At 39.4% G+C, this 60,948-nt stretch overlaps 2 protein-coding genes and 2 pseudogenes across 7 annotated transcripts; all 4 read right to left on the minus strand.

The window, feature by feature from the left end:
* Positions 1-5,099: 5,099 nt before the first annotated feature.
* Positions 5,100-6,285, minus strand: TAAR1 (trace amine associated receptor 1). Its single transcript, XM_043457220.1, has one exon. It carries the CDS (start codon positions 6,283-6,285, stop codon positions 5,275-5,277), a length of 1,011 nt encoding a protein of 336 aa, XP_043313155.1. The 3' UTR covers positions 5,100-5,274.
* Positions 6,272-51,426, minus strand: VNN1 (vanin 1). 6 transcript variants are annotated; one of them, XM_043457216.1, is made up of 10 exons: positions 51,116-51,426; positions 46,556-46,735; positions 43,789-44,019; positions 42,368-42,498; positions 37,518-37,710; positions 36,269-36,560; positions 35,472-35,833; positions 30,373-30,543; positions 29,067-29,201; positions 27,195-27,366 (listed from the first exon to the last, which is right to left on the minus strand). In XM_043457216.1, exons 3-10 carry the CDS (start codon positions 43,999-44,001, stop codon positions 27,331-27,333), a joined length of 1,533 nt encoding a protein of 510 aa, XP_043313151.1. In that variant the 5' UTR covers positions 44,002-44,019; positions 46,556-46,735; positions 51,116-51,426; the 3' UTR covers positions 27,195-27,330. The 6 variants fall into 6 exon arrangements, with proteins under 6 accessions (XP_043313153.1, XP_043313151.1, XP_043313150.1 ...); XM_043457215.1 differs by lacking the exon at positions 51,116-51,426 and adding an exon at positions 47,173-47,274; XM_043457218.1 differs by lacking the exons at positions 27,195-27,366; positions 51,116-51,426 and adding an exon at positions 6,272-6,402 and having other exon boundaries at positions 46,556-46,932.
* On the minus strand, positions 38,490-38,587 carry LOC122434248 (annotated as a pseudogene).
* A 2,706-nt stretch (positions 51,427-54,132) lies between the features above and the next one.
* Positions 54,133-60,562, minus strand: LOC122434056 (annotated as a pseudogene).
* Positions 60,563-60,948: the final 386 nt, after the last annotated feature.

Consider the following 60,948-nt stretch of genomic DNA (forward strand, 5'->3'; position numbering starts at 1 on the left):
GGTCTTCCCAGTGTACCAGGCCCGAGCACTTGTCTCATGCATCCCACCTGGGCTGGTGATCTGTTTCACCATAGATAGTATACATGCTGTTCTTTTGAAACATCCCACCCTCCCCTTCTCCCACAGAGTTCAAAAGTCTGTTCTGTATTTCTGTGTCTCTTTTTCTGTTTTGCATATAGGGTTATCGTTACCATCTTTCTAAATTCCATATATATGTGTTAGTATGCTGTAATGTTCTTTATCTTTCTGGCTTACTTCACTCTGTATAAGGGGCTCCAGTTTCATCCATCTCATTAGGACTGGTTCAAATGAATTCTTTTTGACGGCTGAGTAAAATTCCATGGTGTATATGTACCACAGCTTCCTTATCCATTCATCTGCTGATGGGCATCTAGGTTGCTTCCATGTCCTGGCTATTATAAACAGTGCTGCGATGAACATTGGGGTGCACGTGTCTCTTTCAGATCTGGTTTCCTCAGTGTGTATGCCCAGAAGTGGTATTGCTGGCTCATATGGCAGTTCTATTTCCAGTTTTTTAAGGAATCTCCACACTGTTTTCCATAGTGGCTGTACTAGTTTGCATTCCCACCAACAGTGTAGGAGGGTTCCCTTTTCTCCACACCCTCTCCAGCATTTATTGCTTGTAGACTTTTGGATAGCAGCCATCCTGACTGGTGTGTAATGGTACCTCATTGTGGTTTTGATTTGCATTTCTCTAATAATGAGTGATGTTGAGCACCTTTTCATGTGTTTGTTAGCCATCTGTATGTCTTCTTTGGAGAAATGTCTGTTTAGTTCTCTGGCCCATTTTTTGATTGGGTCATTTATTTTTCTGGAATTGAGCTGCAGGAGTTGCTTGTATATTTTTGAGATTAATCCTTTGTCTGTTTCTTCATTTGCTATTATTTTCTCCCAATCTGACGGCTGTCTTTTCACCTTACTTATAGTTTCTTTTGTAGTGCAAAAGCTTTTAAGTTTCATTAGGTCCCATTTGTTTAGTTTTGCTTTTATTTCCAATATTCTGGGAGGTGGGTCATAGAGGATCTTGCTGTGATTTATGTCGGAGAGTGTTTTGCCTATGTTCTCCTCTAGGAGTTTTATAGTTTCTGGTCTGACATTTAGATCTTTAATCCATTTTGAGTTTATTTCTTTTCCATAATTTTAATTGTGGAATTTATTGGGAAACAGGATGATGTAACGCTGCTCTAGTCTTTAAAAAAAAAAAAGATATGTAATATCTGCCAGGTCAATGCTCCATGTGTACTAAGCATATTCTGAATGAACACCAGCATAGCACATACCAATAAAATGACAGAGAATAATGCTAATAAAATGTATTTGCTGAGTATTTTTATGTGCAAGGCCCCATGCTAGGCAGTATCTCTCATGTAATGATTAATGGTCTAGTGAGACAATATTATTGTCCTTATTTTGCAGGTGAGTAATTCACTGGGAGCTTACAGACTTCATAAAGGGATATTAGGAGGAGGAGGAATATGGAACAGAAGGTCAGGACCTGTCAAAGACAAATTTACCTTCTCTAAATGCTTGTTTACAGTTGGCCATATACTCAATGACCTGTTTGGAACACTTTGGGAAATGCATATATACTTTATCTTAAAAAAAAAAAATCTTCAATTTGATTCTTACATTACTTAGATTATTTGAGTGCAACACTCAAAATATCTCTCAATACTTTTTTTGTATACTTTATAGCTTGCTAAATTTAAAAACATAAATCACTGTTCATGAATCTTTAAACATTTAAGTTAATATTCACACTCTGGTTGACAGTATACGACAAACTGATTCACCAAAATCCACAATTTATGGGAGTTTATATGGTTTGCTTTACTTTTTTGGCAAAAATTATAACTCTCCAAAAATTGGATTATTGACTTCAAGAACCAAGTTGAAAATCAGGCTGGAACTTCCATTGCACTGATCTCTTAAGATGGCAATATTATTATTACAAAAAAAATCAGTTCCAAAAAGTTCCTTGCTAGTACATTTTTATTTTTATCTCTTCTTGAGTGGAAACTTATTTGAATACTTCTTTTTGAGAAGGGAGTGGAATATGACACTTTTTTGAATGGACATTTTCTGGACTAGGAAAGGAGTGTTATATTGTGTTGTTACAACTGCTTTCTTTATGTTTACCATAATATTGTATGTCAAGTTCAAGTTCTTCTCTTGCATGCAACCAAAAGTTATGCCTACTGTGAATTGATTAGAAGACTATCTGGGAGTCATGAAATTCATGAGAGAATGGAGAACTCAGTTTGGAAATGAATACTTGGGTATCTCTGGAATCTAGGAGGCATGAACTCCAACAACACCAAGCGCAGTCAGGTCACAGTCTTACCACATGAACAGAATGGAAATCCACATTTTTTTGTTTTCTGCTAATGATTCTGGTAAAAATAATTGTCTTTTTCCCTTCTTTTAAGGTTCAGTTTCTAAAGAAAGACCTTCTGAAATTTTTAGTGTAGGTTTTCCACCCATCTGTTTAGTTAAGGGAAAAGGCAGAAGACCACTCTCTTCATTACAGTTCCAATAAATTATATCTAGTTGGGATGAGAAATTTCCCAAAGCTAATTGAATTCCAGTTGAGACGCAGATTCTGGACAACCAAAAGACTAAAATACCTCTGCATAGAGGAATGGAAACTAGAATAAAGCTGCCAATAGGGAAAGACGAGGTGAGCCTTTCTTCTTGTTTGCTGAAAGGATGGGTTACTGGTTGTTTTTTTTCATTAAGAGTTTTAAAAACAGAGGATACAAAGAGAAATAGGCTATAGGGGATTTAGTACTAAGTCTAAAAGGTAGAATTATCTGAGTCATAAACTTGTCCCAAGAAAAACGTGATCTCAATAGCCATTTAAAATAGATGTAAGACAAAGATGACTTATATCAACATTATCAATGCGTAGTTGCTTAGTTGTGTCCGACTCTTCGTGACCCACTGGACTATAGCATATTACTCTAGAAATTCTGACTAATGAAGTACAGCAAAGACTGTAGATAAGAATAACTATTAAAAAAGAGATAAAGTTTAGGATTTTTTGAGGATAATATGACTGCATAATGAAAATCCAAGCAAGTCAACTGAAAAGCTGGAATAAGTTTTACTATACACAAGCAATAATAATTATATAGAAAATATAATGACTTTAAAAAAGATATATTCATAACCATCAAGACACACAAACACAAAAGTATAAAACATCTGAGAATGTGTGGGAGCAAATGAAGAAAACCACAGAAACTCTATAAGGTACAGAAAACTATCTAAATTATTTTGTTCCCTTTTTAAAATTTAACAAAAATAGTTTCACAAGTAGAAAAGTTAAGATAGTTTATGAAGCCAGGAGTGATTAGGGGCAACTTTCTTACCATATACTAAATGAAAAAGGTTTTAAAACTGCTTTTAAAATCTACGAGAGCAAAATCTAGTCGGAGCAAGGAAACTAAATATACAGTCCTGAAAGAGACTGCAATAGATAGAAGGGTGTGAACAGAAATGTATATACAGGAACATGCATTTAAAAATTTTATTTAAAATTAACTACTGCCTCACCCTAACTTACCCATGAGAGTAAATCACAATTATGAAACAAATAAATTTAAATCCGTGGTGCTGCTTAACATGATACAAACTACATGAAGTCTAGATTAGAAACAGTTCAAATGCAAATTGATATTTATGATTAAGAATGCTTTCCCACTTCTACTAGGGGATCTTACTTGAAACCACTATTTCTCCTTATTTTTCTTTTGTAAATGCCATCGTAATAGACATGGGATATACTGTATCCGATTATATATCTTCTTTAACTCATGTTTAGCTGCTCTGATGAATACCTGCTTCTCTTTCAGTGTAGCCTGGCACCCAACAAGTGAATTTGCTTTACTTCCTACAGCTTGCATTTTGAGTCCTATCACACCAGGCATGACCTTGAAATAGGATGAAATCCTCCCAGACATCTTTGTGAGCTTCAGTAACAGGTGCTGTGTGCTTAGTTATGTGTCTGACTCTTTGCCACCCCATGGTCTTTAGCCCGCCAGGCTCCTCTGTCCATGGACAAGAATACTGGAGTGGGTTGCCATGCCCTCCTTCAGGGGATCTTCCTAACCTGGGGGTCGAACCAAGGTCTCCTGCATTGCAGGCAGAATCTTTACTGTCTGAGCCACTAGGGAAGCCCCGGTAACAGGCATTTAATTTAGGCTGCTCAAAAAAAAAAAAAAAGAAAAGAAAGAAAGAAACAAAATGAACTAAGTGGTCAACAATGGGAAAATGGTTAGAAAAATATTTGTGCATCCATACAATTTAACATTTTGCAGTCATTACAAAATGATGTTTTTAAGAACTTTGAGTGATATGGTTCTTAAGTGAGCTATGAATGAGATTTTAATTTTTATTTTGTTTCTATACATTATTTTTATTTTCCTTTTCCAAATTTCCTACAAGTATGAAAATAAAAAAATTTTTTTAATGTAAACATTAATAGATTTAAAAATCAGAATATGTATTAATAATTAGTAACAAATAGCAAATTATGTGTAAACAATAGTAATATTTAATGCACACTTTTAATTGACTTTTTAAAAAGGCATATATATTCTAGCAAATGAATGACAAAGTCCTTCTAATTTCCATCTCCAAATGTAGCCTGTTAGTTTCCACCACTGAACAACTGACTAAGGTACCACTGTCAATTTCATGGCAGTTCATGTAAGGGTAGGAAGTGTTCTTTAAAATTTTAAGTTCTTAATTTCTGGACTTGTAAAACTTCAACATACATAATACAAATGGCAAATAAGAAGCAAGATGTAAGCATCATCTCTCACTATACAATCTTTGACCCAAATATTTGATAAAAGTCCCTGCAATTGGTGCATGTGGTTGATATTATGCATGTTCATAAACATGATCACCAACTGTTTTCTAAAACACTAGAAATCAGTCCTGAATATTCATTGGAATGACTGATGCTAAAGCTGAAACGCCGATATTTTGGCTACCTGATACGAAGAACTGACTCACTAGAAAAGACCCTGATGCTGGGAAAGATTGAAGGCAGGGGGAGAAGGGGACAACAGAGGATGAGATAGTTGGATGGAATCACTGACTCGATGGACATGAGTTTGAGTAAGCTCCAGGAGTTGGTGATGGACAGGGAAGCCTGGCGTGCTGCAGTCCATGGGGTCGCAGAGAGTTGAACATAAGTAAGCAACTGAACTGACTGATTGAAAGCATAATATTTCTATGGATTTATTCTGAAAATAATTTACTCCTAGATGAATCTTTTTGGAAAATTTTACCAACTAAAATCATCTTTAGTGCTCTTCTGAACCAGGGATAGAAAAATGCGTAAACCATTGGATTAAAAGTAGAATTCAAATAGCCAAACCAAATCAATGCATCGTTCAAAGCGGGTGGGATAGCATAGTCCAGGAAAGGGTCCATGACCATGCAGACAAAGAAAGGACACCAGCATGTTAGGAAAACTCCCATCACAATCCCTAAAGTCTTTGCAGCTTTCCTTTCTCTGCTTCGTGGAATTCCATTTCTCTCTTTCAGCCCTATTTGAACCTTCTGCTTTGCATCGTGAATTGATCTTGCCTGGCCTTTTGCTATGAAATATATTCTACAATAGATGCACAACATAATAGAGCCAGGTATATAGAAAGAAGTCATAAAGGCCAGAACCCCAGATGTTTTGCTGAAGAAGACAGAGCAACTCGCTAGGCAGTGACTGTGTTTGTAATACATCTCTTCAGCTCCTTTGAAGTTTAGCTCCAGAAAGATCATCCCAAATGCAAAAAGAGCAGGAATACTCCAACTAATGAAGATCATCAGAGAAATAACCAAGATGTTGATCTTGGTTTTGTATCTCAGTGGGTCACACACAGCATAGTAGCGATCAACAGAAATGAAGGACAAGTGAAAAATGGATGCTGAACTCAGCATAATGTCAGTGCTGGTGTGAATTTTACAGAAGACTTCTCCAAAAGACCAGCGGTGCTCAACGGATCTCACCATGCTATAAGGCATGACCAGGCACCCCAGAAGAAAGTCCACAGTAGCCATGGACTGGATGAGCCAATTATTTAGGGTATGCAGTTGCTTGAAGTGTGATATGGAAATAATAACTAGCAGATTGCCAACCACGGTGGTCAGAATTATGAGCACCATTAAACTATACAGGGAAGCCCGGATGTCGTTGGACCAGCTGCTTTTCACACAGGAAATATTAATTTTATTGTGGCAAAAGGACATCATTTCTAAGGACTATGCCCTGGTTGTTATCTTCTCCTTAGTGTGTTGAAGAGTCTCTCTTCGAAATCCATGATCAGGTTAGAGTTCCTTCTCTTACTTCCATATATATATTCAAGAAACCTGTGGGGTGGGGGGGGAAAGGAAATTATTAACAATTTGATTCTTCTCACTTTTAATGCATTTACCTATTACTTCTTGCTGAAAAATGATTATTATGGAAAGAGATTTTATTTCCAAGTTCAGTTCAGTAAATTCAGTTCCTATAAGTTTTTTTAACATCTACTTCATGTTAGTCATTGTGTTGGAGATGTAAAGCTGAATTATTAGTTTGAAATATATGATTCCATAATTCTGTAATACTCAGCTAAATTGTGGGGAACTTGCAAAACATTTTGCAATATATGTTTAACGTATATTATGTGTAATATTTAACATTATGTTATATAGTTATATATTATAAAGATAAAAAGATGAGGGGAGAGAGTTCAGAGGAACAAAGTAAATTCTGGTGAATAAGCTGTCATTATATTGGGAAAATGCTAGAAAATAGCAACAAGTCTTAGAATTCTAGGAAACTACCCTCCTTTTGAAGAAAGTAGGGAAAACCACTAGACCATTCAGGTATGACCTAAATGAAATCCCTTATGACTATATAGTGGAAGTGAGAAATAGATTTAAGGGACTAGATCTTATAGACAGAGTGCCTGATGAACTATGGATGGAGGTTCGTGACATTGTACAGGAGACAGGGATCAAGACCATCCCCATGGAAAAGAAATGCAAAAAGGCAAAATGGATGCCTGAGGAGGCCTTACAAATAGCTGTGAAAAGAAGAGAAGCGAAAAGCAAAGGAGAAAAGGAAAGATATTCCCATTTGAATGCAGAGTTCCAAAGAATAGCAAGGAGACATAAGAAAGCCTTCCTCAGTGATCAATGCAAAGAAATAGAGGAAAACAATAGAATGAGAAAGACTAGAGATCTCTTCAGGAAAATTAGAGATACCAAGGGAACATTTCATGCAAAGATGGGTTCGATAAAGGACAGAAATGGTATGGACCTAACAGAAGCAGAAGATATTAAGAAGAGGTGGCAAGAATATATAGAAGAACTATACAAAAAAGATCTTCATGATCCAGATAATCACGATGGTGTGATCACTCACCTAGAGCCAGACATCCTGGAATGTGAAGTCAAGTGGGCCTTAGGAAGCATCACTACGAACAAAGCTAGTGGATGTGATGAATTCCATTTGAGCTATTTCAAATCCTAAAAGATGATGCTGTGAAAGTGCTGCACGCAATATGCCAGCAAATTTGGAGAACTCAGCAGTGGCCACAGGACTGGAAAAGGTCAGTTTTCATTCCTATCCTTACTAAAGGCAATCCCAAAGAATGCTCAGACTACCGCACAACTGCACTCATCTCACAGGCTAGTAAAGTAATGCTCAAAATTCTCCAAGCCAGGCTTCAGAAATATGTGAACCGTGAACTTCCAGATGTTCAAGCTGGTTTTAGAAAAGGCAGAGGAACCAGAGATCAAATTGCCAACATCCATTGGATCATCGAAAAAGCAAAAGAGTTCTAGAAAAACATCTATTTCTGCTTTATTGAGTATGCCAAAGCCTTTGACTGTGTGGATCACAATAAACTGTGGAAAATTCTGAAAGAGATGGACATACCAGACAACCTGACCTGCCTCTAGAGAAATCTGTATGCAGGTCAGGAAGTAACAGTTAGAACTGGACATGGAACAACAGACTGGTTCCAAATAGGAAAAGGAGTACGTCAAGGCTGTATATTGTCACCCTGCTTATTTAACTTATATGCAGAGTACATCATGAGAAACGCTGGGCTGGATGAAGCACAAGCTGGAATCAAGATTGCTGGGAGAAATATCAATAACCTCAGATATGCAGATGACACCACCCTTATGGCAGAGAGTGAAGAAGAACTAAAAAGCCTCTTGAAGAAAGTGAAAGAAGAGAGTGAAAAAGTTGGCTTAAAGCTCAACATTCAGAAAACTAAGATCATGGCATGAAGTCCCATCACTTCATGGGAAATAGATGGGGAAACAGTGGAAACAGTGGCTGACTTTACTTTTTTGGGCTCTAAAATCACTGCAGATGGTGATTGCAGCCATTAAATTAAAAGATGCTTACTGCTTGGAAGGAAAGTTATGATCAACCTAGAGAGCATATTAAAAAGCAGAGACATTACTTTGCCAACAAAGGTCCATCTAGTCAAGGCTATAATTTTTCCAGTAATCACGTATGGATGTGAGAGTTGGATGGTGAAGAAAGCTGAGCACCAAAGAATTGATGCTTTTGAACTATGGTATTGGAGAAGACTCTTGAGAGTCCCTTGGACCTCAAGGAGATCCAACCAGTCCATCCTAAAGGAGATCAGTCCTGGGTGTTCATTGGAAGGACAGATGTTGAAGCTGAAACTCCAATACTTTGGCCACCTGATGCGAAGAGCTGAATCATTGGAAAAGACCCTGATGCTGGGAGGGATTGGGGGCAGGAGGAGAAGGGGACGACAGAGGGTGAGATGGCTGGATGGCATCACCGACTCGATGGACATGGGTTTGGATAAACTCCAGGAGTTTGTGATGGACAGGGAGGCCTGGCGTGCTGAGATTCATGAGGTCGCAAAGAGTCAGACACGACTGAGTGACCGAACTGAACTGACTGACCCTCCTTTTTATCTCTTCTCATTCCCTCTGGGCTGACAGTTTAGATCAAGACCACATAGGAATCAAAATTTATCCAATTTCTCGAATTGGAGGAACAAAATATTTAGCAATTAAAATGCATATTTTAATAAACTTGAAACATCTCTGCCCCTAGTCCCTTTCAGCCTTCTATTCCCAGGAGGAAACATATCAAATGCATCTGTAAGATTTATTTTAGTAGACACCCTGTCCCACTTTATGACAGAACAAACAGCAGACTAAATATATTTATATTACTTGAATTGTGTAATGTTTGAATTATAATTGAAACTTCACTAAACAAATGATGGATTTTTTTTACTACAAAACTTATGTGCTCTCAACTAAACTAAAATTTAAAGTTTTTTTTCTCACCATTGCCCCCTTTTCCTTCTTTCTTTTACTTTTGTTGTTGATATATTAAAGGAATCAAACAGTGTTTAGAAGTGTTTGCTAATAATTTCTTCCGATCAAGAAAATATCCCTGGCTGGTATCACATTGAGCAGCTTCACTCAGCAGGAACTAGGGTCCAAATATAAGTAAGTGAAGGTTGGGGGAAAAAACTGATTGCTCAGTTTCAGAAGACTATATTAATAGATGATGAAAACGTTATCTGACAATTCTGTATGCCTTGTGCTTGGTTACCAGATAAAAACCCAATGGCTTCCTCCTCATAATGATACATCTTGTTATCAGAGAAATAAAGCCTGAAGCATTGTATCCGAGAAATTATTGATAATATCAATGACACTTCAGACGAATAATCTGTCTGGTCAACTTTAGAACTTTACACATAATTTTTGTGCAAGCATTTTTAAATGTTATAATTTATTTTTTAAATAGATTTACTTAAATAAATGTTCTATGATGATATTATGAGTTGAACACTTATCTAAGAACATGACATAATAGTGGTTTCTTTCCTTCCAGCTTTAAGAATTTTGCTAACTAGTAATGATTACTCTGAGTTTACAAATTACCAAGTTGAACATACTATAGCAATACAGAGGGTTAATAAATATCTATGATATCTAGCTAGGCTTCCCAGGTGGCGCTAATGGTAAAGAATGTGCCTGCCAGTTGAGGAAACATAAGAGACTCTGGCTGGATCACTGGGTCAGGAAGATCTCCTGGAGGAGGGCATGGCCACCCACTCCAATATTCTTGCCTGGAGAATCCCAGGGACAGAGGAGCCTGGTGGGCTCTTTACAACCATGGGGTTGTAAAGAGTCAGACACTACTGAAGTGACTTAGCATGAATGCTCTGATACCTAGTTAAGTCAACAGTTCTGTGTAAATGATCTAATTACCTAATGTCTGAAAATGACACTTGATTTAAAAATATATTGTTAGGCATTATAGTTTGAAGTAGATCTGTCTAGCAGGACAAGACTTCCCTGGTAGAGTGTCCCCAACTTCCCAGTAAAAGGCCATCAGTGCTCATTTCACCATGCCATTTGTCCCTGGTTCCTTCAGCTACCCAAGTCTAATGGCTCTGACTTTCAATCCCATACTAGTCCGTACAGTTACTAACGTGAACCTATCTCCTAATCGACTCACCCACTACCCACCCACAAACCTTTCCATGTGTTCCCTCTGGAGCTCAGGGTCATCACCCTACTTCCTCAGGCTCTTTTTAAAACTTCCCTCTCTTTGTTCCAAATGCAACTTTCTTTCCCCTGAGGTTATCTCTTTCCCTACAGCCTTATCAAAGGTAATTGTTTCCTCTCCTGCATTCTTGGCTATCCTTTCTATTGCAGGACTTGGAGGAAGAACACGTCCTTTTGTGCTCATTGACAGTGCAAATCATTGTCCCTTCTTCCTTCCTAACTTCCATCCTTTGCAAACTTTGAAGTTCTGTGTTCAGACTATACCTCCTCTTGCTGCAGACCTCAGACTTCAAGTCATTTTTCTGTATCTTAAAGATGTTAGCTCCTGGCCTACTCTCACTTTCTCCAAAGCTACTTCTGCCAAAATTCTTCATAATTTTCTTGTCCACATAAATGATTCAGTAATGGACTTTCAGCTCCTTACTCCTCTGTCCTCCAACAAGCATGTCCTCCACATGTTTGCTCTGCATGGCTATCTCACTTTCTTCTTTAACTAAAGACACTAGATATGTACTTACCTTCACGTTAATACAATGCAGAATTTAACTTTACATTAGACATAATTTGGTCTCTTCCTATAAATCCAAAACCTCAAATTAACTTAAGAATCTCTTAGTTTTGATGAGCTAAATCTGATGCACTATTATATTCTATGTAACATAGCAGAGACACTCTCAGATATAGAGTGTTTACCTTATCATAATATTGCTGGAGATGATTTTCTCTCTTATCTATCAGTCTATTCTGATGTCTCCACAAACAAATGTATTTTTCCATGCTTCCTATTACTTAAAGATGGAAACAATTTGCTTGCAAGGATGTCCCATCTGGACATTCCATGCTGCATCTGCTAAGTCACTTCAGTCGTGTCTGACTCTTTGTGACCCCATGGACTGTAGCACATGGAATTCTCCAAGCAAGAGTACTGGAGTGGGTGGCCATGCCCTTCTCCAGATGATCTTCTCGACCCAGGGATCGAACTCAGGTCTCCTGTGTTGCTGGCGGATTCTTTACCATCTGAGGCACCAGTGAAGCCCAATGAGTCATAATTTAAATATTTGGAAATTATGTCCATGACTAAAGACTGAATCACTGACCTTGTGAATCAAGCAGAGGAATATTACATACACTAAGCTAAAAGACAGACAGAAAGGCAGTCAATCTTTTTCAAGATATTTCAGTTGAATGCCTTCCTCCTGTTAGGCACTATGTGCTGGGGCAAGAGTGGTGAGCAGACACAATGAAACTCCCTGCTCTTCTGGAACTTACATTCCAGTTGAAGGGTAGTGGTAGGCAATGCTAAAATTTGGGCTTCCCTGGTGGCTCAGTTGGTAAAGTTTCTGCAGTGAAGAAAGCTCGGGTTCAATCTCTGGGTCAGGAAGATCCTCTGAAGAAGGAAAATTCCATGAACAGACTAGCCTGGCAGGCTCCAGTCCATGGGGTCACAAGAGTCAGACACAACTTTAGCAACCAAACCACCGTCACCAAGAATAAAAGCAAAAATAGTGAATAATATTATCTAAATTAAGATTAGGTTATATCAAAAAGAATTATGATAATATGACACAATATAATGTTTTCTAAAAAAAATTGAAATAGAAAAAAGTAAATTTCAAGAAAACACTTAATATTGAAATTCAAATTTTCAACTATTTCAGTAATCTCTAGTTGTAATCAGAGTTAGTGAGTAGCTGACACTTCTTGACTGGATCCTAAGATGCAAAATTAATCATTTAATTTTGGAAAATGTCTCCAGCTGCATGTTTTAAATTTTAAAGTTTCAAATTGCTTTACCCAGCAAATGTTCAATGTGATAGTTTTCATAACAGCAACAAAAGTAAAAAGTGAAATTGTCTAAACTTATATTAGACACATAATGTTCATACATGTTCATTACATGTACATACACATACATGTTCAAAAAGATGTCAAATTGGAGGAGCTGACTCTTTTTATAAGACATAGAGAGATGTTCATGAGATCTTGTCAAGTAAAGGAAAAAATGCAGAGTGTTTTAAAGTACCGTGTACATGAACACAAACATATCTATAAAAGCATGAAGAATGGGTAAGGAATAATAGCTCCAACTGCTCAAAGATGGTAACTTTGAAATTCATTAAATAAATAACAAAAAGGGAAATAATATCAATTTTAGCGTTAATTTTTACTAGGTGAAACAATGGATGAGTTTTATTTTCTTCCCTATAATTTTTACATATTCCAAGTTTTCTACTATGAAAATGTTTCATTTCCATTTTCAGAAAAAAATATTTAATAAAATTAAGTAGGTTGTGAATTGTTTCAAATGAAACTTTAGATGAAACTTTCAAAAATCTATTGATAAATGATTATTAATAAATTATATCATTTGTGCTTCATGTGTTTGTATAATTCTTCACCTGAGTAAAGAATTTATCATGAAAAATCACACTTTTGCTAAATTTCTTAACTGACCCATATGCTGTTCTTGTTCTATTATACAAAATTTGGACTCAAATTAGAAATGGACTTGATAATAATGTTACTCACAAATATGTTTGCAGCTCTGTAATTTATTTAGTGTTTTTTTAAATAATGGAAGTATTTTTGAAAAATATTTATTTTAAAAGAGGGAAAGAGATAAAGGACAGGATTTCCAAATATTTAAGTCATAACTGATGGGATGTTCAGGTGGAACATCCCTGGAAGCAAATTGTTTCTTTCTTTAAGTGACAAGAAACATGGCAAAATCCATTTGTTTGCTTAAGCATCAGCATAGACCAATAGATAAGACAGAAAACAATCTCCGCGATATTATGATAAGGTAAACACACTATACCTAAGAGCGTCTCTGCTATGTTACACAAAAGATGATACTGCATCAGATTCAGGTCATCAAAACTAAGAGATTCTTAAGCTAATGGATCTAATATATGGTACATATAAACACACACACACAGAGGCACACATAGTAAAGCACATCATTCAGAAATGCACCGCTATTTTTCCCACAATAAATAAATATAGCAATTTTTACCACAATAAATAAATAAAGCAATATTTACCACAAATAAGATTTTAGTTCTGTAGTTTCATATATAGTAACAATAAGATACAATTTAATTTCTAAACCTGAAAAATTTCCATGAAGACTCCATTATTACATTAAGACTAGCCAAACACAACATGGAATTTCCTTCATTTTACAAGGAAAGAACATTAAAAAAAAACTTGTTTTGAATTTTCTAGCCACCCACAGGTGAATTTTTAATCAAGGTGAAATATTTTGAAAAGCTCACATAAAGTAAGCTATTTAAAAGATATATAACTATTTTTATCCTCTCCTACTAAAATGACAGAAGCCTTGTGAATCTTCCCATCATATAACCCTAAATGTTAGTATATTTGTAAGTACCAAACCATTGATAACTCTTACTCCCTTGAGCATTCTCCCTGTAAAAGATCACCCGGGCCTCCTGGCTAATCTCTGTGGTTTGCAAGGCTATTCATTGTGTTCAGACCTACCTTCTCAGGAAAGGGTCACAGAGCAAGTGGATAAGCAGAAACACTACCTTTGGGAGGAGGCCGTCCTCACTCGTGTCCTATACCCCTGCTGCTGGCTCCAGCCACTGCTGATCAATGATAGACGGCAGTTAATGCAGACAGAATGACGCAAATATTAACATCTGGAAAAGATAAGCTGGTAATAAATCTTTCTGGAACAAGATAACAGTGTACGATCAAGAAAAATAGGTGAGAGGTGTGTTTATTCTAAACGAGCACCAGGAAGCTAGCAGTGAGCAAACTAAATAGAGAAGGTAAAAGCACTGTTACTTTAAAAATAATCTCAAGCGTGAGCCACCAGCAACCACAGTCATGGGTGTTAACAGCATATAAATGAAAACAAATGTCCATTAGGACTGACTTAATTGTTGATTGATTTGAAAGAAAAATACTCCTGTATTAGGCATCAGTACAAAGAAGATAACTAGAACTAAAAAGCAAAAACAAAACCCCTCACTTTCAAAATTGATGACTTGTACTTGATAAAGGGATATTTTTAAAGATTAGACTCTTTTTAAACCTAATAACATAGCTAGAAAATAATTTGATTTTTGAATCATGGTAGGAAAAAATGCATTTTAGCTCATGACTCAATACATATATAAATATGCATTCATAACAGAAACAATGTTGTCATTCAAAATACCCTTACCTCATTCAATTCACTCTAATATTCTATTTTATTCGATTTCACTTTTTTAGATGAGTAGGGTTTGTACCTCAATAATGTTACTAATCACAATTTTAAGAAAACTGCTTTAGAGATGATATGCATTTAGCCCACCAATTTTTAAATTCTTATATATAAAACTTCCTTCTTTCAAAACAAGGAGCCAGTGCCTTCAACGTGGCAAAATAAATGGGTGAACAAGTGTAGTTTCTCATCTATTTCTATCAATCTGTTATTCTGCCATAGGAAATCATAGAATCATTATGACAGCTTGATTGTTGGTTCCAATTCTCATTCTCCTTGCATCTACACCTTTGTCTGTGCTTCATTGGGAGTGGAAGGTGCTTCCTTGTCCTCTGAACTTGAACTTTGCCATTTAGCTTGTTTTGGCCAAAAGAACGTAGGCCGAAATAAAAGGGCGCCGGTTCCCAGCCTAGTCATTAAGGGGCCTCAGCTGTTTCTGAGTGCCCTCTGCGTCATCCCCATGAGGAGAACATACCCCAGCAGAGGCCACTTGTCCAAGGAGGTTGAGGGGCATGTAGAGCAAACTGGGACATGCAGCTACCCAGCATTTGCAGAGCCATCCTTGCTGACCCTACTGATTCATGCACTTAAGTGGCTATTATTTTAAGCTACTGAGTTTGGGGGTTGTTTTTCCCACAGCATTGTCATAGGAATAACTGAGTTAAGTTGTATTTCTGAAAGAAGCTACTGAGATCTATTACCCATTCTCTTGCCGGGAGAAACACGGACACCAGAGAAGTATACTGACATCATGCAATGGGCCACCTGTGACCTAAACAGCCATTAACAAAAGCTGCAACCACACCAAGAAAGAAAGCGTAAAATGAAAATTACCCTTTACTAGATGAAGACGGCCTTTTACTAAGTAAATGTAACTCCATCTTCAGAAATTCCTGTATATTAAAGGTTAGTTTAGGAAATAACAAGTTTACTTCTTATTAACAGTACACAGAAAATATTATTCGTAGTTCCAAAACTATGGTCAGTGTGTGCCTAACTCACATATATACCTGTCATTTTGTGAATAAGCAAGAAAGTACAATGTCTCATGTATTGGAATTTATTAACTTCCAGGAAATTAAAGATCTTATCTGCTTTGTTCATTATGGTCTCTACATTGTCTAAAATAGTGCCTTCACACCATAAACACTCAATGCACATTTGTTCTGTGAATATCAGCTTCCTAATTTTAAAACGAAGGGTTGGTTGATTGCAGTTCCACCACTGAATGACTCACAGGGAAGACACGATCCGAGTCTTTGGACCCGCAGACTGTCTGCTGATCTTTCGAGTGGGGCATTCCTAGAGGATTCATGAGCTCCCTGAAGACAGGGAACATACATGCTCTTTTCACTGCTTTATCCTTAGGACCCAGCACACAGTAGGTGCTCAATAATTACTGATCAGTTGACTGTCTGAGATTTCTAGCAGATTAGATGAATATTCACACTGATAGCACTAGAAAAGTCAGAGCATGTGATATTGCTTTGGAAGGCATCAACCCAGTGGTAATAGTTGAAGCTGAATCTGTGGTGGAGGATTAAAAGGAGAGACAGAGAGGAAGAGGGAGGAAATGAGCTGGAAATAAGGTGATAGGTTAAAGAATGTGCCATTCGTGATTTTGAAGCAATACCAGTGGATTATTGTGGACTAGAGGGAGGAGGTCAAAGGAAAGCTAGATGCATGAGATTAGAAAGATAGTGCATAACTGTTTATAATAGCCAGGACATGGAAGCAACCTAGATGCCCATCAGCAGATGAATGGATAAGGAAGCTGTGGTACATATACACCATGGAATATTACTCAGCCGTTAAAAAGAATTCATTTGAACCAGTTCTAATGAGATGGATGAAACTGGAGCCCATTATACAGAGTGAAGTAAGCCAGAAAGATAAAGAACATTACAGCATACTAATACATATATATGGAATTTAGAAAGATGGTAACGACAACCCTTTATGCAAAACAGAAAAAGAGACACAGAAGTACAGAACAGACTTTTGAACTCTGTGGGAGAAGGTGAGGGTGGGATGTTGTGAAAGAACAGCATGCATATTATCTATGGTGAAACAGGTCACCAGCCCAGGTGGGATGCATGAGACAAGTGCTCGGGCCTGGTGCACTGGGAAGACCCAGAGGAATCGGGTGGAGAGGGAGGTGGGAGGGGGGATCGGGATGGGGAATACGTGTAAATCTATTGCTGATTCATGTCAATGTATGACAAAACCCACTGAAAAAATAAATAAATAAATAAATAAATAAAAGAAAGATAGTGCATAGTGAAAAAATAGAAGTAGCTGGGTTAAAATTTTTTTTGAGACATATGACAGTGAAAAGAAGATGAAATAGAATATTACTTTGAAGAATGAAAAGTTCAGGGAAGTATAAGGGCAACTACAAATTCAAAATAAAAGACTTAATTCTCCTTTTTGAAAATCAGGGAAGAGGCTCCCTTCTCTCCATTTTCTTAGAGCACTTACTTTAGAAAATGTTTAAGTTCTTTCTCTGTCTCTATGAAATATATGTAAATCTTTCTAAAAACAAAATAAGCTGACTCTTGCCAGCTTTATGACCCAAGAATACCTTGCCCAAGGACCTAGGAATCACTCTTTGAAACATAATTAAAGAAGATGATGCCACTGGCCCTTAGTTTCTGTGGACTGGTAGGAGCCTAACCTCAACGAACACTTCACTCTGAAGATGTAGAACTAACTTTTGTCATAAAGAAGAGTTTATAATTCCTCTGGATAAAGCCAATTAGTTAGCACAGATGGTCACCCCAACCACCAAGTGAATTTGAATAAACTATGCATGACAAAGGTCTGCCTGGTCAAGGCTATGGTTTTTCCAGTGGTCATGTGTGGATGTGAGACTTGGACTATAAAGAAAGCTGAGCACCGAAGAATTGATGCTTTTGAACTGTGGTGTTGGAGAAGACTCTTGATAGTCCCTTGGACTGGAAGGAGATCCAACCAGTCCATCCTAAAGGAGATCAGTCCTGAGTGTTCATTGGAAGGATTGATGCTGAAGCTGAAACTAAAATACTTTGGCCACCTGATGTGAAGAGGTGACTCATTGGAAAAGACCCTGATGCTGGGAGGGATTGGGAGCAGGAGGAAAAGGGGATGACAGAGGATGAGATGGTTGAAGGGCATCACCGACTTAATGGACATGGGTTTGGGTGGACTCCGGGAGTTGGTGATGGACAGGGAGGCCTGGTGTGCTGCGGTTCATGGGGTCGCAAAGAGTGGGACACGACTGAGCGATTGAACTGCCTGACTGATGCATGGCAAATGATGCTTTCAGTCCTCTTTCTTGAGGACTGTTATTGTTATCTTGAGAACATGTATGTATTAGTCAGTGTTCTCAGAAAAACCAAAGCAGCAGGTTGTATATACATATACGGACAGATTTATCATACAGCATGTGTGCGCTTAGTCACTCAGTCATGTCCAACTCTTCGCGACCCCATGTACTGCAGCCCGCCAGGTTCCTCTGTCCATGGGGATTCTCCAGGCAAGAATACCGGAGTGGGTTGCCATTTTCTCCTCCAGGGATTATATAGCATTCACTCCTGTAATTATGGATACTGACAAGTCTCTGGATCTGCAGGGTGAGTTGGAAATTTGGAGACTGAGGAGAGTCAGTAGGGTAGTTCTAGTCCGAAGGATGACAGGCTTGAGACCCAAAAAGGGTCAATACTGCAGTTTGAATCCAAAGGCAGAAAAAAGCCACTGTCCTAGTTCAAAACCAGCCAGGCAGGAGGAATTCTCTCTTACTTAATAAAGGTTAACTTTTTGATTTTGTTTAGTCCCTCGACAGATTTGTGGTTACCAAGGTTGGGGGAGGGGAATTGGATGAAAGTGGTCAAAACTAAAAAACTTACAGTTATAAAATAAGTAAGTTCTTGGGATATAATGGACAATGTGATAAATATAATTAACACTGCTGTAGGTATGGGCTTACCAGGTGGCTCAGATGTAAAAAATCTGCCTGCCAATGCATGAGACACAGGAGGTACCGGTTCAATCCCTGAGTCAGGAAGATCCCCTGGAGCAGGAAATGGCACCCCACTACAGTATTCTTGACTGGAGGATCCCATTGACAGAAGAGCTTGGTGGGCTACAGTCCATGGAATTGCAAAGAGTTGGACATGACTGAGCACCCATGCATGTGTGTTATATATGAAAATTGAGAAAATCCTAAGAGTTCTCACCTCAAGAAAAAAAAATTAATTCTATTTCTTTAATTTTGTACCTATATGAGATGATGAATATGTACGAAATTTATGGTGAAAAGCACTTCATAATATATGTAAGTCATATGATTATGTTGTACATCTTAAACTTACAGTACTGTGTGTCAATTATATCTCGACAAAACTGGAGTTAAAAAATAAAGTCAGTTCATCATACACACACACACACAAATAATGTGGAGGCTGAGGAACAAAGTGGTAATTCAAACACATATCAGTTCAGAGCCTTGAGGATAGACCAAATGTTAGCAGGTTTCATAAATATCTTAAAACTCCATTCAGACAATAGATTGACTCATAAATAAAATTATTCTGATGCAACTAACTGAATATCTTCATGAACATTGTAGGAAGGATCTTTGGAGGGTTGTTAGGATATATATTCTTTGGCTACCACAAATAGAAGAATGAAAATATAATGGGGCATGTGGCTTATACACTTTAGAAAGGATACTTTCTCTTTCTTAACTGACCTTAAGACACTACACCTTGAGTGTTCATTTCTTACTAAACTTGAATTTCTGACCCAGATATTATATTCACATGGACCTATAGAGGGCAGCCTTTTGCAAATTTTTGTAGGATATAGGTTTTTTATACTGAATCCTTCCTCTTGCTTCCCAAAGACCCTAGAATAGAGTGACCCAGTATGAAACAATTTCAACCTTCTCATTTTTCCCTCTCAGAGGAGAGGGGAGGAGGAATAAACTAGGACCCTGTGGATTTCCCACGTAATAGTGGATTTCCCACAGTGTGCTGCTCTGGACTTTCCCTTGCATCTTAGGACCTCTTGAAGACAAACCATAAACATATTGCTTCTGTGGGCACAGCCTAAGCTTGGTCACTCTCAATAATAATAATAATAATAAAAAGGAAATAATAAGAAGAGGAGGAGCAAGAAGAGAGATGAAGAAGGAAGAGGAGAAAATGACAGTGGAAGAAGAGGAGAAAAAAAGAGTCACAGGAGGGAGCGAAGAAAGAACGGGGAGGAGAAACAACATTTGCTGAAACAGTACCAGTCAATGGGTGAAGAGCCTTATGAGAAAGCTCTAGTTTATTTCCATAACAACTCTACAGTAATAGATACTATCTTAATAATTGCTTCACAAAGGAAGGTAATGAGAATTAGATACTTTAATTTAATACTAAGGGGCAGCAGAGGATTTTGATTCCAGATTTGTCTGACTCCAGAGTTTCAGCTGCTAATCACTATGAAGAATTTCGAGGGAAAAAAGTTTGAGTGAAAGGATCTCTTATCTATAGCTGATTTCTCCTTCAGGCCCTTCAAACAGCTAGATAGCAAAAACTGAGATAACTACCCTATTGAGAACTTTGCTTAACATTCATAAGTGTTATGAATAAGTGGGCAAGAGAATCATATTATTTACAAGTTAGGAGAGCTTATGTTGCAACAAGTTCAATAAAGACTTTAAAAATGATCATCATAAAAAAAATGTTAGGTGAGATGATAACACACTAACAGTAATTTCAGGGCTTCCCTGGTAGATCAGACAGTAAAGAATCTGCCTGCAATGTGTGACACTTGAGTTTGATCCCTGGGCTGGGAAGATCCCCTGGAGAAGGGACTAGCAACCTACTCCAGTAGTCTTGCCTGGAGAATCAGTCCATCCTACAGGAAATCAACCCTGAATATTCATTGGAAGGACTGATGTTGAAGCTGAAGTTCCAATACTTTGGCCACCTGATGCGAAGAGCTGACTCATTGGAAAAGACCCTGATGCTGGGAAAGACTGAGGGCAGGAGGAGAAGGGGTGATAGAGGATGAGATGGTTGGATGGCATCACCGACTCGATGGACATGAGTCCATTTGTGCAAACTCCTGAAAATAGTGAGGTCCATGGGTGACAGAGTCAGACATGACTGAGCAACTAAACAATAGTAATAGTATAGTAACAATAGTAATTTCAAAATATTTTCAAAATACTATTTGTAATTTTTTTAGTCACTAAAATTATTATATTTTTCTCAGAAGTCTCTATAGATAACTTTCACATATTTCAGGTAAAATTGAATTATAAATATTTTTAGGCTAATAGTTTTATTTTCTTGCTATAATGCTTTTATAATTTATCTCTACAACAACTAGTTTCCTAGTACTAAGTACACACAATATCAGGCATTTCAATTTTTTTTTTTTTTTTTTTTTACTCATACTGCTCTGGCAATAAATCCTCAGTTGTCTTTGACAGAGCAAGATGAAATTTTATCACAGACAGGAAGAAAAGAAATCAACTGGTTCATAAATTCAGCTAAATCAACATCATAACCCATTAAAACAGTATTTTTGATACTAATATGTTCATAACTCAAAGTTCATCCTGTCTACAAAGCATATTGCCCAAATATTAACTATTTATCAGATAATCTACCACTATGCTGACAGGTGGCTTTTCTTTGCTTTGGCAGGAGTTCAAAGTTTCTAGAATATATTGATGGCTAAATAGCTATTAACACTGATAAGAGCTCTTGCTATATTTCTGCAACTGGACAACCATACGGAGCTGATTTCAAAACAGAAAGATTAAAAGAGCTCACTCTTAACACACATAAGGGAGCACAATGAACACATTGTCACTTATCCTTCTAAATTTACCTCCCAAGTCCAAAAAACTTCCACTCTTAATGTTGGCAGTCCTCTCTCAGTGTCTCAAGGAAAATGTATATTCTCTATGCCATGTTAGCAGAGATGATCAACTGAGTTCAATCTTTCCTCAGGGTAGGTATATATATTTAATATTAGTTGTGTACCTCCACCTGAGCCCTCTACCTACGATCTACCAAACTCTGCGATCTACCAAACTGATCTACCAAACTCTGCGATCTACCAAACTCTGCGGCTATAAAAGCTACAAGATGGACTGTGAGGAATGTAGTGTGTGTGTTGCTCTTATAAAGGTAGTGAAAGTGTGAGAAAGTTAGTCTCTCACTCATGTCCGAATCTTAGTGACCACATGGACTGTAGGTCACTACAGTCCTCTGTCCACGAGGCTCCTCTGTCCATGAAAGTCTCCAGGCAATAACACTGGAGTGGATTGCCATTCCCTTCTCCAAGGCATCTTCCCAACCCAGGAGTTGAACCTGGGTCTCCTGCACTGCAGGTGGACCCTTAAAAATGCAATTAAAATCTAGCTTTAATAATCATTAAGCAAAACATCAGTACCCACCACTTTAATCAAACAGGATTAACAGTGAGTCCCTCAGGAAGCTGCAGTCTAGCATGGCTATCTAAGAAAACACTGATAACCCAGAAAGCTAAAGAATACATTGGACATGAAGCTCAACGATTCATTTTTGAGAATCTGATACACCCGAGTTAGGAGATATGAATACAACACTTTGTGAAATAAAAGAAAATGTACATTAAAATGTTTTTTAAACTACAAAATGCTGTACACAAAACATCAGTGATGCCTTTTACATACTCCTGGCAAGTACAGGTAAAATTGCCTTTAGATCAATGAAAGATCAATGGAAAGTTTGAGCAACTGTTGGTATTGGCTTGCAATTAGCATGTTCATGGGATTAACAACAAAGTAATGGGGCAAGAGGCAAGTATAGTGTAACTATAGGTTAAAAAATAAAAGAAGGGTTTAAAACTCAACGTTCAAAAATGAAGATCATGGCATCCAGTCCCTTCACTTCATGGCAAATAGATGGGGAAACAGTGGAAACAGTGACAGCCTTTATTTTCTTGGGCTCCAAAATCACTGCAGATGGTGACTGCAGCCATGAAGTTAAAAGACGCTTGCTCCTTGGAAGAAAAGCTATGACCAACCTAGACAGCATATTAAAAAGCAGAGACATTACTTTGCCAAAAAAGGTCCATCTTAGTCAAAGTTATGGTTTTTCCAGTAGTCATGTATGGAAGTGAGAGTTGGACTATAAAGAAAGCTGAGCACTGACGAATTGATGCTTTTGAACTGTGGTATTGGAGAAGACTCTTGAGAGTCCCTTGTACTGCGAGGAGATCAAACCAGTAAATCCTAAAGGAAATCAGTCCTGAATATTCATTGAAAGGACTGATGCTAAAGCTGAAACTCTAATACTTTGGCCACCTGATGCAAAGAACTAACTCATTGGAAAGCACGTTGATGCTAGGGAAGATTTAAGGCAGGAGAAGGGGATGACAGAGAATAAGATGGTTGGATGGCATTACCGACTTGATGGACATGAGTTTGAACAAGTTCCAGGAGTTGGTTATGGACAGGGAAGCCTAGCATACTGCAATCCAGAGTCCGAGAAGACTGAGTGACTGAACTGAACTGAACTAGCAGCTCTGGTGACTCACGGCAGACATTAATCATTTATTAAGTGATGTTTATATGCTCAAGTTGAAGAAGAATGTAAGACACACCTTTTTGAAGATCTTATATTCAATGAGTGATATTACTAGTGTTAGCCAATATTTATAAATCTCTTCCCTTTCCTGAACATGCAGGGGAATTACACTGCTTATTTATTTAAATTTGGCACGGCCATATGACTTTCTCTGGTCAATAAAATATGAGAGGAAATGGCATTTTTCATGCTGGGTGAAAGCATTTATAAGGCATTGTACAATTTTTTCATATTCTTTTCTCATGCTCTAGAAATTATGGGAGCACAGTTGATAAGGAAATGATACAAGGTGAAAAGAGCCCAGAGTTCTGATCTATGACATAAAGGCTAGCTTCCCTAGAATAGACTCTGAATGAATAAGAAATAAACTTTTGCTTTAATGAGCCAGGATGTTTTTGATATTATTTACTACTGTACCATTCCCTAGCCTTTCCTGACTAAAATGCATTCTAAAGAGAGAGAAAGTGTAACATCATGAAAGAGTAAACCTCTTCCTCAGTATCCAAGGGGGATTGATCTCAGGACCTCCTGTGGATACTAAACTTCTCAAATGCTCAAGCCCCTTACACAAAATGGTATAGTATTTGAATATAACCTATGCACATCCTCTAGTGCACTTTAAATCATCTGTAAATTGCTTATAATACCTTTATAATACCTAATACAATATAAGTGGATTTCCCAGGTGGTGCTAGTGGTAAAGAACGCTCCTGCCAATGCAGGAGATGCAGGAGACTCAGGTTTGATCCCTGGATAGGGAAGATCCCCTGGAGAAGGGAATGACAACCCACTCCAGTATTCTTGCTTAGAGAAGCTCAAGGACAGAGGAGGCTGGCAGGCTACAATCCATAGGGTTGCAAAGAATTGGACACAACTAAAGCAATTTAGCATGCACACACGATGTACATGTTACATAAACAGTGGCCAGAACATAGAAAATTCTGAACTTCTGAACTTTCTGAATTTTTTTTCCAAATATTTTCAATCTGCAGTTGGTTGAGTCTGTGGGAGCACTAACCACAGATATGAAGGGCCAACGGTACATATATTTGAGGCAAAAGGAGCTAGATGTTTTAGATTATCTTAACTACTTATTTTTGGTTGACTTTGAATACATTATCCTCTCCAAGCCTCAATGTTACCTTGTAGAATGAAGGCAATAATGCTTATTTAAAGGATTGTTTCATGTGAGAAAGTGCCCATGTTTAGTAGTAAGTTAATTTAAACAGGGAAACCATTAGACTTAGGTGGTTCTAATACCTTAGAAACCTATGTGAGCAAATCAGAACCTAAGCCTGTAAATGCCTCAAAGTTAAGAAATCAAAATCTAAGCACAACCAATTACAAACAGCCCACTAGACTTTCCCAAATAAGCCAGTTACTTAAGCTATTGCCAATCAAATAATTTCTTGCTTTAGACCTCCATCTTTCCTATAAAAGTCTTGTCCCGAACTCCCATCAGAGGACTCTCCCAACCACTTTTGGTTTGGTGCTGCCCTATTCAAACTCGTTTTTGCTCAAATTAACTCTTAGAATGTTTAACATGCCTCAGCTTATCTTTTAAAAGTTCATGCTTGAAAACGTTCATTATTATTGTCATTGTTGCTCAGTCCTCAGCAATAATAAAATACAGCTGAAATATTTTAAAAATAAACACAGTTCTTGTTGGTTCTGCTACACATGGATGTCCCAATGCAATGGATGCTAAAGAGCTCTTAAGGGCTGGAATATAGTGATTATCCTTTGAGAGTGTGAGGGGTGGGATATTCCCTGGCTCCAGAAAATAAGGGTGAGGGGCCATGCATTCCTGCTGGGGTATTTTTATTTTGCATTTGTTTATTTCTTCCCTTTTTGCAACTTTGAATTTTTGGGGAGACCAGAGATCAAGACAACGTGGGACTATCCTTATCACAGTGAATAGACCACAGGTATTTTGAACCTTCTCCAAGGACTGACTACTCTTGGAATCTAGAAGTTCTGTTTTATTTATGTTTTTATTTCTTTTAATTTTTATACAGCTATATTCCTAGATCTAAGGAACTTTTCTCCTTTAGTATCTTCTCCACCAATTTGAAAGTGAATACTTACAGTAAAGAAAGAAAAAAATACTATGGCAACATTTGACAGTTTTTTTATGGAAAAAAAAGAATGAATTGAGATGGAGAAAATGTCCCTACCTTAAGCCCACACTCATCACTCTCTCCCAGCTCCACTGGCTTCATTAAGCCACTGAAGCAGCTCTCCCATCATCACAAAGATGCATTTAGTAAGGAATAAAGAAAAAGAGTTGGATGAGGAGAGCGACAGTCCATTGGTTCCTCCAGTCAGCGTTCCACAGCAGTTAGAACGTGTCTTCGTGATCACAGCCTTCACATTCCAGAGCTACAGCCAGCTGCTTAGCTGGCCCAGACCCTGCTTCTGGCATCTGGGTTCTATTCACCCAGCATCCTGTCTCAAACCTGTATGAAGAATCGCATCAGTCCAGGTCAACTGTTGTCAGCACGCCACCAGACACGGAGTCCCGTTAACCCTAACACGATTCATGTCCCCACCGGGTATGAACCAGACCAGGGAGCTCTTGCTTTCTCCAGCATCCATGCCCAGGAAATGTTTTACTGTAGCAAATCTAAGTTTTCTAAGGTTGAGCCAAAACCACAGTCCACAGTTAGGAAAGCTCATGAAGTCTTTAACCCTGGTCACTGAAATTTACCAAGTCCTGAACTAGGACTACAAAGAGCAGCAAGAGCAGCAGCCAAGAGCTCCTGCCATGCCTGGAGGCTGGAGGAGCATGAGCCTGGAGGCCGGGGTAGCCTGAGCCTGGAGGCCGGGGGAGCATGAGCCTGGAGGCCGGGGGAGCATGAGCCTGGAGGCCGGGGGAGCCTGAGCCTGGAGGCTGGGGGAGCATGAGCCTGGAGGCTGGAGGAGCATGGAGGCTGGGGGAACATGAGCCTGGAGGCCAGAGGAGCAGGAGCCTGGAGACTGGAGGAGCCTGAGCCTGGAGGCCAGAGGAGCCTGAGCTTGGAGGCCGGAGGAGCATGAGCCTGGAGCTGGGGGAGCGTGAGCCTGGAGGCCGGGGGAGCCTGAGCCTGGAGGCTGGAGGAGCCTGAGCCTGGAGGCCGGGGGAGCACGAGCCTGGAGGCTGGAGGAGCCTGAGCCTGGAGGCCGGGGGAGCACGAGCCTGGAGGCCGGGGGAGCACGAGCCTGGAGGCCGGGGGATCACGAGCCTGGAGGCCGGGGGAGCCTGAGCCTGGAGGCCGGGGGATCATGAGCCTGGAGGCCGGGGGAGCCTGAGCCTGGAGGCCGGGGGATCATGAGCCTGGAGGCCGGGGGAGCCTGAGCCTGGAGGCTGGGGGAACATGAGCCTGGAGGCTGGGGAAGCATGAGCCTGGAGGCTGGGGGAACATGAGCCTGGAGGCTGGGGGAGCATGAGGCTGTAGAGCAGGACTCAGACCTCCAAGTGCAAGCAGGCTCATTTACCTGTAGGATGCATTTTTGACTGTTGGCTTTTGAAGAGATGCATAGTGCTTCCTGTTTGAGATCACCATACCCAAACAAACCTTTCTCTCATAAGCACTTTTCTAGAAGTACAAACAACAGTGACTCACATTTTAATCTGCACCTGTGTCCAACTAGGTGCCCCTTCATAAGTGCTAAGGCCTCAGAGTATAGTCATTGGGGTATATCTGTGTGTGTGCATGCGAATGTATGAATGAACACGTGTCTTTTGCATTATCTTCCATTTTAAGAACCTTCATTTTTAGTTTTTAAAGAAAGTGCCATATTTTTATTAGATTGTGGAGAATCCTCATGGTTTTCCTCTGCTGCTTTTTTCTTTCCTCCTTTCCATTCAGCATTGTTTCACGTTAGACCTTATTTACTTTTCCATGCTTCTGTCTTTGGATTGAGCTGTTGGTATCAAGTGAGCATCACAATTACGTTAAGCAGAAGAAATAAAAATTACAGTTAAAAAGCACATCAAAACCATCATTAAAAAATCTATATGCATAAAAGAAATCCAGAGTGAAAATAACCAGAGCTGGGTATGAATGTAGTAAATGCCATTTTTTAGAGTAAATTCACTGCTGCAATGTTTAATTAAAAAAAAAAAATCATTTTAAGACAATGTAGCAAATTTGTCACAGGAAAAAATATCAGATAGTATATTAATATGAGCAGTTCTTAAATGATCTCCAGGAAAATTTAAAAACTAGAAACTAGAAACTAACACAACATTGTAAAGCAATTATACTTTCATTAAAATTTTTTAATTAAAAATAAAATAAAAAATGTTATTTCTTTCAGAAATGTCAGTAAATACCAAATGCAACAAGACTATGATGTGGTATCTTGGAATGATTAAATATTAATCATGTTTATAAAATTATATTCACTTGTTTGGGGTAATAGCCTATTAGACATATTTGGTCATAAGTTAATCAAGGTAATCTTTTTGTGATGTTAATATAACAGAAAGCAAGTGAAAATATTTTATTTCTCTTTGAGTGGAAGAATAAGAAAGATGCTCAAGGATAATTTGCCCTTACTTGTTTTCAATACTAAGACGCATTGTTCTTTAATACTTTAGAGCAGGAGATGGCAATATTTCTCTGTAAAGGTAGTAAATATTTTCAGCTTCTTTGGCCATATAGTCTATATAGTCTCCATCACAGCTACTCAATTCCACAACTGCAGCATGAAAAACACCATCAACACTACTGAACAAATGATGGCTTTCTTCAATAACACTTTTAGCTATGGAGACTGAAATTTGAATTCCAAAGGATTTTCATGTGTCACGAAATACTAGTCTTCTTTTAATTATCTTTTTCAAATCTTCATAAACCTAAAAACCTTTCTTAGCTCACAGGCCATTAAGAAGCCAGATTTGATAAACGTCTACTTTAGTCACCCTATTAATTTGCTTACAGGTTGACAAGACAGGCAAAGCTCTAAATAGGCAGTCAATCACCACTGAAAAGCACATAAAAAGTCTTCAGGCTCTTGAGTAGATTTCTAGCTGTAAGCTCAGCTGCTCTCTGGGAAACATTAGTGCTAGCCATCAAGCCACACCCAATTGGCTTTTGAGTTTACTGACTTTTTAATCAAAATATACAGAGTGGCTGAACCGTTAGAAAATACATGCACTTTGAACAATCAGGGATGATAGGATTTTAGCAATAAATACATCACAATTGGTTTTCCTGTGAGAGTCCCATATCACTGTAAAAGTTAACGTATATACAATACTTACCATGAGCTGGGAAGTTGTCTGAGCACTTTAACTCTAGTGACTTATTTCATTCTCACTTAAAAAAAAAAAAAAACCTAACAGATGGGTATAATTGTTGCTCTTTTTCAAAATTTTGTCACTTTATCTACTTTATATTGTCTGGTGTGTGTGTGTGCATGTGTGTGTTTCTAAACAAGAGAAAAAATGTGTTAGCAATTCATTGATATGAATGATCATGAGCACTATTATCAAAATCCCAGATCCATTCTTCTTTTCATATTCATTATTTTTTAAATCATCCAAAGTAAAGATAGAAAGTGTAAATATTCTACCAATCTAATGAGTACACAATAGGTATTATAACTATGAACATTACCCTTAGCACTTGTGTGGTGAGGTCTGGTAAAGCAATTGGCGCACTATCCTTCTCATATAACCTTCCAAAGAGAGTCACCGTCAGAACAGGTCCAGATGTTGGCTTCAGGCTGAACAAGCGTCCGTCACTTGATACCTAATTAAAACACAGGGAAGCTGAGAATAACTTTCAGTTGTACAACCTCACAACACACTCTTAAAATTCGGTACAACTGGATGAAGAAACAATGAAAGTAATGGCCATATTCTACTCCATCTGAAAAACTTGAAAAAGTACAGAGAAAAATTGGAGCTATAGAATTGGCAGTTACTGAAATGGCTGTATTCTACATCTTATAATTTACTCATCTGAGAGGGCATCCCATGAGTTAATAAACACAAAACAATGGATTTGAGAATATATGAGAGAACTCTTGTTCTCTCAGGCAAGAAAGACTCCTCCAAAGGATCAGGAGGGCTTGACCAAGGTGGGGTTGAGCTGAGCTTGTATCATCCCTCACACTCACTCATCACAGACTCCCTATCCACCCCCTGTCCTCAGCTCCCCACAGTAACTGTTTGGACCAAGAAAGGGGAGTAAGATTGGCACCTGCAGGCAGTCAGTGGGAGAATGTGGCTGAACAGAACACTTGAGCAGGAAGAAATTATTTCTGGCATATTCTTTTTAAAAGGGTTGCTTCTTGCCAGTTCAGCTGCTATCCAATTCTCCTTCAGCTTTTCTTTCTTTCCTTTTCTAGATGGCCACCCAGGGCCTTCGAACACACCACGAAAAGAATTCTTTTCAACTGTCCTAGGCCATCCAACGCCCCCCCCACCCCCACCCCCCCACCCCGCCAAACAAGGAGGCTTCCTCTGGTAGGACTGGTCCTGCAATTCTTCTCTAGTCTTCTTTCTACCTGACAGTCCTTAAACCGTCCAGCCCACCCCCTGAAGTCCCCACAGTAAGATATACTTCTTTACACTAGCTATTCTCTAAAATAGGGGTCCCCAACCTCCAGGATTTAATGCCTGATGATCTGAGGTGGAAATGATGTAACAATAAAAGAAATAAAAGGCACAATAAGTGTCATGTGCTTTTTTGTTGTTGTTCAGTAGCATCCCAAAACCATTCTCCCTGATGGTCCGTGGAAAAATTGTTTCCCAAAGAGGTTCCATGTGCCCCATGTCCTCGATGAGCCCTAAGGCCAATTTTACTCTCTCCAAATGAAGACTTTCATGATATCTGCAAGCACTTGGGCAGGTTTTCTACTCAAAAGATGCTTCTTCTTACATAAAATGATTTATCAATATTAAGCAAAGATTTGTACCTGAAATTCTTCGGGTGCAAGCTGAATTTCACTCAGCAGCACCTCAGGAAAGACATACTGGGTTCCGAATGTGCCACTGAGGGAGAACATTTCAAACCTGGTGGAAGCAGTCTCAACTGAGTCACCACAAGTGTCTAAGTCTGTTGTTCTACACTTCAGCAGAGTACAAATCTAGGAACAAAATAACAGGACAATACGTTTAAAAACAGTTAAGTCTTAGGAAAGCCAATTGAAACACTCTCTTGATCTAGCAAAAAATGTCTATGTCCTTTTGTTTATAATGTTTGCTATAATATTGCTTCCTCATTAGACTAATCTGCTTTCTTGCTGAAAACTACTGCAATTAGCAAAAAAAAAAAAAAGACTTCAGGCCCTAGTGTTTTCTGTGTACATGCCAAGTCACTTCAGTTGTGTCCGACTCTTTGTGACCCTATGGACCATAAGCCCATCAGGCTCCTCTGTCCATGGGATTTTCCAAGCAAGAATACTGGAGTGGATTGCTGTGCCCTCCTCCAGGGGATCTTCCTAACCCGGGGATCAAACCTGCATCTCTTACATCTATTTCTGCAATTCACTGTAAAAAGATTAAACCACATAAAGAAATAATAGGTCCTTGGTCTATAGCCATGAACAATTATACCTTATTGTTTTCAAGTTAGCCATGCTTTTAGTCATCAAGAGTGTTCAATTATCTTTAAAAAGTTTAGACACTAGTTTAATTTCTATCTTATCATCCATTTGTAACAATGAAGGAACTTTGAGGTTGTAGAGAACTCTAGAGTTGATCTAGAGACAATTTGTGAACTGGAAGAATCACATACCCTACACCTGAGCAAGGGCTGAAAGCGCTTTCCTTATCCTGCATAGTTACACTATACTACACTATATTACAAAGTTATGTGTGTGAAAATTTCAGTGTATGAACCATCTCACCATGTGGATGCAAAGCCCCCAAAAGGAAGAACCTTCTTCACTTATCTCCATCTATACTGCATCTTCAAAATTTTACTCCAAGCCACCTTCATTTATTACCTGACTAACGCAATGGCCCTTTGCTGGTCTTCCTCCTTCCACATTTGAAGTTGGAGAGCAAGTGTTTTTGGGCAAGTGTGTCAAGACGGGATGCAAACAACTTTCACATAAAGGTACAGTGAATACATGCTTCTATTTTGTTCCCTTGCAATCCTACTAAAACAAGCATTATTATTATTGTGGAAGATGTGAACCCACAAGATTAGGAGAACAGGAGGAGGATAGACTAGAGCACAAGTTTAGAAGTTTGGGTGTTGACACAAAAATGGTGACTGAGGAAGCAACCCACATGCCTATCAATAGACTATTGGATTAAAATGATGTGGTACATATGTACAAAGGAGTCTTTGGAAGCTTTGTTGCTAAGTTGTGTCCAACTCTTCTGCAATCCCACGGACTGTAGCCTGCCGGTCTCTTCTGTCCATGGGATTTCCCAGGCAAGAATACTGGAGCGGGTTGCCATACCCTTCTCAAGGAGATCTTCCCAGCCCAGGTATCGAAACAGAGTCTCCTGAATTAGCATGGGGAAAGCCTAGAATCAACCTGTCTACATTGCAGAATGGGCTTCCTGGTGGTTCAGATGGTAAAGAGTCTGCTTGCAGTGCAGGAGACCCGGGTTGGATCCCTGGGTCAGGAAGATGCCTTGGAGAAGGGAATAGTTACCCACTCCAGTTTTCTTGCCTGGATAATTCCATGGACAGAGGAGCCTGGTGGGCTACAACCCATGAGGTCACAAGGAGTTGGACATGACTGGGTGACTCATTTTTGCTTTCACACTGCAGAATACTCAAAAGATTCCATCCCTGGGAGCACTAGGTACCTCAGTAACTGAGAGTAAGTTGGGGTGCTTAACGAAAGGAAAACTGGTAGGAAGTTGTAAAGGGTGCCTCAATGCTGAGTCCCCAGACACGGATGGGCAACTACCCTTCCCCAGTTCCAATAAAAGATGGAACCTTTATTTCCAGAGAGGGTGTTTAGATGGAGACTCTGAAAGACTTAGTAAGGAGAGTTTTTGAATGAGTCATGCTGAATAGTGATACCATACCCTTCTACCTTGCATTTCCCCAACTTGACTGTCTTGTTGTTCAGTCACCCAGTCATTTCCAACTGTTTGTGACCCCATGGGCTGCAGCATGCCAGGCCTCTCTGTCCTTCACCATCTCCCGAAGTTTGCCCAAGTTCAGGTCTGTTGCACTTGGTGATGCCATCTAGCCATCTTATCCTCTGACACCCTCTTCTCCTTCTGCCCTCAATCTTTCCCAGCTTCAGGGACTTTTACAATGAGTCAGCTGCTGACTCTCTACATTCTGTTAAAACAGTGTTTTTCCTTCAGGAATAGGGTTTCCTAATACATTACAGGACAGGAATCCCAGTTAAATCTGAAGTTTATGTAAACTAAAAATACCCAAACCAGTTTTTAATATCAATATGTCCCAACTATTACCTGGACATATTTGTTTTTAATCTGTATTTATCTGAATTTTGAATTTACTGGGGCACCCTGTATTTTTATTTGCTAAATTAAGCAAACTTATTCAGTAAAGGAATTAGAAGAATTTTGAAATATGGGAAACTGAATCATCCCCAAAGGAAGTCTCTAAAGACACTTGCCTCAGGGATTCTTCTAGTAAAAAGCCCAGCTAGACTGTCCCCCCATGAAGCTTAAAGTTGGCAAGTTATCAACCACATGCTCAGAGTTTTCAATCAGTTTCAGTTGAAAAAAAAAAACAAAACAAGAAAAGGGTCATCATATATGTGAAGAAATTTTCTAAATTTAGAATTTTAAATTTAAAAACCTGTCTGGCACCGGTGGCTTAGCTGAAGGATCACTGTCCGGCAATAAAAACAGAGAGAGTCTTGGATTTACTTGGAGGAGTAAGCAACCTCCCAACACTAAGAAGAGACCTATCGCTGATCCCCTCAAGTGGAGTCAAGACTCTGGGGCAGGCAGAGAGGCAGATAAGACTGCGAGGGAAGGCGGGAAAAGAGAGGAAGAATTGAAAGAATGCTATCTTGTTTTATGATCATTTCTTTAAACTTAAAAGTAGATCACAAATAATAAAAAATAATATATCATTTTTTTAATTTTAAAAAGCAGCATGGAAATAAAATACCATACATATGTACCACATATATAATGCAATATATGTCAATATGCCATGTAATATATGATAATATTCATGTGGCAATAGATACTCTTCTACAACATAATTTTTAAAACTTATTTCCAATCATTGGACTTTTTCTACCTGTGTTCCTGATAGCATTTTTTCCCCTTTCTTCTAGCACCTCAGAGCTCTGAGAAGGAATATTGATTCCTCCCACATTTTCATCCTTTCCTTTTTTGTTGCTCTTTCTCTTAGGCCTATAAAGATAATCAAGTTTCTTTCATCTATTGGAAAAACAGAAACAGCATTACCGTGAGTCTCTGTCTAGCTCCTATCTCGTTTCCCTTCTTCCTGAATCAGATATGCTTTTTGAAGAAGAAATATTCACTCATTCTTTGAATATCCCCACTTACCTCTCACTTTTCAACCCACTGTAATCTGTCTTTCACGCTATCATTCTGAGCCCAGGAGATTCCAACAAAATTATATATTATTCATGCAATAATGGTAAACCTATTGCATAATTACACTGCACAGTTTCCTCCTTCTGAGAGTCTCTACTTACCTTACCTTTAATAAGAGTTCTCTTTAAATGCTCCTTTATTTCTCAATCATAATTGCAGGTTCCTATTCTTCTGTTTATTTCCTGCCCAAACACAGGAGCTTCAAAAGATTCCACCTTTAGCTCACTATTCTTTACCATTAGTCAGCTTTTGCAATTCACTCTTTGTTGTGGGTTTATCACAACTTTTTTCCTGCTGATTTTCCAAACTGTATTTCTAAATATAATATCTCCCTTAAGTGTCATATTACATTCAATAGCCTACTGGATACAACTGAATGTCCCCAAAGTAATGAAAAGCCCACACATCCAAAGCTGAATTTACCATCTCCCCCACTACCGTCCAATTTGCTCCTCCTCTCTAATCCTGATCCGTCAAAGCATCCCATTCATCCAGCCATTCTTGCCAGAAACCTGGTACATTCTAGACCCTTTATTCTGTTTTCCTGTTCCATCTCAAATCAGCTACTAAGATTAGTTTTCTAAATATTTCTTGACTCCATATCCTGATTTTATTCATATGAACATAATCTTGATTGAAACCCTTGCAGGACTATTTTAATAGTACCACTAGTCATTTTGCCCTATGTTTCATGATCCACAGTGCAACCAAAATGATTTACTCAAAAACAGTTGTGACAGCATCATTCCCTTGCTGAACACCTTCTGGCAGAAACCATCAATGATAGAACAAAGTCCACGTCTTAGGAATGACAGGTAAGGTCCTGCAGGGTGTGATCCTGGCTCTATGCTCATTTTCCATCCATCCTCACTTCCTATGCTAACACTTTAGTGACTCAGCTGTTTGTTCATTTCTGTATACCCTGCTTTTTGACACATCCACCCCCTGCTCAGGCTCTTCACCCTATCTTGAATTCCCTCCCACTTTTTTTCTCCTGGATAAAACAGCATAAACTCAAGCATCACGTCTTCAGAAATTTTCCTGGATCTCCAAATTAGACTAAATGTAGCTCTTTATTATTCTTATAGCAAAATGCACCTTCTTTGTTCAATCACACGCCAACCTGTGCTGAAGCTATGGTCATCTATCTTTCTCTGCTACGAAATTCCTCAAGAGGCAGGTCCATGCCTACTCGTCTTCATCTCATTAGTGCTGAATATATATCTGGTATGTGTTTGGCATTCAAGAAATGTCTGCCAAAACGAGCAAACATTGGACTGACATCTAAGATCACAAGTTTTAGCAAATAAAAATTTAGGATACCCAACTAAAGAGAAATTTTAAGTAAACAGCTAATTTTCTTAGTATACACATAAACACCAAAGTAGGACATACTCATAATAAAAGTAATCCATTGTTTTTTTTTGAAATTCATGTTTAACTGGGTGTCCTGTGTTTTATCCACTAATTCCCCTGCCATCAAAACAATCATTACCTGTAAGTAATAGGTCCCTTCGACAGTGTGTAGTCCATCAAATGCCCCCAGGGCATAAACTTCATCTGATCTTTTCTCAGACATCTTGTAACTTAGATGACAACAGAGATCTTTCTGGCAAACTGTGTAATTTCCTCCAATTCCTTTGAGCTCCAAGAAGCTGAATTCATCAAAAAAAATGATGCCTGTAAATTCCTGGTTTCCCATTGAGTGGGCTTTCACACCACTGGCATAGGAAGTCCAATTCACCACGGGCGTGGGGTGTGGGTGGGAGTCCAGTTGTGCAAGGAGGAGTTTTCCCTTCTCTGTCTTCATATCATAGTGAAATGCTCGTGGAGAATCAGGTGCATAGATGCCACTCCCTGGAAATGACAAGTTGGAAATGACACTTAAAACAGAAAACAAAAAGGAGTTGCATGGGTGTTACAGTTATTCTAAACTCATATGAACATTTAACTTCTTCTAAGCTATATCTTTCATTAATTTCAGTAAAATATGCTGATAAAGTCAGACAGATGAAGTGAAATCCAGTAAAGTATGACACGAAGAAGCCAAGAAGAGAATTTCATGTAAAAAGTAGTGAATTTTGAAAAATAGAAAGAGAGTGTATATTCAAGTTGAATAAAACTAAACCAGTTTATGAAATAATTTGGGTTGAGATTGATTGTACTGCATGTCACCAGCTAGATATGCAAACATTAACAGCTGGAGAAATTTTGTAAAGGAGTACATGTTAGCTAAAAAAAAATATTTTTTTCCTTTTTGATTACATCAAAATCTTAAAGGCTACACATTACCTGTCATTTTCTTCAAGGGGTAATGTAGATTGGATGCTAGGAAGTTGACTTTCATGCCCATGGCCCAAGCTGAGTGGAATTCAATAGCTGACAAATGTGGCAAAACATTCATCCAAGCTGTTGGGAAGAGTATGGTGTCCACACGGGAATCTCTCACCAGAGTCACAGCAGGATCATGGAAGAGAATATCAAAGCACGTGAAAATGCCAAACTTTCCAAAGGTGGTGTTGAAAGTCACGACCTCGGGTTCCTTGGGTGCATTGAATTGATCTTCATTCAAGAAAAGGTTTTGCTGCAATAAACAGAAGATGATGGGGGGAAATCTCTTAAAAGAAGTTGGTCCAGATGTCACAGCATCTAAAAAAGCTCAAGCACACATTTATTAAAGTGTGCCAACCTCATCTACGACCACTGTCTCCACTGGGAAAGAACGTTAGAGAATCAGAGATGATTATGCTGATAGGAACCTTTGGCTCAGGTTCCACATTCGATAGATATGTATAAGGAAGTCCTTATCTATTGACACCTTCTTGAATATTATTATACAAGACATAAAAGGGAAATGATAGCTTCTATTTGCCAAGAGCACTTAACAATTTTCTGCAGACAAAGAACTTTGTTTGCTCCTTTTCTCTTTGAAAACAAGACTGTCTGGTAAGTTTTTCATTCTAGCTATAGCCTTTGCCAGGTCATGTCATTAAAAGCTCAAGATGCAGGGCTTCTCTGCTGGTTCAATCCCTGGTCCAGGAAGACTCCACATGCCACAGGGCAACCAAGCCCATGCCCCACAGGTACGGATCCAGTGCTCTAGAAGCCACTGCAATGAGAAGCCGGCACACTGCAGCAGGAGTGACCTCCCCTCACCGTAACTGGGAAAAAACCCACACGCAGCAACGAAGACCCAGTGCAATCAAAAATAAATAAATAAATATCTTTTTTAAAAAAGGAAAATGACCATCCATCATTAAAAAAAAAAAAAAAGGACAAAGTCCAAAAGGCAACATTTTATTTCAAGGCAGGTCACTCCTACTGACTCCCACACACTTCTAATGACACACTCCTGTGTTCCTAAATGTACAGGAAATATACTTTTTCTAGGACCTTGCCACAAATAGTCACTAGTTTCTATGCTTTGTTTAGACTCTGTCTCTAAAATGAGCTTATTGTCAGCAATAATGATTGTTTCCCTTCTTGTTCACTTTATCTTACTAAGCATTCAGTAACTGAATTATTTGCAAATAAATTCTACCTTATGGTAGCGTGCCACCAGTTTTCCCTTAGAATCAAACACCACATCAGTATTGTATTGGTAACGACCGTCAGGGGGACACTGAGGGTCACTGGCATTGCATGACTTCTTGTCCCCGATATTTGCCACAACGTAGATGGAGTTGTCCTTGGCCAGACAGCTGAGTCTTTGTTGCACTGGGGTACGGCCAAATCTGTTACATATTCATCGGAAGAGGAAAAAAAAAAATAAAGCTTAGCTTTTAATAAAATTCAGAATGATAGTTTCTTGAATATATATGTAGACACAAAAATCAATTCTAAATAGCATAGATAGAAGGGAAAGATTAAAACAAGAAACTTCAGAGGAAGTACATGTTTGTGGCAATTTGGTTGTAGAAAACTATTCTATGATGAGATTCTGGGCTATGTATTTTTTTCATAGCATTTATCATCATCTGTTAATTATTATATTTATTTATATGCTCATCTTAGGCCTCCCTGGTCACACAGCTGGTAAAGAACCTGCCTGCAATGCAGGGGAGCTGGGTTTGATCCCTGGGTCAGGAAGATCCCCTGGAGAAGTGAATGGCTACCCACTCCAGAACTCTTGCCAGGAGAATTCCATGGACAGAGGATCCTGGTGGGCTACAGCCTGTGGTGTCACAGAGTCGGACACGACTGAGTGACTTCCACTTCATAACGTATATCACATCTCATAGATATTATGGGACAAAGACCCATATCTCCTGTCCGCTGAACCCATGCCTGAAAGAAAAATGGCACTAAAATCATTCTGAATGAAAGAACAACATCTTGGAAGTAAGATGATTCTGGGAAGATGGCACCGGGAATCCCATCTTTCTACCTAATTCTGGGACTTCATCCGTTTCTTCCAAGCTGTCCAATTTGTTGCATATAATTGTTCATAGTAGTTTCTTATGATCCCTTGTGTTCCTGTGGTATCGGTTATAAAGTCCCCCCTTTCATTTCCAAAAATATGAAAGGTTTCAGGGATTTTCACGCCATCCTTGCTTGGGGGACAATGCTCATCTTCTCTGTCTTGTTCCACTTTTAGTGTATGTGTTGCACAAGAGGAGTTCCTGCCTAATGGGTATAGAGTTTGAGTTTTGCTTGATGTTCTGGAGAAGGAGAACACGATGGCTGCACAACAAGGTATATGTACTTAATACCACTGACTACATTTAAGGGTGGCTAAGATTCTAAATCTTATGTAATGTGTATTTTACCTCACTTTTTTTTTTTAAGTGGGAAAAAAGCCTTGGCAGTAGAAAGGGAAATCTTGTTCAGGAAATTAGCCACTCTCTCTGGAGCAATAGCAACTTTAGGGGAAAAAAAGGGAATTTTAAAGATGCATTTTGGGTCATAGGAGAAGAGCTCTGCACAAGAGGTTAAGAAATCTTTTCCAAATGTAATAGACAAAGAGGTACCATTAGATGTTTTGAGAACAGAAGTCACATGATATGAATTTTCTTCAAGGTTAATAGGGCATCAGAACATAGAATGTACTAGAATATCAGAGTATAAATGTGGGGAATCATTAGAAAGCTGTTATCATAGTTCGGTTTAGAAGAAATAAGGGTAGGACTAGAGCAGTGCCAGCCTGTATGGAAAAACAGAAATACTGTATATTTGTTAATGCTTGATTTCTTTATTTCTTATCATGTTACCAGTAGTTGTCCCAGTAAAGCAATTAAAACACAATTTTGAACAGTAAGACCTCAGAGTATATAACATATAGCCATATTTATTCTTTACTGGCATAACACTGAAATAATAAATGGCTAATAGAAGGTAATTGAAGAATATCTGAGAAAGCTGTGATAACTATTGGAAGAATGAAAATTTGGTGCCATCTGCTGGCAATATAATCAAAACCATAGCAATGACCCACAAAACATATCCTTGAAAAAACCAACAAGGATAGGAAACATCTTTTAAAAATTATTATTTTAATGCATCTATATAAGTGACCATTTAATAACATTTCCCTTCATTTGCTTAAATTAATATCTGAAATGCACAGATATAAATATGAGACATTAAGCCATTTGAAACATATTTATCTCAAATCTTTTCAAAGACTCTAAGTGGTAGAATAGGCACATGAAGTAGAACCCTACTGTTCTGGATTTCTAAAACAGCCCTTATTGCATATTTTCCTTTGTCTATATTAATTTTGAAAGTGTACCATATATTCTAATCTATTTCCATCTAAACTAATTGTTCAAACTCTTTGCTACACCCAGAAAGGCTCCCAAATTCTTTGTTAGACCACAAGTTTTGATTTGGAGTTTCAAAATGCATTTGGTTTATGTTAGCGTGAATCTGTTTCTCACTTAATCCATAATATTTTCTGAGCCCTTAATAAATGCAGAGCTCTGTCCTAGGTCTACTGGGAACAGAAAAAGGAGGTGAAATGGCAGAATTAAAGTGTATTTCCTAAGACAAAGCATTCAGTCTCAAAATATAATAAAAACTGTTGGTAATGGAAGACAACTTTTCCTAACTTTTAAGAAGTGCGCATGAAACATTCAGCAAATATTTGTTGGGTCCTACCACTACACGGAGGCGTCCCTGGTGGCCCAGTGGCAAAGATTCTGCCTGCAATGTGGGAACCACAGAAGACACAGGTTTGATCCCTGGGTTGGGAAGATCCCCTGGAGGAGGGCATGGTAACCCACTCCAGTATTCTTGCCTGGAGAATCCCAAGGACAGAGCAGCTTGGCAGACTATAGTCCATAGGGTTGCACAGAGTCAAACACAACTGATGCGCGCACAGGCATGCACCACTACAGGAAACACCATGCTAGACACGTGGGCTTCTGGGGAAAGGCATTCTACGCAGAGCTGTCCACATGCACAGGGTGGGAGATACGGGGGAAAGCAGGGCTGGTGCCCTTCAAAATCCTCTTCAGACTTCTACTGTCTTCATCCCAACACCAGCATCTCTTTGCCTAGGTTACCATCATAGCTTTTAAACTATCTCCTGCATTTTTACTGATCTTTCTGGACTCTTGTCTTCATGAGGACACAGGAATGATCCTTATAAAACTGAAGCCAGAGCATGTCACTTCTCTGCGCAAAACTCACCAGTGGCTGCTTTTTCACCTAAGTACCAAAGTCATTAGTATGGCCCATGGACCCTTATACTATCGGGGCCCTCCAAGCTGTTTGCCTTTCTGCCTCCATCTCCTACTTTTTTCCCACTTCTTCACATCATTTCATCCACACTAATTTTGTTGCTGTTCCTAATATGCCAGACATGCACTCTGACCACGGAACCTTGGTGTTTAGAATTCCCTTGGCCTGGAAGGTTCTTTTCTCAGATACCCATATGACTTCCTCCCTCACTTCCTTTAAGTCTTGCTTAGATACCACCATGAAGCCCTCTGACAACATAAAATTTAAACCTCATACTTTCCACCATATTCACCTCTCCTGTTTTATTTTTTTCCTATAATATTTATTTTTACTCCATACTGTAGATAGGTTGACAGGTGATAGATAACTAAACAAATATCTTTTTTTAAAATTTCAATTGGCTGTTTTCACACTTAAATATAAGCTCCAAAGGACAAAGTTTTTTAGTTCTTTTTGTTCACTCCATTGTCTGGAACTGTGCTTGGACATAATAGGTATTAAAAAACTGTGTTAAGTAAAAGCAAGGACAGAGATGTTATTGGTTGATGGAAAAAAAAGAAAGACTACCAAACTTCCTGAAGTGGAACAAATGCAACACCCTGGTGGGAATTCTCAGATAGGCCCTAGGAAATTTGGTTCTAGGGAAAGGTCATTCAGAAAGAAAGAAAGGCAATTCCTAATGGAAGTAAGAACGGAAGGCTTGTCATTTAGAACTGAACCTTGAGCATAGGACATGGTTAAATAAGAAATAATTATGCTGCAATGAAATGAAATTAAAATAGTTTGTTAATATTAAGGTAAATAATAGTGAACTTTGTCAAAAATCAAGGTGTCCCTATATGCAGACACAGTTGTTAGTTTGTGTGGTTTTGAGAGCTTTTCCAAAAAAGGAATTCCTACAATTTTAGCAATGGTGCATTTGGAAATGTGAGTCAACTGACATGATTCTCTTAAATGTATAGTTCATATGTTTTCCTTATAAGTAATAGTGTAGTTTTATCAGACTTCATATTTCTTATTCTAGATTTGACTTAAACCACTTATATGGGACTTCCCTGGTGGTCCAGTGGCTAAGACTCCAGGGTCCCAATGCAAGGGGCCCAGGTCCAATCCCTGGTCAGGGAACTTTACCCCACATGCAGCAACTAAGCTCCAGCAGAGCCATATAAATTAAAAACAGAAAATAACTACTGACACAATTCTGCTCTATCCACCTCCTAGGTCCTCATCTTAAGCTTTAAGAATTTCATATACTTCCGTGTCATCCAACTATCTTATTGATGAGAAAGGGAAAATTTTAATATATTAAACTGACATGTGACTCTCTTTCACTATTTTCTCACACCGTTTTAAAAGTACAGACCTACACAGGAAAGCAATTTTCTGCTCACCAGTAAGGAGTCAGAAGAGTAGAGTCTGGATATGGTTCTTCCTCTAACCAAAAACCCTGTGACCCTAAGTAAGTTACACTATCATCTCTCCATATTCTTTCCCTCAGTGGAAATTCACATTGGAATTCGATTCTGATGCCATCTTATAGCACTAACTTCACATTCACGTTCCTAATACACATATTTGTAGGAGATGAAAAATTTTAAAACTATCATGAAACTTACAGCTGATAGTGAAGCTTATACAATGATCTACAAAGTTTTCTCAGATAAGGTTAATGTTCATGGTTAAATTCTCCATAATGCATTTCTTTACCTGTCAGGATTATCACAAGGGATCCAGTTCACTTGAGGGTCTGGGATATCCTCCAAGTATGGGTAGATAGATTCCCTGGTGAAGTTAAAACCGTAAATGCCATCTTCTGGGGTCACAATGATATGCGCACCCTGTTACAAATGAAGCAGAATCAATATATTTTTCAAATAAGTGAGCGATCAAAGAGGCGACCTCCAAGAGGACCTGAGTGGCTGAGAAACAAAATTTTCTTTTTTTCCTATCTTATTCTTCTGTTTTTTATATATTTATAATTTATTTTCTTTGCCCAACCACTTTCATTTCCTAATCCCACAGTTATCATTTCTATGTCACTTTTTCATTGTTTCATAGCTGCTAATAGTTTTCCAGGCTACTCACAGGCTTGCTACTTGCTGTGGTTGTTAACTATAAACCTAACTCTTCCCTGAAGAAACACCCTCCCTGACCTTTGGCCAGTTATCTTGCCTGAGTATGTCAGGATACTTATCACTCACTCTTCTGCTCCAGCCTTCCCCACCTCATACCCTACAAATGCAATCCCCACTTCTCAGAAAGGAGCTCTGACATGGTTATCTGAAGGGTGCCAGGCCTAGAGGTCCAACCTGAGCTCACCTGGGCAACTCTGGTGGAAGAGTCACCCTGAAAGCTGCTGTGTGTGTGTGGCCTTTAAGGAAGCAGTTGAACTAAAGGTGAAAAAAAACCTCGGAACTCTTAATAACCTTTTAAATCTTTGTATGTACAAGAATGTATGTTGATAAATACATGCTATATGTATACATTCATGACTCTCATCAGACTTTATATATCCCTTGTCTTTACCTGCTCTACACATAGCTTATTTCAACCACATTCATTCAAGCCACACAAGCAGACTTAACCCTTCATTCAATTCAAGAAGTTACTAAGCACTAACATACGTACTTTTGTAATTTAGTATGAAGTATATAATACACACTGGTAAGTAATTTGCAACTTAAGTTAGTTCTGGTGTTACAAACTAACATAATAACCTACAAACTCTGAAGATCACAAAAGTACACCATTACTCTAAGAATAGCTACTGATGCATGACCCATTCATCCTCCAACCCTCCACCTGACCCATTCATCCTCCAACCCTCCAACAGAAAAGAGCAACAAAATCAACAAAACAGTTGAATTCACAGCAAGTTCCTCTAAGATTTGTTGTCAATAATACCCAAGTTGTGTTTTCTAAATGTTGCTCTCACTGTTAGGGAAGCATGTAATAGTGTCCTTGCCCTAAAAACTAGGAGCGGGGAGGACTCTGATTGCAAAACAAGGTCTTGGCTACCCTGAGACATCTGTCATTCCAAAGTGTAACTGACCCTGACAGCGATTCTATCTACGGGGACGCCACCCTTTCTCTACATGGCAGCCAGGAGCACACTTGAGAAATGGTACCTGCTTTGATGCTGACGTCACGGCTCCCTCCAGAAGATCCAAATTCCGGTTCATTACTGCCAAGGCCTCTTCAGGAGACACGGGCACGGGGGTGGCATTAGGCAGTATGACTGCGTGCTCATAAACAGCTGCAATAAAGGTATCCAGGGAGCTGGCTCTGGAGACGCAGAGAAACAAAACGGCCACAGAGTTCAGTATCTGAGACACAGTCATGCTGAAGTCCGGCGGCTGCTGAAAAACAGAGTGAGCCCTGTTATTTATAGACAGACAGAACACAGGGAGCCACGTGGCTCCTGGAACTTAGTACTTTCAAAATAAATGGCAAAAGCTAGCTTTAAGAAAGCCCTGTGATTTTTTACATCGCAGACATAGATGTAAACAGATCTTACATAACAAATGACCTTCCCTTCTTACAGGGCTCGGTGAGGATCAAATAAGAAAATGCATGTACGTTTCCATCTGCTAGGGTTGTCATAACAAAGTACCATACACTAGGTGATTTAAACACCAGAAATGTATGGTCTTGCATTTCTGGGGGATAGAAGTCTCAGAGGAAGGGGTTAGCCGAATTGGCTCCCCCTGAGGGCTGTGAGGGACAGATTTGTTCCTGCCTCTTTCCTTGTATTTAGCTGTCTCCTCCCTGTGTGTCTTCACCCTGTGGGCACGTCTGAGTCCCCCAAACTTTTACTTTTTTTACAAGGCCACCAGTCAATGGCTTTAGTGCCCATTCTACTCCAATATGACATCATCTTAACTGATTACATCTGAAATGATCATATTTCCAAATAAAGTCACATGCTGAGGGGCAGAGGGTTAGAACTTAAGCATATGAATTTCTGGAATTCATACATGCTAGAACTTCAACACCTAGTAGTTTATGCAAATAACTTGAAGAATAAATGGCTTTTCAATTGTGAATTATTATTACTATCACCTTGTGAATATTTGAATTTCATATTTTGTTCACTTTCGTTGCCTCAAAATGGTGAAGACTCGGGACAAAGAGGAATATTCATTGTCTATATGACATATCACCCCCCAAAAGTAATGGCTTCTAAGAGCAAGCTTGTATGATCTCACATTTTCTGTGGGTCAGGAGACCTAGGGCAGCTTGGTTGGGTGCCTCTGTCCACGATCACCAAAGCTGGACTGGGAAAAGAGTCAGCTCTAAGTTCTCGGCTCATGTGGCTCCAGGCAGGCCTCGGGTCCACACTGGCTGTGGCCCAACGCGTTCCTTGCGGTGAAGGCCCCTGGTCGCACTAAAAGGAAACTCACATGCTGGCATCCAGCTTCCCTCAAACCCAGGTCACACGAGAACCCACCATCCAAGATAGAAGCCGCAGTCTTTAGTAATGTCATCTAGAAAGTGACAGCCTGTCAATTGTTGTATTATATTCATTAAAAGTACGGTGCAGGGACCCCAAAACTGGTGCTCTGTGACAAGCTAGGGGGTGGGATGGGGTAGGAGATGGGAAAGGGATTCAAGAAGGAGGGGACACATGTATACCTATGGTCAATTCATGTTGATAAATGGCAATAACCATCACAATATTGCAAAGCAATTATCCTCTAATTAAAAAGAAATGTAAAAAAAACAAAAACAAAAAACAACACCCAGTCAGCACACTTGTTGGGAGGGGCTTACTTACCCATGGGCATATATGAGGCACAGATTACTCTGGACCATCTTAGAGACTGCAAACCACGCAAGCCATAGAGGGTGAGTATAAAGAATGAGAGGGAGAATAAGAAGGTGATAGAGGGAAGAGAAGAGGGGGAAAATAAGGTAAAATAGAAAAAAGCTTAGAAATTTTGGTATGGAATTAGAAGGCAAATTTAGTTGTGAATTAAGGAAAACTTTATGTTTACAGAATTAGTGCTTATGATTATTTATTTTAATTTTAGATTTCGCTTTGGATGGTGTTTTTATTATTCAGTTTGCAGAAGAGTATGTATTAATTTTTTTTAACTTCAGTACTATCGTAACTTTATTCTGTGACTGCCAAAGCAGCCAAGAGGTTGTGTTTACTAGGTACTCTTAAGTCTGTAGCAAATACCAGCTCCCTCTGCTTGCCGATCTTGGGGTTTTCCCTTCCCAGGTGGGTAGAAATACATGTACTTCAGTACTTCACAAGGGTGTTGACCCAAAACAGACTATGGGATACTTCTCCAGCAAAGATGGGTTTATTCAGGATCAGCAGAGAATTGCAATTCGGGATCTGCCACCATGGGGAGCAAGGCAAGAGAAAGAGAATGCTTTTATAGAGAGAAAAAGGAAGTTGAGAGAACTAGGGTAAACAAAAAGTCCCTGGTTTTTCCTTGGCTGAGTTCTTGCCACAAAAATTCCTTGCCAGGAAAGAAGAGTGGTCTTCTTCCTGCTTGCTCTGCTCTTGTCACGGGACATAAGAACTTCCCCTTCTTCTCCCAACTCTATTTAATGGAGGTTTGCGTTTATCCATTTTTTTTCACAAAGAGATTGCAATCATTCCATAAGAATTTATAAAGGAAGCTCTAAAAGAAAAGTTAAAACTGGAATGAGTCACCTAGAGATTTAAAAAGTATACTGCTTTGATCTTATTAGAATTAAAATTTAAATAAGAATCTCCCATTGTGTTTCCAGTTTGACGTAACAAGAGCTTCGAAGTCCTCTCATTTTCTCAACCAAAAAACAACAACAACAACAACTGAAAAGCAGCAACTTTTTTAGATGTCATAAAACTGAAGTCAGCACACATCACTACCCCCAAAATTAGAGAGACAGGCTTACCTGGAGTAGAAGTCCACTCAGGCAGCCAGTCCTGGTATGATCACTCCAGCTGTGTTTGCCAAATTACTGGACAGGCTTGTGAGATAAACACGGAGTGGGAGGGAGGGTGTGGAGGAGGTTTCAGTATTAGGAGGGTCCTCACATTTTTCTGACTTTTCTCCAGAAGCCCAACCGGGTTCTCTGAGGGAATAATGAGGAAGTAAAATATCCTGTGCTGCTTGTTATAGGAGAAGGAAAAATGCACCTACTTTGAAATACATCCAGAGCATTCTGTTCTCTTAACCAAACCCGTCTTCAATGGAAACAATTTACTAGAGCCTAGCCTTTCTGGGGGACAGTAAAACCCCATCTCTAACCCCCTTTAACCTGCCTGTCCCAAGTAAAGGAGGAAAGAAAACAGCTGAAAAACACTTGTGAAGGTCACAGCCCAGGGACACAATCCTATTATAAGACAGAGATTTAATAGGGCTATTAAATAGCCCTACTTAAGCTGATGGATGGAATTCTATTGCAAGAACAACAAAAAATAAATAGATTTAATAGACAGAGGGCTAGATAACTCCTCCCCTTCCCCACATTTACTACTACATCAAGATTCCAGTCTACCTGACACATACCATTTGGGAGAAATCCTTACATGGATGATTGTTGTTCTGGGAGCTTAAACCGGGACTGGTGACACCAATAGCCTCTCTTATGATGCCTCAGTTAAATTTCTGATCCTTAATATTACCTAAAAACTGGGTTTGCCTCTTGGTGTGTATATCTTGAGCCAGAAGATATAATCAACCCAAAGGGCAGAAGGAAGGATTTTTTTTTTTTAACTTGCAACAAGTTAGAACACCGAGGATATTGCAAAATGGGGGAAGGTTTACTCTAAGGGTGAATTGGTATTCATGAAGGGCCTTGAGCAAAGAATTCAGCATAGACTTGGGGCCAAGGTTGGCAGACTCCAGGCTCTAGTTGGCTGAAGTTAGGAGGGTCATCATCTTTTCTTAGATTCCAGTCAGCCTGGTGGTTGGTGAGTGAGTCCTCGGTGGGTGTTTGGATCCTACAAAACAGCTCAAGAATGTGCTTCAGACTGATCTTTACCTTCAGAATTGAACTGGGAGTCTTTACAACTGATATATTGTCTCCAAGACAGTCAAGTCATATTTCTGGCCTCGATACAGCTGTTTGTTTTTTAATTTTTTTAATTGGAATATAATCCTTTTACAATGTTGTGTTAGTTCGCACTATACAATGAAGTAAATTGAAGTAGCCATATGCATACATATTCCCCTCCCTCTTGGACCTTCCTTCCACCCCCGCTCCATCCAGCCCCGAGGTCATCACAGAGCTCTGAGCTGAGGTCCCAGTGCTTCCCAGCAGCACACACAGCAGGGCATATATGTCAATCCCAATCTCCCGGCTTGATCTCAGAGGTTCCTTTAAAAAAAACTTTAGTTCTCTTGTTCCCTTAAAATCATTTTCTATGGAGACCTATTCTGCAAAGACAAGCATTGTAGCCAGGCTTACATCACAAAATGGCTTAGGTCTAAACTGGCTTCTCATGTCAAAACAGCCATGTCTGATTCTTTTCCTCTGGGAGGCCCCCCTATCCTATCTGTCTACAAGTATCTGTCTACGGGGAAAACAAAGGAAACAATGAATGTGGCGGTTTAAGGGATTAGACTAATTCTTGCCCCAGCACTGCCACTAGCTTGTTGTGGGGCCTTGGGGAGTTCATTTCCCTTATCAGCGATCTCCTCAGTTTTGACCCAGCTAATCTAGTTGATTTAGCTGATCCAGCTAATTTAAGGGAGATCAACAAAATGCTGATCTCACAGGGTGACATTGAGGATGAGATAAGACGAGCATCTGAGAACACCTGCATGTATACCTATGCACACGTGTTTTATGTGCAATATTGTGACTTATAATAAGAAATATATATTTGATCTTTATTCTCATAGACAGAGGAGCATCGCAGGCTACAGGTCATGGGATTGCAAAGCGACTAAGTGACTGAGTGACTAACACTTGATATTTTTTCCTCCACAGAGCGTTTGAAATCCTTGGAATTTTTTGTGATGAGAGAAATAAAGATGTCTTTTGTTTTGTTAATAAAGTGACTTTTGGAAAATACCTAAGGCTGAGAGCTGGTTGATAGGAGAACCAGCCAAGGGTTTAGAAGATTGGAACTTTCAGTCCCATCCCCCTGACCTCCAGAGAGGGAGGAGGAGCTAACCTATAGTCAATAGTTTAATCAGTCATACCTATGTCATGATGGGGTTCAGACAGCTTTCTGGTTTGTAAACGGGAAGACATGTGGGAAGAATCGCATGCTCCAGAGGACAGGGAAGCTCAGAGTCCCTCCCCCATACCTCACCTTCTGCACCTCTTCCATCTGGCTGTTCTTCAGTAACATCCTTTTGTCATAAACTGGTAATCAAGTAAGTAAACTGTTCCTCTGAGTTCTGTGACCACTCTGGGAAACTCATCAAACCTAAGGAGAAGGTCCATGAAACTTCTAATCTATAGCCAGCTGGTCAGAAGGATAGGAGAATACTGGGTTCACAACCAGAGTCTGACAGGGGGAGAAGGCAGTCTTATGGCATCCAACACCATCTGCAGTTAGATGAGGTCAGAATTGCACTGAACTGTTGGACTCCAAGCTGGAGTTGGAAAATTTCTTGATGGTGTGGGGGAAAAATTCACACATCAAAATCAGGTGTCAGAATCATAGCTGGTAATCAGAAGTGGTATTAGAGTCAGAATTCTAGTGTGTGTGATAAAAGATTAGATCTCTGTTTCTCTACAGTTTCTAAGTATACTCTGGGTCTCAGTCACCCAGTTGCAGGGACTCTGTGAGCCTATGGACTGTAGCCTGCCAGGCTCCTCTGTCCATGGGATTGTACAAGCAAGAATACTAGAGTGAGTTCATTCCCTTCTCCAGGGGATCTTCCTGGCCCAGAGACTGAATCCACATCTCTTGTGTCTCCTGCATTGGCAAACAGATTCTTTACCATTAGCATCACTTGGGAAGTCCTCTAAGTACATTCACCTACATATTAATATTTAATGGCTAGAATACTGTCAATTTCCTACTGACATTAATCTAATTGATAATGTTGTTTATATTGTAAGACTATATATGTTTACCATAGGACTTAATACACCTTTTCTTTTTTTAATAGTCTCTAATCATTATTATATGACTTAAACTAACTCTCATGAAAAAATTTTTTTTTCTTTCCAATGAATTATATACATTGTTGCCTCAGAAACAGTAGCTGAAGCCAGGAGAGTGGCTTCACTTTGCAAAGAAAAAATTTCAATGAGGAAGACACAGCTGTGAGGGTTGAGTCTAGCAAGGTCCTTATTAATGAGTCATGGTAAATAAAATGAGAATTAGGGAGAAGGGGGAGAGACAAAAATAGAGCTCAAAGAAATAAAAGACATGGGATGTTAAAAGATAAGGGCCAAAACAACATGGGATATAAAAAGAGGGACACTAGGTTGTTTACTCACGGTAAGAGCTGAGAACACCCATGGGATGCAGTGATTTTGCAGTTCCTGGGACTGGAGAAGGGGCAGAGGTTGGCTATATAAGACGCATGGGGTGAGGGATGGTAAGGAAGCTGGGGCCACTAGATACTAAGGCAAGCTCCAAACAACTGTCTAGAAGAGAAAGAAGAAGCCTAGAAAAAACCAACACGAGGCCATCATGGGGAAGAAGCCTCCATCCTGCACAGAGGAGTCCAGAGCACAGGTTCCACCCTAGCCCCCGGAGAGAGATTCCAGGTATGATGGAAGCAGAGAGACCACAGGCATTTTCTGCTGCCTAGAATGTCTCCAGCTTCCTGGAACTGGATTGAATTAAATGAAGTGGAAATAAACACGTGGGAAAAATCTAGAAAAGCAGTTGTCATATCTTTTAGGGGAGGGGAAATGTGTCCCCAAACTCGGAGAGATCCTCAGCCTCTCCCACATATCCTAGACAGCTCCTCTTCTCTCACATACGTGTATCTCTTCCCAGAGTTAATAAGTGACCAACCAGGAGAAGGACTCAGGATGCCAGGGTCAAGGGGCCGAAGGTAACTGGGGAAAAGGTGACAAGGTGGCCTTTTCTAGGGAAGACGCTGTCTAGCACAGGTTCCAACAAACTCCAGAGGATGAGAGGGTTTAACCAGGATTGGGTACATTCTAAGACAATACTTTCAGAAGGAAACACTGTGTGTTCTGAAGTAGATCATTTATTCATTTATCTCTTTTTAAATTTTCGTTCACAAGTATCTAACTCCCATACAGCTGTTCCATAAAAGTAGAATAAAGAGATAATGGAAGGATTTCAACTTGTTAAAAAGTTATTTAAAATATATCTGTGTTTTTAACTTTCTGTATCCTAACTGACCAGGACCAAATACTCTCCACATTCTCCACACAAACCCTGTGCATTTACAAATGAGAGATACAGTATTTGCATACATTACAGCAGTTACCACACAAGGACTCTTCATGGCTCTCCTCCCATAGACACAGGTTGCCCCATACTTGGACATAGTGACAGATACTTACGTGCACCCACACAGAAGATGACTGCAACTCCCAGAGTGAGTATGCAAAACGTGCGCACTCATCCATTTCTTTTTAAGTCTTCTTAAGTTGGCTGTTTCAGCAAAGTCATGACACATCTTCTAAACAGATACTATGGGCTGGGCTCTCTCTTTCCCCCCCTCTCTTTGCCAAGCTAATCCTGAAAGGATGGCAGTGAATGAGGATCACTGTAGTTACCCAGGGCCCTGCCCTAAGCATGGAAGATCCCTCTCAAACACTCTTCCATAAAGGCCTAGAACCAAGATAGGCAAAGGGGCTCCACCTCAACTCCGCAGACATCCGTCTCTTGAAACCTAATCAAAGAAAGCAAAGGATTAACTTCAGTGCAGATTTGGTTTCCAGTCCAGAGGCCTTCTCTGACAATGTCACTCTAAAAGCAGCATGAAGTAGTCAAAGCCCACAAACTTTGGAATCAGAAGCTCCCTGTTTCAGATCTACATATGTAGTAATATCAGAAGGACCTTGGATGAACATGCAGTAAATAAATCTACTGCCCTGGTGATCTTTGCAAATAAAGAAAACATTAGCTGCTGGCTATCATTGGCAATCAATATTTTTATTTTAATTCCTCCATAATCTTGTTCCTTTGATTCTCAAAATCACATTTATGTAACAAAATAAAACCCCAAATTCTCCATCACAGCCTAAAGACAGTCTAGAACTACAACTTGCCTTCATATCATAGTGTCTTTGTATAAGTTGTTTACATAAGGTGAACCTCAGTGTTACAATGCTGTCTCATTATTTCAAATTTTCATTATGCAATCTACTCCATCTGTTCAATTTAAAAGAATAGAGCAATACTTTTTAGCTTGCCTCTTAAGTCCTTTCTTCCCCAATTGCAGCTCATAATCTGTTAGCCAACCCTAAAATTAATTTAGTGAGTCAAGATTAGCCCTTTTCTTTCAATGCAGCAAAATGGAGTAGACTGCAGCTAAGTTGCTCTGTGTGATCCCATAGACCGCAGCCCACCAGGCTCCTCTGTCCCTGGGATTCTCCAGGCAAGAATACTGGAGTGGGATACCATTTCCTTCTTTAACGCATGAAAATGAAAAGTGAAAGTGAAGTCTCTCAGTCATGCCCAACTCTTTGCGACCCCATGGACTGCAGCCTACCAGGCTCCTCCATCCATGGGATTTTCCAGGCAAGAGTACTGGAGTGGGTTGCCATTTCCTTCTCCAATGGAGTAGACTAGAATTTTCAAAATTAGACTGTGTTGGGTATAATTATAGCTATGTCTAATTTTGGTTCGAATTATTTTATAAAATGTTTGTTTCACTAAGTATCTCTTTGAGATACGTCTTAATGGCACTGGGTTATGATGTGCAATGGACTTCTTGCTCTGCATTCTAGTTGAAAATAGTTTCCAAAACACAGCCCTAAAGTAACCTGACAGAAAAAGAAAATACATGGGGATTTTTAAACTTTAACCCTGCCTGCTGAGAACTAATCAATATGTTTTATGTTTTTACCTTGCAGCTCTAATTCTGTTCTTGCCAAGACTAAACAAAGTATTCTAGGGAGAAAAGTTCAATGACAAATGTAACACTATTCCAATTAACTGAATCCAGCACAATTCTTAAAGAAATGCAATGATGACCTAGAAGACAAACTAGTAACAAAGCCATTCTTACATACTTGAGTGTTTCTACCTATAAGTAATATTGGCCTTCTATCGCGTGCAATCCATCAAAGGCACCGCGTGCATACACTTCATCAGTTCATTTCTCAGACATCTCGTAAGTTAAGTGACAGCACAGGTCTTTCTGTCAAACTGTGTAATTTCCTGCGTTTCTCTTAAGCTTGGTGAAGGTGAACTCACCAAAATAAATCATCCCTGGAAAATTCAACTGCTCAAATGAGAATGGCTTGACACCTCTAGCCTAAGAACTCCAGTCAACAGCTGCAGGGTAACTGGGTTCTCATTGAGGTCGAGACTTCGATTCTGAGAGCATCAGCTAGCCACTCTCTGTCTCTCTTTCCAGGTTCTAGTGATACACCTTTGACAGCCTCCGGTGCGTAGATTTCACTGCCTATGGGTTACATGAAGAAACACGAATACTGGTTTCAAATTTTGCATGGTCACAAACTAATAGAATCATTTCATAAGAAATGAAATATAAAGTTAAGAAGGTATAAGCATTTTCAAGATAAGGAAGGAAATACCTATTACACTGACCTGAGTTCAATTTGAATCTGTGTCTTCCATAAGAATCTGCTTACACTGAAACTATCATTTGACTTGGATGAATTTTTTTATTTTTTTAATTTAAGCTCCCCTTTCTTTAGCCAACTTGACAACAAACCAAAAAGTTTCTCAGACATGAAGAGCGATTTTAAGCATCCACCAACCTATCTAATTTATTTGTGTTTGAGATTCTTCACCTGGATCAACAAACAAAACAATCAAGAGAGGAGCCTTTCCTTAAACATGGATTTTCAAAGGATAAACTCTGAAAACCTGATTAAGTCTAAAGTGATTTTATCACCCCAACAGCAGGATTTATTTCAATATTACTAATGGATGGTGGCTGCAACTTTAACTCTGCTTTTGCTTTTTTTAATGTGACTTGAATTCTGTCTAACTCCAATTTCCCCCCGTGTGAAATTGACAATGTATTCTTTGCTTCCTTCTTCATTCCCAGGAATAACGTTCTTTAAATAATGTTGGTATAGAAACCCATAGTCTTATTAATTTTGTGACATTAAAGTTAATTAAAAAATCATTAAAGAACTTTTCCGGTGGTACAGTGGGTAAGAGTGCACCTGCCAAAGCAGGGGACACGGGTTTGATCCCTGGTCTGGGAAGATGCCACATGCCTCAGAGCAACTAAACATACGCACCACAACTAATGAAGCCCGTACGCCTCACAACAAAAGCAGCCACTGCAATGAGAAGCTTGTGCGCCCCAGGGAAGAGTAACCCCTGCTGGCGGCAACTAGAGAAAGCCTGCTCACAGCAAGGAAGACCCAGCCAATCAAAAATAAATAAATATTTAATTAATAAATTTGGGGGGGGGGGGAAGAATCATTAAAGCAATGCATGGCTTGAAAGTGAAGGCGTCCCAAGACTGTGGCTGCCCTTTGGGGCAGGACTCAGGGGAGGTACTGGTCCTGTGCATCTGGTGTTGTGGGTTCGGCAGCAAGCAGGTTGCCTCGCAGGGCGCGGGCCCATGCTGAACAGAAGGGGGAACGGAAGGGCCCACACTGAGAGGCCGGGCAAGGTATTGTACAGGCCTTGGGGCAGAAGATGCTGTCAACCCGGAACTCTTCCACCACCACCGCAGCCGGGCCATGAGAGAGAATGTCAAAACAAGTGAAAATGCCCAGCGTCCCAAAGGGAGTGTTGGGAGTCACATGTTCCGAATCCTTGGGAAAATCAAACTGAACTTCAGGTGCAAATAGATTGAACTGTTAATGAAAAGCAAAGAAGGGGAAGATTGGTAAGAAAACTGGCAAATAAAAGTGATGAATATTTGCAAAATCTTTTCTTGCGTGTATTCTAGTGTGCATATTTAAAACTATTACACATAAATTAGTGTAAATTATGCCCACTATACCACTGTCTTGTGAGTTTTCTCACAGGCCCCTCAGCTTGTCCCCTGGACTCGATCGATATCCCGGCTCCATAGGCCACTCTCTCAGGCATCATTCTGAGAGCCGCCCATGACCTTGGAGGCCATGACCCCAACTTAGCTTGCTAGTGAAGGTCTTGCTCCTCCCACAGCCCCGCCCCCAGGAGGTCTCTCCCACCTCTCGACCCCGCCCCCATCAGCCCCACCCCTATCTTAACCCCACTCCCGCACTGGTCTGACCACCAAAAAACCCCGGAAACACTTCATTTTTCTCACAACCAATGAATCAACCAATGAGATCATATCTACAAATGATATTTAAAAGATGAATATTTGTCTTAAAGTCACTTGAAATTTCGAACCTCACAAATTTCTGATGGTTTTCCACTCAGTTCTTTAAGGACTAACATCACCGCCCATGTGAAGTTTAACACGTGTTAATAAACTAAACGTTGTCATGTCTCCCCATGGTATGGCTAGGTTTATATAAGTGAGGTGAAGTAAACTGGAACTTGGGCAATGTAATAGCTAAACCTTGTTAACTAGTAAGCCATTAGAAATTTTTCTCCAGCTTGATTATTGCTCCCAAACGCCATCTACCCAGGGCTCAAGAGTGCAGCCTTATGTTCTGCTCAGGTTTTTGTTTTTGTTTTTATTTTATTTTATTTTATTTTTTTTTGCTCAGGTTTTTATTTGGCCTGATGTGTGCATGTGTGCTCAGGGCTCACCCCATCCCACCCCCACCACTGAGGTTCCCAAACTCTTCTGTCCTCTGCTCAGGTGGAAGCCCCTCCTTCATTCCCAGGAGATTGACTCAAGCAAGGCATGTGGCCCCTGGGTGGACTGAAGGAATAATAAGGTTTCTGTGGGGTTTTTAGGAAAGAGAAACTCAGTCTTCCTCTGGATTTTGTCCCTATTAGGATATGTGCTTTGTAACCAGCAGCCATGTGGCTTCTGAAAGGATAGTCAGCTGAGAGAAAGTTGGAACTTTTTTACAAGGAACTGAGAGAGCTAGAAGGTGACTTTCCCTGGCGGTCCAGAGGTCCACACTCCCAACGCAAGGGACATAGGTTCGATCCCTAGTCAGAGAACTGAGATCCTGCCTGCAGCATGGCATGGCCTGAGAGGATAAAAAAACACACCATAAAAAAAAGAGAGAGCGAGCCGGGGGGATGGCTGACATCTTCCAGGCCTTAAGATACAGACCATGTCAGAAACTAGACCTATCCTTTCTATGATTTATATTTTCTCAGATACCTGAGCAAGGGCATTCCATTGCTTTTGGTGTTGTTTCAAATCAATTTCAGTTGGGGGGTTTTTCTATCATTTCAATCAAAAAGATCCTAATGGAATGAATGACTAAAGCTTAATACCAAACACTAACAAACTGGCTCAAAAAACTTACTCTAGTATTAAATCATGTGATGAAACAGAATTTCTCCATCTTTCTCAGAGAATATTAAAATCCTGTGAGGCTGTTAGCACATCTGCTTTAATATTCTGCCAGATTCTATTTTATGACTAATTCAAATTCAGAGCCCTTATATAAAAGTCAAAGTAAGTTAAATCCCCTTTTCAACTAAATGTAATAATTAAGGAATGCGTTTATAACAGTCTCCTCGCCAACATTCAACAGACAAGTCTATATAGATATCACAAACAAAAATAAGTCAAGATCAGCTAGGGCACAAGTAATTCACACCTTATGATAGCGGGCCATAAGCCTGCCCTCAGAATTAAACACCACATCAGTGTTGTATTGGTAATGACCATCAGGGGGACACTGAGGATCACTGGCATTAAACGGATTTTTGTCCCCGATATTTGCCACAATGTAGATGGAGTTGTCCTTGGCCAGACAGCTGAGTTTTTGTTGCAAAGGGGTCCAGCCAAGCCTAATTCAATAAATACTGCCTTAAACTTAACAGTGTGTTAATGATTTTTGAACATCCAAACTGATACATTATTTGCCTGTCATTATAACACACAACTCTAGGTTAAGAATCAACAGCAAAGATTTAAAAACTCGTATGCAATATAATGTCTTCCCAGGTGGTGCAGTGATAAAGCATCTGCTTGCAATGCAGGAGACACGGGTTGGATCCCTGGATCAGGAAGATCCCATAGAGTAGGAAACAGCAATCCACTCCAGTATTCTTGCCTGGAGAATCCCATGGACAGAGGAGGCTGGCAGGCTACAGTCTGCGGGGTTGCAAAGGGTCAGAGAGCACACACATGCAATACAATCTTCTTCTTTATGAAAACTAACCTATTCTAGTTGCCAGATTCACAACAGCAGTGCAAGACCAAAGCAGGGAACAGATGGAAGAGGAAGAGGAGGAAGAGAAGCAACAGATTTTCTTATGAAGTTCTCCCAGGAAGACAAATGAAGGGCTTTTCTAATGGAGAGAATCTTTTCCATAATGCAAGCTACATTCCTACTAGGAGGCAGTAAACAGTTGGTCCCAGGCCAATCATCCTCTACAAATGCAGCTTTAGGGACTAGAAATATTTTTTAAAAGGAAGGAAAAGAAAAGGAAATAAAAAGATTTCACCCTTTTGTCTGTGTCCTTACATGTCAAGGTAGCATAATAGCTTCCCTTCTACCTTAGAGGACCCTTGTGTGAAACCTTGGGATAAATGCACACTATGAAATTGCTTTTCAAAGTAATGCCCAAACCTTCCAGATTGGAGATGTTTATCCTAGAAGTAAAAAGGGATGAGTAAATAGGTAAGACTACAGCTGGCTTCAAATGCTTAAAAGACTCTAATCTGAAGATGAGTCACATATTTGAACATGCTATAGAGGCAGTATGGACACCAAAAGAAGTTATGAGAGATTTCGGTGGAAAATAAAATCCAAATTCCTGCAACTAGAATGCGCTAAGAAGTGGATTTACTAGTCATGGAGATTTCAAGTATTAGACGATTCTTCCAGGCACTCAGAGCCCTTTCTGTTAGCGTGACTCAGTGGAAATGGCCGTGCTTGAATTCCAGCGAGGCTAATTACCAATTGTAAGACCTTAAGCCCCCTTCTTTTCCTCATATTTAAAGTGGGAGATACTTCCCTGGTGGTGTAGTGGCTAAGATTATGTACTGCTGATGCGGGCGCCCAGGGTTCAATCCCTGGTCAAGGGACTAGATCCCACATGCCCCAACTAAAGGTCCTGCCTGCTGCAACAAAGATTGAAGATCATGTGTGCTGCAAGTAAGACCTGGCGCAGCCAAATAAATAAAAATAATAAAATAAATGTATATTTTTTATAAAATGAATAAGTAAACTACTTAAACTGAAGTAGACAATGTGCTTAGTGTACCAAGTGCAGATTCAGGAACCAAGTAGGTGCTCAATAAATAAATAATGGCCATTATGGACTTTGTAACAACAAGAAGACCGCCCAGGGACGCTGATGACTTGATTGCTTGTAGAGGCCATTCAGACTCACCATGGTTTCTCAGGCCCCCTACAATTGATGTTGAACTAATCTTTGAATAGAAAGGACAGATTTGTGACTATTATTTCAGACCATTTCTTTTCTCTTGCCTTCAGGAAAAACAGAGTGATACTGTCAACGTGCATATTCATTAAGGAAGGCCTTAATAAAACAATTATACATCTTATTTTGGTTTTCTTTTTTTGGCTAGATAATTAGGGCACTTTAATGTTTCCTATTAGTTCCCCATGGGGCAATCTCCAGGAAGCATGAAATGTGTCAGTGTTCTAAATGATAGTATTTAAATACACAAGGATGACTATGTGGACTTGAAATATCCCTTTTAGAGATGAGTGTGACTAGGGAAGAAATGGTGGCTTTCTTTACCAATATTAGCATTTTCTTAAATACTGGATTTTTCCTTTCTACAACACAGAGCTGAAGGCTTGCCATTTGAATGTCTGCAAGACTGCAAGACTAAATAATATTAAAGTTTCATCTGTCACCTACTTTCCCTACTTAAAATATTTCACCAGAGACTTTTTTTTAGGACATCTTTCCCCTAGGAAAGTCAGTTTTGTCAGCCCAGGCAAATAGAGTGTATTTCAGTCTAAACCTCTTGAGTTATTGCAAATAATGAGTCCTTCCTGCTCTGGGAAAAGCCCCATAAACAAGCAAACAATGAATCATAATTACATGGTTACTGTAAACACAGACTGTGCAACATTTTGAGAATATTTTTCCAAAGGTGAAAATCCCAGAGTGAGACCTGACTCACATATAAGAACTCTTATGTTGCAACATTGGACTTGGCTTTCCAATTAATGTCAGATGGTCAGAATTATTAAAGAAGTTTCTCTTTTTGTGCACTTGATAAGAGCTTTAAGCAGATGCCTGTAAATTTAAAATTAGCACATTAAATAACTTTTTAATGCATTGATTTTGCCATCATGTATGATCTATTTTAAAAAGTAAGTACACCTAAAATGATTTATTTTCATAATCTTCCTTATATTTTATGCAGATTTTCTTTCAGAAAGTTATGCTTAAACTACAGCTATAAACAATTGAAGGACAAGAAAGCAAAATTTCAGAGCCAGCTCCTGTTTAAAAAAAAAAAAAAAAGTAATAGTTTTTTTTAAGTAATAATTAACACTCAAGAGGGCACCATACTGTACAGATTCTATGCATTATTTCACTTTCCATTCATTTTGTGGGGGTGGGGTGAGGTCGGGGGTGGGATTTGGCCATGCTGCATGGCTTGTGGAATTGTAGTTCCCCTATCAGTGATGGCGAGGGCCCCAGAGGGCCCCAGTCAGGCCCTCGGTAGTGAAAGCTGAGAGTCCTAATCATTGGACCACCAGGAAATTCCCTACACATACATCTACTCTATAAAGTGAAGTAGGAAAGGAAATTATATTATCTCTATTTTACTTCAAGAGTTTACGTTTTCTTTCCCACATCACTCAGCCAAGAGGTGGTAGGATATAGTCTCAGAAAAAACACCTCGTTTTCAAGCCCTGTGCAATTTCCACTCACCATACTGATGACATTGCATGCCGATATCAAAGCCTTTTGGAACATAAATGCACTCATCTTTTTACCATTCCTGCAAAGGAGGCATGTATTCATGGGTGAACCCTTACTTACATCTGAGAACATAAGTCCTAGATTTCGCAACTTTCTCACTTTGTTGAAAACCAGTTAATCACATCTATTATGAAATGTGTGTACACATATTATTCATCCATAAATAACCAACCAGACATCATCACAAATCATTTACCAAACAGGAGACATGCCAGATGGTGCACAATACGAAGAATTGAGAAGTCAACGTCCAATGCCACAGACTGTTTGTCAGCAACAATACTAGTCAAGCTTACTGTATTTGCTGTGTTACAATATCACAACTTTTTGTTTAAAGGTCAAAAGGTAATGACTTTACCTCTGGGGTCTCTGCCTGGAATCCAGTTTGCTTCAGGGTCTGGGATATCCTCCAGATAGGGATAAATGGTCTCCCTTGTGAGGACCCAGCCATAAATTCCATCTTCTGGGGTCACAATGATAGGTGCGCCCTGCTCAAAACAAGTAGGAACAAAAAAATTTCTACTGAATTCAAAACACTCACAGTCTTATGAAGTTTCAGATTTTCTTTCCAATATCCCAGCCAGTGTATCTGGGGCAATACCTACCTGGCTGCCAGTTTAAGTGCTTTCTCTAAAACATCTATATTCTTGTTCATCAGGAGCAAAGCTGCTTCTTTTAGCGCAGGTGTTTCTGTTCTGTTTGGTAATATAACAGCATGCTCAAACACTGCAGCAAGAAAAGTGTCCAGTGCACCAACTCTCAGGACAAAGAGCACCAAAATGGCCACATATTTTGGAGAATATGATATAATCAAAGATTAAAATTTAGTGTGCTTTGTTAAGCTCAGATTCTTGTACTTTGTATCGCTGGAAGAGCTTTTATGTTAAAGACCTGCCTATCTGCTACCACTATTTATACTATCTCAGGAATAGATTTTACAACACAGCGTTGAGAAAGAACATTTTGCAAGAAGTACATAATCAGATTGACTCTAGTGCATGATGCTACCCTTGGCACTGTTAAGAGGTCCAACCAAATCTAGAATTGGAAGTAGTGAGCCAAGCAGACGAGTCCACCCCATTCCAAAACACATTTAGGGTTGAACTCTTTTCTTTTAATAAAATGTTTCATGAAACTATTTCAATACTTTCAATCAAAATATTTTATTAAATGGCTCAATATCTCCATTAATAGG

The sequence above is a fragment of the Cervus canadensis genome, chromosome 33 (genome assembly GCF_019320065.1).
Source record: "Cervus canadensis isolate Bull #8, Minnesota chromosome 33, ASM1932006v1, whole genome shotgun sequence".
In the NCBI taxonomy this organism is placed as follows: Eukaryota; Metazoa; Chordata; class Mammalia; order Artiodactyla; family Cervidae; genus Cervus; species Cervus canadensis.

What these genes read in the sequence shown, in the direction of transcription:
- TAAR1 (XM_043457220.1), bottom strand. Translation starts at nt 6,285, where the DNA reads ATGATGTCCTTTTGCCACAATAAAATTAATATTTCCTGTGTGAAAAGC.
- VNN1 (XM_043457216.1), bottom strand. Translation starts at nt 44,001, where the DNA reads ATGACTGTGTCTCAGATACTGAACTCTGTGGCCGTTTTGTTTCTCTGC. An exon ending in TGACGTCAGCATCAAAGCAG is followed by an intron (nt 42,499 to 43,788) that starts GTACCATTTCTC and finishes CATTTGTAACAG; the next exon opens with GGTGCGCATATCATTGTGAC. An exon ending in TGGTGGCACGCTACCATAAG is followed by an intron (nt 36,561 to 37,517) that starts GTAGAATTTATT and finishes TGTTTATTGCAG; the next exon opens with CAAAACCTTTTCTTGAATGA.